The sequence below is a fragment of the Macaca thibetana genome, chromosome 2, assembly GCF_024542745.1.
Source record: "Macaca thibetana thibetana isolate TM-01 chromosome 2, ASM2454274v1, whole genome shotgun sequence".
NCBI classification, from domain to species: domain Eukaryota; kingdom Metazoa; phylum Chordata; class Mammalia; order Primates; family Cercopithecidae; genus Macaca; species Macaca thibetana.
Window position 1 is genome coordinate 48178693 of NC_065579.1, and position 72089 is coordinate 48250781.

The 72089-nt window shown below is 35.2% G+C and overlaps 1 pseudogene; it reads left to right on the forward strand.

The window, feature by feature from the left end:
• The first annotated feature begins 5496 nt into the window (after positions 1–5496).
• LOC126948925 (uncharacterized) lies at positions 5497–48439 on the forward strand (annotated as a pseudogene).
• The last annotated feature ends 23650 nt before the right edge of the window (positions 48440–72089 follow it).

The following is a 72089-nucleotide window of genomic DNA, read 5'->3' on the forward strand; positions in this document are numbered from 1 at the left end:
TTCTAAATTTGAGAATTGTTATTTGTTGAATTGCTTTTCGCTCAAAATTCACATGTTGATGTTCTAACCTCCAGTACTGAAGATATGACCTTATTTGGAAATAGAGTCATTGTAGATGTAATTATTTATGATGAGGCCATTGACATAGATTCTAATCTGAGATGATTGGTGTCTCTATAAATAGGGCAAATTTGGACACAAATACGCATAGGAAGAGAATGAAATGTGAACATAAAAGTGGAACCCTCTGATCTCAGATTTCTAGCCTCCAGAAATGTGAGACATTAATTTTTACTGTTTGAACCTTCCAGTTTGGTGGTATGTTGTTAATGAGGCCCTAGAAAACTAATACAAGGGGAAAGGATATCTTAGAAATATTGAGTTTTTAAGTTTATAAAACTGATATTGTCACCTCATTTGGTTAGGTTTTCTTTAATAACTCTCTAAAGCATTTTGTAGTTTTTACTATAGAAGTTTTACATATGCTTCATTAAGCTTATTATTATTTTTATTTATTAATATATTTCAAATGATATATTTAAAATTTCTTTTTCTAATGATATACTCTTAAAACATAAATTTTAATTTGATTTTTATATACTGGCCATGTTCCCTGCCAGCTTACTAAATTCACTTATTAATTCGAGTGGTTTCCTTTCCAGAATCCATACTTTGAATTTATTTTCTTGCATTATTGCCCTGATTAGGACTCGACAGTATAATGTTAACTACAAGAGGAGAGAATGGTCATCCTTTTTTGTTTGTTTGTTTCTCATCTTGGAGGAACTGTGCAATGTATAATTGTTTAGTGTAATGTTTGACATAGGTTTTTTTTGGGGGGGTTACTTTTTATAAGACTGAAGAACTTCTATACTATCCTAGGTTTTCTCAGTTTTTATTATATATGAGTGTTGAATTTTGTCAAATGCTTTCTATTTAATAAAATTAATTATATATAATATTCTCCTTAATTTATGTGGATACATGCAGTACAAATTTTATTGAACAACTAATACACTTTTTCACTCTATCTCAACTAGTTAAATACCTTTTACTTTTTCTATTTCTCAAAATACATATTTAAAAATAAACATTTCTAATAAACTGTCCCGCTCTTCTAAAATAAAGGGTGTGCATCTTTCATATGACAAGATGACAAGACTTATGTTTATTCATACATCTTTACACTTTATACTGAGTCAAGCTTCAGTAAGTTTAATTACTGCAATTACTATAGCATGAAATCTGTAATATAAAGCAATCTACTGCTTAGTGATACAAGAAATTAAGTGAGGATACATGATGTTTAGAAATATTAACTTTTGATAGTGTTATATTATTAATAAATCCATTATAGGCCTATTTATAATTTTAGACCTGTGACCTTACTGTGTTAAATATAGTATTCATATAAGAAAAACAACACTTAGCATTTGGCATTTCTCAAAAGTGACTGACTCAATTAACGTAAGATTTAATTATGTGACAGGATAAAATTTCAGTGGTTTAATCATAAATAAGTCATCTAGACCATTTTTCTACCCCTAGAAGAATAAACCTAAATATGTTTAATCAGAGTCTAAAATCCTCCAGCCAATTGTCATAAACTTTCAAAATTGTTAGCCATGGAAAAGTGAGCAGGATATCTCTTCTTCTACTTGTTAATTTTCAATAAAGTGTTTAGGCATTATTTTCGGTTATATGTTCAGAAAATTAACATAAGCTCTTTTGAACATGATTAATTTTCTAATGCTTAGCAAAACTGACCATCAGTTCTACTAGTATATATGGTTACATTACAGCCTACATTCTCACTAGTCAGAGCAAAAGGAACACAGCTGGTATGCGCTGTCAAACTTGACAACTAACGAGTGTCTGAGCTCTAACACGAGTGTAGTTCATACTGGGGTGGGCCACCCAGATTCCTTTCAGGAGTTTGGGTGTTGTTCTCTGTGCTGTCTTTGGTCATTGCCCTCTGGAAGGGAGTTGCCCTGTTCATATAATGCTCTCTCCTCAGAGGCAGCCCACATTACATGGCAGGTCAGCGTGGTTATACAGAGGCTGACCCCATTTGCCTTGATCAGGAACAACTCTGAAGGGCATCCAGCCCTAGGCTTTGAGCAATCTCCTGCGGCTTCTGCTGCAATGTCATCCCACTTCAACTATTCCCTCTGCCCAGTCCTGCTTCCCTCTCTCCTCAGTGATATTGCTCGTGGCAGCTCTTCCCAATAAACCTTCCACAGCAAATCTCCAACTCAGGATCTATTTCTAATGAGAACCAACCTATGATTATGAGTGTCTTATTTTTCAGGAGGAGTCTACATCTAGAAAGCTATTTATTTATTTGTTTGTTTATTTTTTATTTTGAGACCGAGTTTCGCTCTTGTTGCCCAGGCTGGAGCGCAATGGCACGATCTCAGCTCACCACAACCTCTACCACCCGGGTTCAAGCGATTCTCCTGCCTCAGCCTCTCGAGTAGCTGGGATTACAGGCATGCACCACCATGCCAGGCTAATTTTGTATTTTTAGTAGAGACGGGGTTTCTCCATGTTGGTCAGGCTGGTCTTGAACTCCCAACCTCAAGTGATCCACCCGCCTTGGCCTCCCAAAGTGCTAGGATTACAGGCGTGAACCACTGTGCCCGGCCTAGACTGCTTTTTTAAAAAAATTATGGAATATTCTCTCCTATCCGCTGTTCATCAGTTAGATCCCTAAATCCTCCTCATCATTTTAGTATCATTTCATCATAATCTCCTTTCAGAAGACTCTATTTGATCTTCCCCACTCCTGATTAAGAATTGCTGTTTCTTTTGTGCTGGCACGTAACTCTGTTCATGGCTGGTTTCCAGCATGCATCATACCATAAAGTAGTTAATTTTATTAACTGGAATGGAAAAAAAATATCTTTGTCAGCATTTCAGACAGGTTTAGTCAGGCAGACATGCCTGGGCACTAGAGAATGGGGACGCCAGTCGGTCCCATAAGAAAGTGCAGTAGAACAACGAACAAAGATACACCATCCAGAGTGCTCCAGGCAGCAGGTGAGTAACTAGGAGGGAGTGTGTGGGCTTTGAAAGGCAGGAGAGTATCAGGGTTGATGGTATTGATATGGCTGAGACTTTTCAGGGAACTCTGTGATTCCATATGACGTACTTTGAGTCAAGAGTAAGATTGCTAAATTCAAACACCGCTGAGTGGGATTGCATCTCTTATGCAAAATAGTAAAGAAGGCCAAGTTTAATTCAGTTACGATGTGGGCAGAGCTAATGAAGTTACAAAATCTCAGAATGAGAAGCACAAGGAGGTATATAAAGCACAGAAACATAGCAGTGGCACCATTGACTTCCATGTGAAGGCTTTTAGGGGTCTGAGCTCTCAGATTCTTCTCTAGAGGTGTTTTAACTTATGGTTGAACTATCTGGACCTTCATCATTCTCATCATTCTCCCATTGGTAGGACTAGAGTAGTAGTATTGGGTTTCAGGGTGGCATTTTAAAGAAAATGTTTACACATAACTATATACTGACATATCTCCATAAGCAGAGCTCGAGTGTTAAAGTATTACCCCCACACCCACCCCAATTTCAGTTCTTTATAGAAAAAACAGTTGCCTCAGTCTGAACGTTTGTGTCCCTCCAAAATTCATGTGAAAATCCTAAACTCCTAGATGACAATATTAGGAGGCAGAGTCTTACAGAAGGTGATAAAGTTATGAAGGCAGAACCCTCATGAATGGCATTTGTGTTCTTATAAAAGATATCTCTGAGAGTTCCCTAGCCCCTTCCACCATGTGAAGACACAGCGAGACGGCATGATCTATGAGAAAGCATGCCCTCACCAGACGCCAACTCTGCCATTGCCTTGATCCGGGATTTCTCAGACTCCAAAACTATGAGAAATAAATTTCTGTCGTTTATAGACTACACAACTTTATGGTGGTTTTTTTATAGCACGCTGAACAGACTAAAACACCAATGTTTAACTGATCTTTCCACTTTCTCCCAAGGCTATTATATCAGAAGCAGAAGTTTCTCTCTGGGTTACATCCTCCTAAGGCTATACTAAGCAGTGAAAATTATTATGATACTTGCTTAACTGTTATACCTTACTAAAGAATACAAAACGTATTCTTCAAAAGTATCAAAATAGTCAGGAAAAATGGTATTAACTGGCAACTGAATATTTTTGCACATGAAAACGTAACTATCATAAATTTTAATAAATTAATATTTTACAAATCGGTATGTCATTTCAGTTCATTTTGTACTTGTATAAAGAGCAAAAACCTTTGATTTTGACTCTCCTAGTTATAATTGTTGGTTTCCAAACATGGGTAAAATTCCTATTGGAAGTGAAGATAGTTTGTAATAGTAAAAAAGAACTCAAGTCATTTTAGAATTTAAAAAAAGCAAGAAAATCAAAAAAGTCAGAATAATTGTCAGTCTAGAAAGCAAACTATGAAATGACAAATGTGGGGCAAACAAAAACAGCGCAGTGAATGTGTAATGTAACACAGGTAACTGACAAAATGATATGCCTGACATTACTGCTGTCCTCTGTTGTACAAATATCTTGTAACTGGGCATTTTGTTAAAGACAATAAGAATTATGAAGAGAAATAAAACAGAAATACTTGATTTCAAGAACAAGGTAATGAAAATAATGGAGACTGACTTAGCAGTATCCATACGATCTCTGAGAATGACAGAATTTAAAGGTTCTCTGCAAACCCCATTCTTTATTGTGGGTATTTTGATAGAGCCCTCTCTACTGAAAATACAACAATTCATGGCCTCTTAGCCAGATACTGGCTGCTTATCTCAACTTAACAGAAAGTGAGATGAAGCTTGTCAAGAAGAAAATACGGAGCATTTCAGTGGAAAATCCACCAAGACTGGGCTGCAAACAATTATTTGATAAACGTAAAATAGACCAGATTGCCAGAATTATTTCCCAGCAAAGGCATTGCTGAATGACACAGAATTGATGTGTTACAGAAATAGCTGATAAGGGACTAGACTGCAGCCCACACTAATCAAATTCCAGACTCTAATAGCCCAAGGGAATTCAAACTCTACAAGCCAGGGGCACAAACTACAGCCAATTCCATCACAGTCATTATAACAATATGCTTACATGGGTAAGCATGTCTACCTACAGTTATCACAAATATAAATGATAAACGTTAACCTTTTCTCCTTCAAAAGCCTCTTTTAAACTCCCATAGGGGGTTTTAAAGCTCGGCCAAAAGCAACTGTACATTAGAACTTCTTCAGAATACTAGGGAAGTAGTGTTTTGCACTTGATATTTGCAAACTTAAACAATTCAACTTATCCCCTTAGTTATATCAAGTTACAATAAATGGAGAAACAACTTGGGTGGCTTTCATGGGGCAGACTTAGGGCACACTCCCCAGAAGCAGACCGTGAGATGAGCATCTATTTGGCTGTGATTATTTGTTAAGGAAGAATTCCCAGGGAAAACTGGTAGGGGGATGGAGGAAGCAGGACAGAGAAGTGAAACCAAGCAAGGTACAGGCAAAGTCCTGCAAAAGCAGTGTCAGCCTGATCCTGTGAGAAAACTGCAGTTTGACATCTCCTGAGTTGCTCTGAACTGGGGAGTTGGGCTTTGGTACTCTAGCATCAGTTTGATCATTGGCTAAAGGCTTCTCCCATAGGATATAACTCAGAGAGACTTACAGCTCTCTGGTACCTTAGGAAAAGCAGGCTCCAGTAGCTCCAGGGCACTCTTCTGGTAAAGAGTTGCAAATTCTGGCTGTTGGAAGAGAAAGCAAACCAAGGAGGGAGTAGCAGAAGAAAGGAGAGGGCAGAAACCATAAAAGGGATTCAAGGAAATCTGAGCCAAAGATCAACACTCTTCACTAAAAGGGCCTTCCTTGAGAATGGTTGTAGAGAATAATCATACTACTTTGTTATCAATTACTAGTAATACATTGACTCAAGCCATAAGAGGAGCACAAAGAGAAAAGCTAACGCTTTTCTTTTCATCAATATCTAGTTGAGGCACAGTCCGTGCAGGAGAAGCTACATTACAGAGGAGGCATTTGAGAAGGGCTTTGAAGGACAAATGTGCTTTTTCAAAAGAACATATGGCATACAGCATTCTAGGAATAAAAGTAGCACAAGCAAAATGGTGGAGCTAAAAATATACAGGGTAATCTGAAATACAGTGAATAAAGCATTCTGGATTATCTATCAAAGGTAGGGAGTGATATGCTTCAAGAGGGAGTGATATGCTTCAAGAAGTAATTAATAATAAACTAGAAAACCTTCTTTATCAAAAGTGCTTGTCATTAATTTGTCAGCAATAAGCAGTTATTAGAGTTCTGAGAACCTAAATGGTATGAATAAACCCATACATTAGGAAGAACAATCTAGCAATGCTATGTTGGTTGGCTTAAAACGTCTCCAGTCAAAACCTTAAGATCTTGAACTTGGGTCACATAAAAGAAAATGGAAAAAGAAAACATTGCAGAAATAGAATCTACATTATTTGACAGCTTCCCAGGTAAATAACTAAATGTGAGTATGATTTTTTTTAATCTGGGTAACTGAAAAAGCATCAGTATATTTAATAGCAGATGAAAAATTTGTAAAGAAAGTTGGTTTAGGAAGGATGATAATTTGGTCATTTTATTTGTTTTTACATTATTTGAAAACATATGAAGGAGATAAAATGCTAGAAATAAAATAAATTATAAAAGGAAATCTAAGATTACATAAACAGGAAAAATCTTTCATCGAAACATAGAAACAAAGAACAAAAACAAATTTTAAATATGTGAAGTTAAATCCAGCTGATGCCTATTATAATCATTAGTAAATGTTTATTTACTAATGTTTGTTTGGATAATTTTGATCACTAAGCATTGTATGGATAGTACATGCCTAAAAGAAAACAAGCTAGCACTAAGATTATCACCAAGGACAAACTGTGTAGATGCTAAACAGGATAGACTAGAAGGTAAAACGTAACTACAAGGTAAAACCACTGCACAAAGTTCATGATTCAGTTACACGGAGATGAATGTGCATGCCCGGTCTAGGTGTAGAAGTAGGCTACATTATTGGACAGCACAGGGAATAGAATGAGTCCAGAAAGACTAAGTTGTATACGCCTCATTAAAATAAAAAGAGGAGAGACAGAGTCCCTAACTTTTGTGTAAATATAAATCTAAAAATATATATTTGAGAACATATGGGATATAGCACCCTTATTGCTTATCCCACCATGGTCTGTCAAGGTGATCAGTAAGTCCTATATTCCAATAACCACATAGCAATACGTAGGTCCCTCACATGTTTTACTAACTAGTTGACATCTCTACCTAAAAGAAACCACATCTGGGAAAATGTAGCAATTCACTCTCTTGGTGTCTCCTCTGAGTGGATGTAAATCCCAGCAAATCAGGCCTCTTGCTGCATGAAGGTTGCCCTGCCCCTGCTCTCATGTTGGAGAGAGGCGACCACCAGAGGGATAAATAGAACAGAGGGACCATATACGGTAAATATATGGTCTCAAAAATCCGATAGTCATCAATACTGCTTAAGTGAAAAATTAGTTCGAGTGTAGGAAAGGAAAAGAGAGAGAGGAAAAAATAGAGAGATAGATCATATATAGATAAAGACAGATAAAGATAAATATAGACATATTAACTATGTATAGATAGAAACCCCTGATGAGAATGATAGTTAAAACCCTAAAATTTCTAGCAGCCTGAGTGAATGGATTACACAATCCTCTATCTATAAGAAGCACAGAAATATAGGAGAAAGGTTTTGAGAGGAAGCTATATAAAGAAGTCTTTTATATAATGTGTTTAAGTAATGTAATTACATAAGTATGAAAAAATGAGAGGATCATCGTTCAATAATCACTCTTTTTCAATCATTCTTTAAATGTTTACAATTATATGCTATAAACTCAGTACAGTGTTGTCAACAGAGGGCACTACAGTGAACATGAACGCATATTCTTTGTTCTCATCATTTTGATTTTGGATCCATGAAGGGAAGGCAGAGATTTAGCATTATTAAAAAGTGGCAATTTTTATGAGAGACGTTTCTTTGATTTTCTCACCTTCAAATGAATTCCAAAGGCATTTTCTTTTGTATTAATCTTATAATGAGCTATTACTGAATTCTCTAACTGTTTATGCTAGATTTTCTGTCAATTCTTTTTGGGTTTCAGGTATAAAATCATGTCATCTGAAAATGTTGAGAATTCTGTAAATCCTTCTTTGCTTTTTAGCCACACATTTATTTTACTTTTCAGTTTCAGTCCTGTCACCTACAGGAAAACATTAAATAAAATTGACAATAGTGATCTTCCTTGTCTTATTCTTGTAAATAAAGGGGAAATTTCAAATTTCATTAGTACCCAAGATACTGGTTGATGATGTTACCTAGGTCCATATATCTTCATATTTCGTTAGGAATTTTTATCAGAATGAAGTTTAATTTCACCAAATACCTTTTTTGTTAAATATGAAAATAATATTTTTGTTTCTAGCACTGATTAATATGTTTACTAATGTTAATCAACATTCTAATATTGAATTAAACCTGCCATTTTTGGATGAATAATATTTGTCATAGTAGTTTTCCTTTTGAAAAAACATAACAAAATAATAGCATAGCAGTATAAGGGATATAGACTTATCCTCCATAACTAACAAATGCTAGCATATTTTATATTGCTTAAAATTTAAATGTGTGTGTGAATATACATATATATGTATTCATATGAAGTTCCCGATTTCATCATCTCATTCCAACTTCATTTCTTCCTTCTACAAAATACACCTTTACAACTATCCTAATATAGTTAGCCCATGCATCTGTTCTTTTATAACATTTTATCACACAACACACACGCACAAAGTGAACACACCCACACACAACACCTATGGTATTGTTTTGTATTTTTTAATATACAAAAGAGTAACCACTCTCCATGTCTTTTATATGACTTGGATATTTTGTTATACTGCCTGTATTTCCCCATTAGCATGTGTTTCTCTGAGACTATTTTAGTTGACTTTTTTGATTTAAAGAATAAATGTTTGACAATAATTTTCATCAGTTTGGAGGTTATAGCATTTTTCATGTGGCTTTTTTCTATAACTTGTTTATTTTCCTTGTTTCCTCCTTTGCTGTTTGTATAAGTAATGATGGCCTATGCTACCTCCTGTATGTCCCACAGACGCTGCCCTCCACTGTCACAATTTGTGAGCCATGAGATCCAAGACTGTCATAATAATCCCAGAGTCTGGTCCCAACACCCTTGCATGTAGCCTGCCTCTGGGTATGGTTTCTTCTATTCTGGTCCACAAAGATTTTTTCCTTTCTTAATTCGAGTTAAATATTGAGTTGTATGTTTTTATTCTATAATGTCTATGTGTTTTGAGCAAGGTGAAGGTTTCAGCATATGCCCAAGATTCCACCTTGAAATGGAAGTCTTCAACAGAGAAGACTGATTATATTGTTCCTGGCTAACAGGGGGTCTCCTTGGTGTTCAGGGAAAAAAACTTAGTCACCATTTTGTTTTATTCTGTAACAATGCCTAACTTGACCGCCACTACACAAAAGTCTGACATATTTACAGCCTGCTTTTGGCAAAGCTGACATGATTGAAAGTTTCTTCTTTTAGCTCCACAACTTCTGTTTCTGTGTTAAGGTACAAAAAAGGGCTAACGCAATGTTTTAGGAGCTCTACTGGGCAATCAGCACCCCTTCCAGTGCTACAGTAGCCAAGATTGTGCCAAATTTCTAGCTTCATTAAAGCTGTAGTTTTGTTTTATTGTTGTTGGTTTTGCTTTGTTTTGTTTTTCCAGTGTATTCAGCTGGTTTCAGGGTAAGAGACCAGAAAAATATGTTTTCTATACCATTTTAAACCAGAATTATTCAGGCTATCCTTAAAGCATAGTTAATATTAATATATACACACATATATATAAAACACCTATATATACATATAGAGGTGTATATACATTTATATACACATATATATGTATATATACATACATATACATATACACATATATACATATACACATATATATGTATATATACATACATATATATGTGTATGTATATATACATATATATGTGTATATATGTGTATATATACGTATATACGTATATATAGGGGTGTGTGTGTGTGCGTATGACAGAGATTCAACAACAGTTTGTCCTGGATTATACAATTATACAATTCATTATTTAAAGTTCCTGTCTCTTTCTCTACATGATTTCATTTATAGTGAATGTTTGACTGTTTGTTAGTTTGGAAAGTTTTCCTCTTGCTAAAATAAGCATTTTTAAATGATGGTTTGTGTTGTAATTATAAAAAGAATGCCTAATTGTTTTAGAATTTTTTGGAAAAACCAAAAGAAACAGATGTAAGAAACCAAAATAATTATTTTTTCCAAAATTTCTCAAGGTCTTCTCTGAGACAAAAACTTATGAGCAAAACGTGTTCAATGCTTTTCTCCATTCGATTAGAATGCTTATTTTTTCCACAAGTAACATAGCTCACAATAATTTCTCCCTTATGGAATCTAGATAATGATAACATTTACTATAAGCCGCCTTTGAGATTTTCTTTTAAAAAAAAAAAATATTTTAAAGACGAGGCCTCACTATGTTGCCCAGGCTGGCCTCCAACTCCAGGCTCAAGCTGGCCTTCCACCTTGGCCTCTCAAGTAGCAGGGGACAATATAGGCTTGCACCACCATGCCCAGTGGGATTTACTGACTTAAGTTTCTTTGAAAGTTTAGAACATCATTACTAGAAAAGTTAGGAGTAAAAGAAGGCATTGATAATAATCCCACCTATACCTTAATGTCCAAAAAGCTAATTTTTTTCAGTGAAAGGAATTGTGCATTGCACATACTATACTATGATGGCAAAAAAAAAAAAAAAAAAAAAAAAAAATCATCAAATTACCCGCAGATCAGTAATGTGATACTCACTGACTCTCTGGGTAAGGGATTTGAACAGAACATAGAGGAGAAGATTGTCTTTGCATCATGATGTCTCAGGTCTCATGTGAAAGACACAAAGGGCGGGGACTGGAATCATGTGAAGGCTCATTCGTTCACTTACCTGGAAATGTATATTGACCCTTTGCTGGAGTTCTCCATTCCTTTCTATGTGAGGACTAGAACGTTGTCTCTCTCTGTGGACTAGAATGAGCTTCTTCCATGGTACAATGAATGGGCTCCAGGGAAATCTATTAGAAAGACAGAAACAAGCCAAAGTCACATCCTCTTTTATGATGTAGCTTCTGTAGTAGTGCAGCATTACTTACCATACATTCTGTTTGTAGAGGTGGTCAGGAAACCCTGTCCTGCCCAGGTTCAAGGGTAGAAAAAATAAATTCTACCTCTTGAAGGGAGTGGCTTTCTGAAAAAAACAAGTGGGACCTGAAATATTACTGTGGTCATTTTAGTAAAAACCAATCATTCGGTGATAGAACACAGAGAGTAAAAAGTAATAGGGAATGGACCTTCCCTCCTGGAACAGCTGCTCTATTGAACAGAGAGAAAAGTTCCTCTGCTTCAGAGCTATTATTGGGTGCTTCCATGGGATTGCCTAGGGCTTGGGTGTAAGGGGAGAGAGGAAATAAAAAGAAGAATTCTACAATATCTCAGAGCTTGTAGAGTCTCCTTCCTCGAGCCGGAATTGGAGTGGCTTCTGCTGGAGTGCTCTGCAGCCCAGTTCATTTCTGAGATGTGGGCAGGATACTATGGGGGAAGTGGTAAACTCACCATTGGCCCCATGGTACTTCAAATTCTGGTGTTCTTCCCCCACCCACAAGCTGCTACCTACCATTCAAAAGTTTCAAATAGCTGCTCCATGTATTCTAATTTTGTAATTTTACATAGTGGGAGAATTGAAACTGTTCTCAAGAGAATTGATAAATAAAAATATATAATACCCATCATAAAAACTATGATTATAAATATATACATGTAATAAAACGTTATACATACCTTTTAAAAGTGAATCGAATTTATCTATAATTTTTCATAATCACATGAATAAGCTCCAAAAATTATCCAAGTGAAGTAAATTGTAAAAGAACCCATGTATTACACAATACATTTTGTGTAATTATTAAAAATTATATCAAATATTAGAGAATATACAGAGGTTGAAATTTGAAAGACTAACCAGTAAATAGTTAATGCTAACTATTGTTAGTGGAGAAGGTAGTAAAGAACATTTACATTCTGTATTATAAATTTTACCAATTTTGTAACATAAATTTTTTCACATGTTAATATCTAAAAACAGATGTGTCTTTTAATCTCCATAGACCATGTAAGAGTTTGGATTTAACATGGCCTTGTACTTCCATCCAGTCTTGCATAATGCTTGTCAGTGCCTTGGATAGAGAAAAGTAGCATAGTCTTTTAAGAAATGGTATATTAGCAGTGCTCTTAATGGAATACAGGGAAATTCTGTGGGGAAAACTACCTTATATCTTACTGAACATATTATAAGACCTCAACAGAGAGAACATTTTAAAGGAAATAATTAAATAACTTAAAAAATGGAGGAATATATCATTTTCATGGATTCAAATAAATGGTGCTGGGCCTATTAGGTATCCTTACGAATAACTTGATCCCACTCACATAGCAAATCAATTCTAGGCAGAATACAGACCTAAGTAAAAGTGGAAAATAACATTTTTTTGAAATTCTAAGACTTTATGTTTATGAATTTGGCATAGAGAAAGCTTTCCAATTGAAATAAACCAAAAAATCATTAAAATATTGATAAACATTAAACAATTAAAAATATTCATTAATCAAAAAACATAATTAAGAGTACACAGAGGTAAGACACAGTAGGGGACAAAACATTTGCAATCCATGTAATTAACAGAGGACTAAGATCCAGAATACATAAAACAACTTCCACAAATAAAACTAAAAGACACACACAATTGAATAGAAAAATGGGCAAAATACTTGAGTAGACCCTTCACAAAAAAAGATATTCAAAAAGCCAGTAAAAATTCTGAAAATATGCTTAAGTGCTCATCCATTAGTAATAAAATAAATGCCAATTTAAATATAATACTAGTTTAATTGGGAACACTATTACACATACACCGCAATGCTTAAGTTGAAAAAGACTGATAAAACGTATAACAAAATGCGAAGAAAATAACCAAAATTTTCAAAAACTATTTATGTCAGTAAAAATATTTTAATCACTTTAGCAATTAGCATGACAGAGGCCCAGCGCAGGTGGCTCACGCCTGTAATCCCAGCACTTTGGGAGGCTGAGGTGGGCAGATCACCAGGCCAGGTGATCCAGACCATCCTGGCTAACACGGTGAAACCCCATCTCTATTAAAAATACAAAAAATTAGCCAGGCATGGTGGCAGGCACCTATAGTCCCAGCTACTCGGGAGGCTGAAGCAGGAGGATGGTGTGAACCTGGGAGGTGGAGTTTACAGTGAGCTGAGATCCTGCCACTGCACTCCAGCCTGGGCGACAGAGCGAGACTCTCTCTCAAAAAAAAAAAAAAAAAAAATTAGCATGACAGTGTCACTTGAAATTGAATATACTTATGGACAATGACCATGCTTTTTCACTCCTAAGTGTATATCCCAAAACATGTATAACTGTGCCCCAGGAAACATGTAATTAACTATTCAAAAACGCATTACTTATAATATTTTCAAACAGAAAATAACCAAACTGTTCATCCACTACAGAACAGATAAATAAAATATGCTATATTCTATCAATGGAATATTGTATTGTGATGAAAATGAATTAAACTACAGCTCACACATAAAATATATTAATTTCAAAAATATAATTTTAAGCCAAAGAAACTATACACATACCCATGATATATTATTCAATTTCTATAAAATTCATAACAGACGAAACTATGAAACAGTCTTATAAGTCAGAAAAGTGGCTACTTTGGGGATGGAAGGAGGAAGTATAGATTTAGATACATCAGAGATGGCATAAGAGGAACTTTTTGATTTTTCTAAGCAATATTTCATTTGTATGTGTGTCATGCCTCAGGTGTTTACTTTGTAATATGTTATTGTACACTATTTAATTTTTAATATTTCCTATAAGTAAGCATTTTAAAAGTAACCTCTGCATATGAAAATTTTGCTAAAAAATAATTAACATATTTCACTTCTATTTTTCCTTTTATATATGTGTGACAAGTGAAATAATAGCATTCAAAGATGTCCACATCCTAGTCCAAAAAACTTGTGCATATGTTACCCTGAATGTTAAAAGGGATTTTTCAGATGTGAATAGGTTAAGGATTCTGAGATGGGAGGATTATCCTGGATTAGCAGTGTGGACCCAAGGCCCAGTGTGATCACAAATGTCCTTCCCTATAAGAGGAAGGCTGGATGATCAGTCAGAGGAGTTGATGTGATGATCCAAGTGTATCTAAGAGTGTGGAGAGAAGTGATGGGGAGAGAGGAGAGGGACAGTGAGAAAGAGAGGGAGAGAGGCAGAGAAGGAGGGGGAGATAAATTTGAAGATACTCTGCTGAGAGCTTTAAGATAAAGGAATAGTCTGTGAGTCAAGGTATACAGCAGCCTCTAGTAGCTGAAAAAGCCAAGGAAATGAATTCACCCCTAAAGCTTCCAGAAAAGCACAGCCCTGCTGACTTCCAGAACTGTAAGATAAATCCATGTAGTTTTAAACAATTAAGTTTGTGGTAATTCATTATGATAACAGTAAGAAATTAATACAATATGCAAAATGATGGTATGTGACTTAAAAAAATCTATATATGAATTGTAAATATATCTTCCCAAATGCATACCATTAAAATTTTTAAATAAGAAAGTGTTACATTATTGTTTAATTACAAAACATTTTTTCTTAGTGATAAGTAAAAAATCATTATATTATCTCAAATTTGATGAAATATGGAATGTAATTTCATATGCTGGAGTTTACATTATAAATACATAATAATCAAAAAAATATATATATACACACACACATATGAATTAAGAAGTGTTTAAGCATATTTACTTTCTTTCATTAGAATCCATTCCTTAGTTCAAAGAGCTTAATATCCATAGGACTAATAGAAAGACACATTTATGAAAGTGATGGCAAGTGAGTTCCTTTGGATTAAAGGGCCTCACTGGCATTGACTACAATAATCATTAACTATTGTGAAATAAGTAGATCCTTACTGCTACTCACTGCCTACAGCTATGCATGTGATTGTCAACATAGGCTTCTTTGAGGAATGGTTAGCTTTCTGGTGCATTGTCTGAGGTCTTCAAAGAAATGTTCAAAGTGTCACATAGTGTGCACTCCAAACTAGGGTATCCCAGACTTACTCTCCAAAATTTGGTTTAAAATCATCCAGCCATTTTCCAATGATGTGATAACAAGTAAAGAAACAATCAGACAAAAAACTTGTATTATACAGATTGGTTTGCTATTGACTTTAACTGACAAAACATTTGGACAAGTTTTGTAATGCTGCCATTGTTCTCTGAATCCACCTTAGAGCATAATCAGGATGAGTAAGTCTATACTGTTGTAACTTGTGATAGTCTGAGAGAGTTGCTATAAAAATGGCAGAAGCACTAGGTGGAAACATGTGTACGTTACTCATTTCAGATCAGAATACCTGGGTGCCATCCTAAGCTCCATTGCTCTTTCACACATGACTGGAATAAATGTAGCACAGGGTGTGATTCTAAGGTGCTTCAAATCAGGAAGAGAGATGACAAATATTGCCTTTAATCAACCATTCACTTTTTAAACTTTTATTTTAAGTTCAAGGGTACAAGTGCAGGTTTGTTACCTAGGTAAGCTTGTATCATGGAGTTTTGTTGTACAGATTATTGCATCACGCAGGTAGTAAGCCAGTACCCATTAGTTATTTTTTTCTGGTCCTTCCATCTTCCCACCTTCCACCCTCCGAAAGGCACCAGCGTTTGTTGTTCCCCTTTATGTTTCCGTGTGTTCTTACCCTTTAGCTCTCACTTGTATGTGAGAACATGTGACATTGGTTTTCTGTTCCTGTGTTAGTTTGCTAAGGATAATGGCCTCCAGCTCCATCCATGTCCCTGCAAAGGACATGATCCCATTCTTTTTTACAGCTGCATAGTATTCCATTGTATACATGTACCACATTTTCTGTATCCAGTCTTTCACTGATGGGCATTTAGGTTGATTCCATGTCTTTGCTATTGTGAATAGTGCGCAATGACAAAGAAGTTTCCATTTAAAAACATAAAAGTTTAGCAAATGTCTAAAATACCTCCTATAATACAAAGTACAACTAAATGTGTCTCTCTTTCTTTTAAAAGATGAAAATCAGGTCAACCTGTTACTTTACTGTGTTTAAAATATCTACACTCAACTCCTGAAAAGTTAATCCACACTTTACTCTTAAAAAGCTAATCTAGTCCTCTTTTATTTACCTTCTAATAACATTTATCACTTACTTAGAGATTGTGGGTAAATGGGAAATAGTTAATTATTTCAAGATTTCAGAATACTGAAAAGTCAATATTTAGGATTTATTTTCCACTGTTATAAACACAAATGATGTTTATTTAACATTTCCTTTAAAAAAGGTTTTTAAAAATTTAACTATAATTACACCTTCATGCTAATAAAAATGTGAATCCTTATTAATTAAGTTACTTAACTGAACCATGGAACATACAACGCTTACAACTATCACATTTCAAAAACATAGAAAATTGTCATTTTGAAGGTTCATTGATTTATCTAACTTTACTATATTATAAATTATTTATTTATAATATACTCATTGCCAGCAAAACTTTTTAATAAAGGTTTATAAAGGAAATTATTCGGCTGTGAAATTGGAAGCAAAACTGTTGCAGCTCAACTGAATTTTATTTTTTACTATTTCACCAACTGTAATCTAAATGACTTTTATAGTGCCTCCAACTAAAAAGGATTATCTAGTCAGAATATATCAGTACATAATAAATGTGCTTCATTTCTTCCAAGTTCTTATAGCTGACAGCCAAAATGAATGTTTGTCTCAGTGCTGGCACCAGGGGTACTTCTGCAGAAACTATTTCATGGTCCATTGAACCCTAAAGGACATTGTTTTTAAAGGCATATTATCAGAAACAGAGAAGCAAGTTATCGTAGAGGCTATTACAGGTACTACTGAAACTTGAGTATGTACCTCTAGTTTAGTTGATATTTTGAAGACACTACTATCCTAAAGATTTCAGCTATAATTGTACATTTCTCAAAACCTTCATAATTTTATCCATCTGATAAAATATCTATATGTATGTATTTGGAAGGTTGGGTAAGAAAGCATAAAAATTGTAGTGCCTTAAATTATAAATAATGACAGATAGGGGACATTTACCTAGCATTTAAAACTTTCATCAGATATTCTGTTTCCATGAATCCTTACCTGACTTTCCAATCACTAGAAAGAGTTATATACTTGGTCACCTTGCATTTCTCCTCTGTGCTGCTGCAGCAATATGTTTAAGACATTTATTGATGCCCTCTCACCAAGCATTATGTTTGTTTCTTTATATATGCCTTCTCTACAAGATTGAATTACCTGAGGACAGAGTCCAAGGGTTTCATACTTACATCATTATGCAAACACCATGACTGACAACATTGGTGGATTTAAAGATTTTGAATATGAAGCACTTCTCCAAATAAATGATACAAGCTACATCACACATATTATAGAAGGTCACATAACCTTTATGTTTTATGCTTGGGATTTGGCATAATTTCTTAAAGTATTTTTGTTTAAGCTTTGTTCAAATGCCTTGTTGAACATTTTCACATGCAAAGGATATACATCTACATATCTATATCTATATCTATCTTCTTATTTTATTACAGCTTATTCAGGTCAGTGTAACCAAATTCAACTGATGGATAGATGCCATCTTTACATCTAGTTGGTAAGCAATAAATTCATAGATTCTGCTTTTATTTTACCTGAAGTTTTCTACTAATGCGTTTATTTAGTTGATAATTTATAAACTCATTGAATTTTCTTATTAGAAAACAACATGAAAACTATCTAGTCTAATTCCCATGTACTGGCATTTACTCTATAGCAACTTCATAAGAAACATCTGTCATTTGTATATGCCTAAAGATTTTAAATGGATTACATTAAAGAATGGCTTACATTTTTGTATGTTTGTATGTTATTTATTTAATTGATTGTGTATACACACACACACACACACACACACACACATCTCCTTGGTATAAATAATTTAAAAACCATGACTTGTTATTTTTTAAGCGAAAATAGAATGACATGACCAAGATAAAAAGGTAGCCATGCAATCGCTGTATAAAAATATGACTTTCTACTTTTTGAGGTGAAATTGTAAAAGTACATAAAAATATCTTAACCAAAGTAAGCTTCACAGATATTTAAATCTCATGCAAGTCTTCATTTACAGTATGCAGAGAGATGCTGGGATCTGAAGGATATTAACATGGCACATGTAAGAATAGTTTACAAGATGTTTTTTATGATATCCACCAATGAAAGCATATGTACCACTAAGAGACAATTCAATTCAAACAGTTCCCATTGAGCTGGGAATAAATAGAGATGTAAATAGGAAGCAAATAGAGCTCAAAAATGGAAGTATTTTTCTAGAGAGTAAGCACCATAAGATCCAGCTATATACATTTGATACACTGCTTTATGATTCAAGGATTAAAATCTAGTCAGAATTCCTAAGAGAGTTATTTTGAAATTTCTTTGGTTACAGAAACCTTTGAGAACTCTGATGAAATAAGTGAACAGTCTCCAAAACAAGAGACATATATGTACACCACTATGAAACTTTGCATAATATTTTTGGGGCTTCATATCTGCCTTAAGACTTACTTATAGATAATAGGCTAAGATTTCATGATCTAGATAAATTTATGTCTTCTGCGGCCAGCCACGACGGCTCACACCTGTAATCCCAGCACTTTGGGAGGTGAGCTGAGATCACGCCATTGCCCTCCAGCCTGCCCTACAAGAGCGAAACTCCATCTCAAAACAAAAACAAACAAACAAACAATAAAAAAGTATGTCTTCTGACATTAACTTAGGCTTTAAAAGAAAATGAACAATAAATAATTGAGACATAAAAGTATTGGTAAAGAGTGAAATGTATTTTACATTGTTGATTAAAGGTAAATTTCTTTTTTTGAAGATAGGTTTGTAGGATTAAAATTCCTTTGTAAAATCAGTTGCTGAGCAAGAATTTTCAATGTAATTAATGCCCAGCTCTATTAAATATAATTAATTCTAGTGGCTACAACAAACCTGCCTCCAAAACTCAAAACTCAGTGCCTATGACAAGAAAGGGTTGTTTCTGACTTTTTAAAGTCCAATTTTTGTACTAAAACATGCACACAAATGTTTGCACCAGCATTATTTGTAATCAGCAAACTTAGAAGAAACCAACTAGGTCGACGGGTAAATAAGCTGTGGTACATCCATGCAATGGGATATTATTCAGTACTAAAAAGAAATGAGCTATAAAGGGATTAAAAAATGGACAAAACTTAAATGTATATTACTTATACTACTAAGTAAAAGAAGCTCATCTGAAAACATTATATATTATCTAATTCCAACTATATGACATTCTGGAAAAGGTAGAAGCATAGAGACAATAAAAAGATCAAAAGTTGCCAGGGATTAAGGGTAAAGGAGAGATGAATAAACAGAGCACAGAAGATTTTTAGGACAGTGTATTATTCTTTATGACACTATAGTCATAGATACAAGTTATCAGAGGCTGGTCAAAATCCACAGACTGTCCAGCAGCAACAGTGACCCCTAATATAAACTATGGGCTTTAGGTAAAAATGATGTGTCAATGTAGGTTCATCAACCACAACAAATGTATGACTCTGGTGAAAGATGTTCATAGTGGGCAAGGCTGTGTGTGCGTGCACGTGTGGGCCTGGAGTTAATGGGAAGTCTCTGTATTTTCTGCTGAATTTTGCTGTGAACCTAAGTGTTTTAGAAATAAAGTCTATTTAAAAGGAAACAAACAAACAAACAGAAAAAAATGAGGAGTAGATATCCCTGCTCCATCTTGAAGCTAATCATGTGATCCCCAGAGTTGATGTGGAAAAAAAGAGAAATGTACAGGACATTACAGTTTAACAGCTCAGGCTCAATGTAACTGTGATGGCTAATATTATGCATCAATCTTACTGGATTACAGTGCATAATTGCTTGGTCAAACACTAGTCTAGATGCTGTTGTGAACGTATTTTGTTATTCATTAATTTTTATTTGTAATTGATACATAAAGTTGTACAAATTTGTGGGGTACAGTGTGATGTTCCAATGCAGGTGTATATTGCATAATTATCAAATCTGGGTAATTACTGTATCTATCACTTAATACATTTATCATTCCCTTGTAGTGATAATGTTCAAAATCTTCTCTTCTAGCTTTCTGGAAATATACGCTACATTGTTATTTCCTATAGTCAACCTATTGTGTAATAAAACACTATAATTTATTCCTCCTGTCTAACTGTAACTTTGTACTCATTGACTTATTACTCCTTACTAGTCTGTTTTGGTTTTCTATTTCTACATAGTTCAATCTTGGTAGGTTGTATGTGTCCAGATATTTATCCATTTCTTCTAGATGTTTCAATTTGTTGGCATATAGCTGTTCATAATTGTTTTTCTAATGATTTTACGTTTTTCTATCATATAAGTTGTAATGTCTCCATTTATTTATTTAAGTCTTCTCTCCTTGTTTCTTATTGTAGATAACAGTTTGTTGTTTTTTTAATCTTTTCAAAAACTCTTTGATATTTTGTATGTGGTTTTTTTATCCCTATTTTGTATATTTTTGCTCTGATTTTTGTTATGTCTTTCCTCCTGCTAATTTTGGATTTTGTTTTCTTTCTTACTTTTCTAGTTCCCCTGAGGTGTAATGTTAAGTTCTTTGAGATCTTTCTACTTTTCTATGTAGGAATTTACTCCTATAAACATTCCTCTTTGAGCTCATTTGTTATATCCCATAGGTTTTGTTATATCATGTTTCCGTTTTCCTTTCACACAATGATTTCTTAAATTTTACTTTTTTTCATTGACCAATTTTTTTTGTTCAGAAGTATGTTATTTAATTTACATAAACTTACACAGCTTATAATATTTCTTTTGTTATTAATTTGTAGTTTTATTCTATTGTGGTCAGAAAAGATACTTGATGTGATTCCAATTTTTGAAAATGTGTTAAGACTTGTTTTGTGAGCTAACATATGGTCTATCCTGGGGAAACTTCCATGTACTATTGAAGAAAAAAACCTGTATTCTACAGCTGTTGGATGGAATGTTATATAAATATCTGTTAAGTACATTTGGTCTAGAATTTAAAATTCAGTGTTTCTTTGTTGTTTCTCTATCTAGATGGTCTAGATTGAAATCCTCTAATTTATTGTGTTATAGTCACTCTTTCCCTTTAGGCCTATTAATATTGGTTTACATACTTGGGTACTCTTCTGTTCTGTGCATATATATTTACAATTGTTATATTTTCTTGCTGTATTTACCTATTTATCATTATATAATGGTCTTCTTTGTATTCTCTTATTGTTCTTAGGTTAAAGTTTATTTACCTGATATAAGCATGGCTAAGATGCTCTCTCGGTTTCCATTTTCATGGAATATCTTTTTCCATTCCTTCATTTTTTTTCAGTGATGTCTTCATAGGTAAATTGAAGTTCTTATAAACCACATACAGTTGGGTCTTGTTTTTCTAATCCATTCAATCTATGACTTTTAAATGAATACTTTAATTCATTTCTATTCAAGGTTATTAGTGACCTTATGGGTAGGCTTTATTACTGCCACTTGTTTTACTTGTTTTCTGATTGTCTTGTATATTTTTTCTTCTTTTTTTCATCTTTCACTATCTTCCTTTCTGGTTAAGTGATTTTGTCTCTAGTATATTTTGATTCTGTGTTGTTAATTTTTAAGGTACCTATTATAGCTTTTTGCTCTGTGATTATCATGAGGCTTACAAATAAAATATTGTCATCATAATAGTTCATTTTAAACTAACAACAACTTAACTTTGATCTCAAATAAAAGTGACAGAAATAAACTCTACAATTTAACACCATTCCCCACCCTTCATTTTGACTTTAGGATGTTTCAATTTGTATAATTTCATATTGCTTGTTTCTTAACGAATTGTTGTAGTTATTACTGTCTTTAATAGTTTTGCCCTTTAATCTTCATTCTTAAAATAAAAGTGGTTTACACACCGCAATAACATCCTTAGATTATTCTGAATGTGTCTGTAATTGTTACTTTTTAAAGTGAGTTTTCTTACCTTCAGATATTTTCTAGCTATATTTTAGCATCCCTTTCTTTCAAATTTGAGAACTCTCTTTAACATTTATTACAAGAAATCTGGCATAGATGAATTCCCTCAGCTTTTGTTTGCCTGGGGAAGTCTCTCTTTTGTGTTAGAAGGCTAGATTTTCTGGGTATGGTGTTCTTGGCTGTAAGTTGCTGTTGTCGTTGTTGTTTTCCCTTCAGCCCCTGGAATATATTATCCTGCTCTCCCCAGTGTTTCTGTTAAGAAATATTCTGAAAGCTGTCCTGGAACTTCATTGAATGTGATGTGTGTCTTTTCTATTGCTGCTCTTACTGGTTTTTTTTTTATCTTTGATTTTGAAAGGTTTGATTATGATGTGTCTTGTGGATTTCTTCTTTGGGCTGAATTTGATTGGTAACTACTGAGCTTTCTGTACCTGGATGCTGTTTCCTTCTCCAGGATTGATAAATTTTCAGCATCATATTTTTAATTACAATTTCTAAGTATTTTTCCGGCTAATCTACTTGAGAAACTCCTATTATGTGGATGTCAGTTCACTTGATGTTCTCCCATAAATCTCATAAGTCTTCTTTATGCTTTCTGATTCTTTTTCCAGTTTTGCTCATCTGATGGAGTAATTTTATATGTTCTGTCTTAGAGGTCATTGATTCTTTTCTCTGTTTGATCAACTCTGCTTTTGAAGCTTTCTAATTAGTTTTACAGTTTGATTATCACATTTTTTATTTCTGAGATTTATGTTTTTTAAAATGGTTTCTCTTTCTTTGTCAAATTTCATATTTTGTTCCTGGATTGTCTTCCAAATTTTATTTAGTTTTCTATCTGCATTTGTGTGATTCATTGAATTTCCTTAAAAGAATTATTTATTCTGAATTTTTATTCAAGCATTTCATAGGTCTTCAGTTCTCCTTGGTCCAATTCTGGATCTTTGTTGGTTTCTTTTAGTGGCATCATATTTCCCTGAAATTTTACAGTCTTTCTGTCCTTACATGAATGCCTGCACATTTGCAGAAATTGCCAATTATTCCGGCTTTTGAAGGTATTTGTTAGTGGTGCAAAACCTTTACTACTTAATATCAGAGGTTAATTGGTTAATTGCTGGCCTGCCATTGCTTCTCAGTCTGGAGAAGACTTATAGTTGAGCTCTGGAACTTCAGTGCTGCTCTGGAACTAAATTATCTGTCGTGGTGTTATTTCCAGGTCTGGGAAAGATTTCAGCAAGCACAAGATCTTACTTGCCAATCTTTCAGTTGTTTGCAGGTCAGAGGAAAGCTCCATGTGAGCACTTAGACTTTGTGGAAATTTGGGGCAGAGATTTGGGCCTTCTTGTAAATCATACCTACCTGCAATGTTATGATGCTAGCCAATCTCCTCAGTATGACATCTCTGCTAAGACCCATGCACCTGTCACCTCAATCAGCACCCCCAATTTTGTCCTTAACTTAGAGTACTAAGTGATTCAGCTCTCCTGGAACTTTCAATGGTTTTCATGAGATGAGATTAGAGTTGAGTTTCCATGAATATTTTCAGACTGGTGAAATGATCAAACATCCATCTGCAATTCCTCTCTTCCACCTTCAAAACTGTGGGTGGAGGGAAGTTCTCTGTAAGTGGCATTATGCCAGCTATGTGGAGGAGATGGTGCAGTTGAAAATGACCATTCCTCTTTCCAGTTGTGGCTTCTCTCAGTTCTCTGGGCATAAATAGTTTGTCTGCTTCTCATCCAAGTTCTGGTGAATTCAGTGTGGCATTCTTGTCTTTTAATAATTTCTTTTTTTTTTTTTTTTTTTTTGTTTTTTTTTTTTTTTTTGAGACGGAGTCTTGCTCTGTCACCCAGGCTGGAGTGCAGTGGCCGGATCTCAGCTCACTGCAAGCTCCACCTCCCGGGTTCACGCCATTCTCCTGCCTCAGCCTTCCAAGTAGCTGGGACTACAGACGCCCGCCACCTCGCCCGGCTAGTTTTTTTTTTTTTGTATTTTTAGTAGAGACGGGGTTTCACCGTGTTAGCCAGGATGGTCTCGATCTCCTGACCTCGTGATCCGCCCGTCTCGGCCTCCCAAAGTGCTGGGATTACAGGCTTGAGCCACCGCGCCCGGCGTCTTTTAATAATTTCTAGTTGTACTTTTTTTGACTGAGTGATGCTGGAAAACCTTTTTTCTGCCATCTTCCCAATGTTGCTTCTCTCTATATCTGGATTCCATGACAATGTTTTGGGGTTGCAAATACCTCCATTGACAATTCCTCCTTCTCATGCCAGCTACAGCTTGTTGAGGCACGCTCAACCTCAGTTTTGATGTCATCTCTGTAAGACTGTTGTCTTCATATCAGATGCCAGAGCCGAATCCACAAAGTAGATGGTTCAAAATGGAAGTAGCTGGCCATGGGGTTGGAGAAGAAGAAGGAAAACCTAGGGGTATGCAGTGGCAGGCCTGGCTGCTGCTCCATATCAAGGAGATGAGCCAGAAGATAAGCAACAATGTGCATCAGCTACAGAGGAAACGCTCCCAACCTTTTGAGCATAAAAGCAAAATTGCTGTGAAATTATTTTGAATATACTATTAACACTTAAATCAGTAAATTAAGTCAAGGAACTTACCCTCCATATTTGGATGGGCTTTATCTAATCAGTTGAAGCCCTGAAGACTGAGTGAGCTTTCCTGAGGAAGAAGGAATTATCCTCAACACTGCATAATAAAAAAAAAAAAAAAAAAATACAAAACCTAACTAATTTTAAACTCAAACTTGCAACATTACTTTTAAATGAACTTGTAACCTTTCAGCTTTCCCTACAAATTTTGGACATGCCAGGCCCCACCATCATGTAAGCCAATTCCTTAAAATCTTGATCTCTCTCTCTCTCCGTGTGTGTGTGTGTGTGTGTGTGTGTGTGTGTGTGTGTGTGTGACTGTATTTATTGCGTTATTTATCTACTATTGGTATTGTTTCTTTGGAAAACCCTATTAATTAATATTGCTCACATTACTTAAAGTTCATTGGCCAGACTTAACCACACAATTACAACCAAACTCAATAATAACCAGAAAATAAAAGGAAGAACTTGAGATATATGATGACCACTATCATCATTAAATTTTCTCTCTCTTCATGGCAGGTGACTTGGTATGAGCTGTCCTTCAGGATCTATAGAAGATTGATTTCAAGAACTTCCAGAGATATCAAAGTTTATGGATGTTCGTTAGTGATATAAAATAATGGAGTATTTGTGTATAATTTATGCTCATCCTCCCATATGCTTTACATCATTTCTAGACTACTTTTAATACCTAATACAATTTAAATAACATGTAAATGGTGGTTATACTGTATTGTTTGAGAAATAATGACAAGAATTAAAAGTTTGTACATGTTCAGTACAGATACAATTTTTATTTGGAAGTTTTGAAATCTATAATCAGTTGAAATAATTGATGCAGAATCCACAGACAAGGAGGGTTGACTATACTTGCAAATAAAGTCCAGATTTGGGAGCGTTACAACTTGTTTGCCTCTATCAATTCTCTAGTATTCTATATACAGAGTATAGGTAAACACATTTCTTGTGATGTATATTTAGTTTCAAGACGATGTAAACCATCCTAGTAGAGAACTAGTCTCATATTACCTAAGAGACAGAAAGAAGAAAGAGATAAATGGAAGAACTCTTTTTTTTTTGTAAAGCAGTAACTCCCTCTGTATAGACAAATCAAGCTAATCAGAAGCAGTTGATCAGATGTTGACAAAATGTTTCAGGTAAGAGAAGTACAGAACAGCTCTATGCTATTCTCTCCTACCTCTGTGCACACACACACTAACTTTCTGATTAAAACGAACAATTTTCATAAGCTGAGGGCCATATTAAACTTTGAATTTCTAATATCTTGACAATGTCAGAGGAGAAAATTCAGAACACATTCTTTGTTCCTATAAAATGGGCTAATTCAATCCATGCATGCTCTTTATTTTTTCTTGCCTCTGTGTCTTTGCACATGCTGTTCTCATTGCCAAGGATGCACAATTTTCTGCATTGTTTTTTACTGAACTATTTGCAAGTTGCTATGCAAGAGAGAGCCTAAGCAGGATTAGAATCTTCTTAGACCTCCATAGTCTCTGATGCAAACTAAATTTAAGCTATGACAGCAACAGTGAAATCTAACCCTCAAATTAACTTTTCTGTATTTGGAAATCCTGGGGATCTTCATCCACCGGCCTACTCCTCATCCATATGTGTTTCTGTCCAAGACGTGTTTTCTTGCATAATTTGAGGAAATGGAGTGGGAAATACTTGTGATTATGTTCTTTAAATATAAAAATATAAATGTATAATGTAATCTTTCGAAGAACTAAAAAAAAAAAAAACTGTCTCAGAAGAGTGAGACTTTGGAAAGGGAATAGTGTGGAGAATAAAATCTTCACATACACATTCTGTACCCTCATGTCCAGTTGCTGTTATTTTGAAATGGGATGCATAGATTACCTAAGTATCATATCAATAAATTTAAAATAACAATAGTAGCAAAAGTACATTAACTCTTTCAATCTTCAACATTTAATTGTATGGAGAAAAATCTGCCTCTTTGTGAAACTTGTATTAATTTAAATATTCAAAGATTTTCAAAATTTTTATTGAAATAAAAGAAATCTAATAGAGGCTCACATTTTGTTTTACTTCTCTACACATAGAAGAGGCAGTGCTTAAGAACTTATCTTTACCTAAGAAAAGTCAAAATGAAAGTATTTATATCTTTCAGAAAACAGTGATGCCCACTAAAGTACGATTTTCAATCGTATTATGTATTGAGAGGTTGAGAGGTTAAACATAGTTTTCATAGGAAATAAAATAATCCCCAAATCCAGAGATTCTCTAAGACTTCTTTGTTGGAAATATCTTAAGAACAATTAAGAAGCAGAGGATTATTTGCTCAAATACAACTGTATAGAAAGAAGGAAGTCCTTTCTAATTTTTATTTTGTTAAGGGTCATTCACCGGCACTGAGAAAAGTCATGTTGTCAATGTAAAGAAAGAAATCTGGTCTTATAAGATTGAAATTTACAATAAAGGGGAAAAATGACAGAATGGGAGTTTTAACAAATGGATGTAAAGTTTATGATAATTTGCATTTACATGTGGAATAAATTATTAGCCATAAGCAGAAACTCCGAAATTGTCAAGTCCCCAGAAGCACTATTTATGGCTGAAAATAAGCTAGATTTTCTTTATTCAGTAAAAAGGTTTCAGGCTTTGTAGTTGAGAAAAATAAACAGGGCTCTCATTCTTAATGTGATATGTTTTAATAATCCCTAGTAGAACTGTGTTGCTTTTATTTATAATTATAATCAAGAAATGGCATTAAAAGAATATCTTTTAAAATTAAGAGTTTTCTACCTTTTAAAATTTTCTAAGAGGACTTAGAAAGCAAAAATATGCATTTTCTTGCATAATTTGAGGAAATGGAGTGGGAAATATTTGCAATTATGTTCTTTAAAAAATACTACTCTGGAATTTAAAAAACTTTTGCAAAATATTCTATTAAGTTTTAATAAATTTCAAAGCCTTGATTTTCTAAGATATTTAGGCATATAGATATTTCTGAATATGCTTAATTTCAGAAAAAATGCTACATAAAGAAGTTTTTATTATTTACCTATATTTTCCAATGTAAATAGTCAAGCATGAAGAGAAAAACTAATGAAATAAGAAGAGAAAAAAGCCAAGAGATCAAAAGAGGAAAAAACAAACAATAGTGATAATATTATAGGAAGAACACTCGTATTTCCCCCTTCTTATTCTCTCTAATTATTTTTCAAAAAACATATTACGTGCCTACTCGATGTCCTATAAATCCTTATATCTACAGTTCTGAGAGAGGTTTGCTATCCTCTTATTTAAGTTCATTGCAAGGAGTAGAGTTCGGGCAATCAGTCCAATATTTGCAATAAGGTTAGCATGATCATTCTGAATCTTCTAGGCACAGTTGAAATTTATACCTTTTGGTCCTATGTAATTATTAATAGTTCCCCCTTTCATTCTAAAAGTCAACATGGTCTAAAAGTCAACATGGTATATAATTTCAACTTGTATTTTAGAATCAGGGGGTTCATATGCTAGCTTGTTACCTAGGTATACTGCATAGTGCTGAGAACGTGGGCACAATTGATCACATCAACCAGGTACTAATTAAAATACTCAAAAGTCAGTTTTTCAAACCTTGCTTCCCTTCCATTCTTTCCCCTCTAGTGGTCTCTACTGTCTCTTGTTGGTGGATTTATGTCCATGATTACCCATTGTTTAGCTCCCACTTATAAGTAACAACCTGCAGTATGGTTTTCTGTTCCTGCATTCATTCACTTAGGATAATGGCCTCTAGCTTCATCCATGCTGCTGTAAAGAACATACTTTTGTTCTTATTTATGCTTGTGTGTTCCATGATACGCATGTACCCTATTTTCTTTATCCAATCCACTATTGATAGGCAACTAGGTCAATAGCCTGCTGTTGACTGGAAGCTTTACCAATAACATAAACAGAAAATTGACAGATCATGTATCTCATATGTATTATATGTACTGTATTATTAATAAAGTGGATAGAGAAAATAAAATGTTATTAAGAAAATCATAAAGAAGGGAAAAAAGATTTACTCTTCATTAAGTGCAAGTGAACCATCATAAAGTTCTTCCTTATCATCTTCACATTGAGCAGGGTGAGGAGGAGGAGGAAAAGGAGAGATTTGTCTCACTGTCTCAGGCAAAGTCAGAAGAAACTTCACACAAGTGAACCTACACAGTTTAAACTCGTGTTGTGCAAGGTAAAATGTAATGGCTAGTTTTAGTTTGCAGTACTTTTTCTAGCCATGTTTTTTATATGGCACAGATTGTGAATGCCCATATTAGAAACTAAATATGCTTGGTTATTTCCCTATCATTGTGCTATATATAAATATAAACTCTTAATGGCAGTTGGAAGCACAGGGCATGTCAGGAAAACAGAGAAAAAATATTATATCTAAGTAAATTCAAATCGGTTGTCTTTACTGGCAATTTCAGCTTGAGAGGGAAACCTAGAAAGGATTATTAGAAAAACAACTAAAAGGAATCTTTAAAAAAGGAGTTTGGATGAGGCAATTTTTCAGGCCACTTTAGACATCAAAAATTTATTATTCTATAATATTTCCTATATTAATGCATACTTCTACTTGTTGCTATCTACCCAAACATGTAAACTACTACTGTCTAAACTTTATTGTTTACTACATGTGTACACACACAGCTGTATTCACCATTCATATTTTTTACTATCTGTGTTCTTTGTAGACAATGAATGCCAAATATCTTTATCTTGTCTCTTTCCATCATGCACCTTTAAATTCTCATATATATATATATTTACATATATACATATAATATACATCTTTTTAAATCTTAGTTATTAACTTTCTACTTGTGATAGGCGAAATGATGGTTTCATGAACAGTACTCTAATATCAGTTGACTGAGAAAGAGAAAACTCAGGCCTAGTTTAGAAGTTATTTTGCATAATTGGCAGGGACCAGATGAAAGTGCAAAGCTGCAGCACTACACCCATTTGAGAAACAGCCCTACGGGTTAGGGCAGAACTTTAAACAGTCTACTTGGTTGTTTATTTTTCCTGAAAGCAGACATGGAGAGAAGTATATATCTATTTAGATCTATGGGCTGTGCCCAGTAGTTTGGCTAGGTGGGTCAAAGACTTGGACAGAATATGATCAGACAACCGGTGACAAGAAGGTGTGGGGATGAAGTGTGTGGCTACAATTTTCTCAGGGGAAATAATATGAGGATATTTGTCTCCCATGTGAAGTCTCATCAAAGAGTGACCTCAGTACAGGAGGATTTTACTGATAAAGTGACTAAGCTGACCTTTCCTGTGGATGTCAGCCAGTCTCTTTCACAGCCAGTCTTGTCATTGCTCACTGGGCTCATGAAAAAAAGTGGACATGGTGAGAAGAATAGGGGTTACGCATGGGCTCAGAAACATAGGCTACCATTCACCAAGGCTGGTTTGACTATTTCCACCGTGAGGTTGCTAATTTTCCAGCAGCGAAGACCAACACTCTGTCTCCAAATGGCACATTTCCCTGAGATGATCAGCCAGTTCTCTGGTGGCAGACTGATTGTATTGAACAGCTTCTATTATGGAATGAGCAGAATTTTTTTTTTTCTTCCTGAAATAAATACTTATTTTATAAGGATTTGTCTTAACTATATACTTCTGCAAAAACTATCATCCACAAACTTACTGAATGTCTAGGTTGCCACCATGGTATTTCATGTAACATTCCTTTTCACCAAAGAATTCATTTCGTAGTAAATAAAGTATAGCAACAGGTCCATGCTCATGGAAGTCACTGGTCTTACCATGTTCAGGATGTACCATTCTGAAGCGGCTGCCTTGATTGATTAGTAGAATGGCCTTTTGAAGATTCAGTTACGTTATGAGTTAGGTAGCCACACCTTATAGGGCTGGGGCAATGTCTCCTAGGATATAGTACTTGCTCTCAATTAACATTAAATAAATGGTGGTGTTTTCCCAGTAACCAGCATTTATCATCCAGAAATCAAAAGATGGAAATGGGAGTGGCTCCTTATTACCCAGCAATAATCCACTAGCAAAATTTTTTGCTTCTTGTCTTGGCAATCTTAGATTCTTTTCATCTAGAGTTTTTAATTTCAAATGGACAAGTGCTTCTACTAGGAGACACAGTAATGATTTTATTGGAAATTCAAACTACCAGCCCAATTTGGGCTACTTATGAGTTTGAATCTACAAGCAAAGAAGGGGGTTACTGTATTGGTTTGAGTGATTGATCCTGATTGCCAAAGGGAAATACAACTGCTACTTCATAATGGAGGTAAGAAAGAGTGTCTGGAGTACAATAGATCTCTTAGGGCATCTCTTAGTTCTACCGTGTCCTATGACTAGAGTTAATTGAAAAGTGCAGCAACCCAATTCAGACTGGACTATTAAAATTTCAAGTCATTCAGGAATGGAAGTTTGGGTCAACCCACCAAGCAAAGAACCACAATCAGCTAAGCTGCTTGCTGAAGATAAAGAGGCTATGGAATGAGAATAGAAAGAAGGTAGTTCTGTTACTAATGGTACCAACTATGATCACGTGACCAGTTGTAGATGGGAGGACAGTAATAGTTATTATGTTTTTCCTATTTTGTTATGAATATATTTGTATACATACAAATCAAACATTTTTATTTTTCCCTCTCATCCTCTTATTATCTAACATAAGATCTGTTGATGATAAATATCTTTATATCTTAGTATTTAACTCTAGGGTATCAAAGAAGATGAGTGAACATCACCTAAGGACTTTTCCTTCTTTTTGGAGTAAAGAATTAGCAAGTTTTTGGTGGAATGCAAAATAGTTGTCCTATATTAAGTAGAAGTATGACTTCATTGTTGTCTTTATTTGGTGATTAAATTGTCTTTATTTGGAGATTAAATAAAGTTTAAACAGACATTTATGCATGCCAAGTTGATTAAAGTTAGATTGTGATGGTCAGTTCTGTGTGTCAGCCTGGCTAATCTACAGCACTCATTGATTCAATTAAACACTAATCGAAGTTTTGTTGTGAAGAATTTTGTACAAGTGATTAAAGCCCATAACCAGTTAACTTTAAGTAAAAGACATTATCCTTAAGTAAAAGAAAGTATAAGATGTGGACCTGATTCAATCAATCCGAATGTCTTAAGATCAGAACTGGGTCTTCTCTGAAGAAGAAATTCCACCTGCAAAAATTAGCTTCAACCCATGCCTGATAGCTCTATCCTGCCCTTCCTGACATCCTCCTCTACATATTTCAAACTTGCTTAGCCAGGCCCACAATCACGTAAACAAATTCTTTGGAAAACAGCATATAATGTATATCCCCTACTGGTTCTGTTTCTCTATTGAATCATAACACTATTTTTCCTAAATGTAGAAAATAAACTAAAGTCACATCACTTTCATATCACAAGCTGAGTTAAATCTCTCTCCCAGTCCTCATTCCTTATTCACTCATCAACAAACAGAGCTTGTATCATGGATGCACCTTACATATTTGGTTTTAGGGAAATTAGAAAGTATTATTACTGAATATAAACTACAGAAATACAGCAGCAACATTTTTGAAAGGAGCAAACCAAGAAATAAAATTATGTCTAGACCAGATTTGTAAATAGCTATGCAGTTAACAGGACAATATGAGGAGACTTTTTCTGTAAAAGAAAATTAACAAAAGTTATTGATAAGCTGGACTTCATTAAAGTGACAAACTCCTGCTCTACCAAAGACACTATCAAAAGAATGAGAAGCCAAGTCACAGACTGAGAGAAAATATTTGCAAAAGACATATTTTGTAAAGGACAGTTATCCAAAATATACAAAGAACTCTTAAAGCTCAACAATAAGAAAATGAACAACCCCATTTTAAAATAGGCAGAAGACCAGATCAGATACCTCAATAAAGAAGATATACAGATAGCAAATAAGCATAAGAAAAGGTATTCAACATCATATGTTATTAGGGCATTGCAAATCAAAATAACAATGATACACCGTTATACATCTATTTGAATGGCCAAAATCCAAAATACTGACAACACCAAATTCTAGCAACCATATGGAGAAATAGGAAATCTCATTTATTGCTGGTGAAAATTCAAAATAGTACAGCCACTTTGGAAGACAGTTTGACAGTTTCTTACAAAACTAAACATACTGTTACCATTTGTTGGCAGTAATTGCATTCCTGGGTATTTTTGTTCACACAAAATTGACACTTATGTCTACACAGAAACTTGAACATAGCAGCTTCATTCATGATTGGCCAAACTCGAGAAGCAACCAATATGTCCTCCAGTAGGTGAGTGGATAATCTTTGATACATCCAGACAATGAGACATTATTTAACACTAAAAAGAAGTGAGCTATCAAGCGTGAAAAGACATGAAGAAAACTTAAATCCATATTACTGAACGAAATAAGCCAAAATGAAAGCACTATGTACACTGTGATTCCAACTATATGACATTCTGGAAAAGGCAAAATTACAGGCAGTGGTTGCCAATGTTTAGGAGAGAGGGAGTGATGAATAGGCAGAGCCCAGAGGATTTTTAGAGCAGTGAAACTATTCTGTATGGTATTATTATAATGGTGGATACTTGTCATCATATACTTGCTAAAACCTACAGCATGTACAGTACCAAGAGTGAGTCCTAACGAAAACTATGGATTTCGGGTGATAATAATGTGTCAGTGTAGGTTCATTAATTGAAAAAAAACTATTGCTCTGGTGGCGGATGTTGATAGTGGGATAGTTGTCCATTTGTGGTGTCAAAGGGTGTATGTGAAATGTCTGTACCTCCTATTTACTTTTGCTGTGAACCTGAAACTCTTCTGAAAAGTAAAGTGTATTTTAAAATAAATAAATTTTTTGAGACTTTGCCACCATTATTAAAATAATTCTAAGACGATTAAAAAAATTAACTATTGTCAAATCATTAAACTTGGGTAAGAAGCTTTTTTTTCTAATAATAGAACCTCTTGAATTAAGTGAATTAGGAAAATTCAAATTTGCCTAAATTTGCATCAACTAAATCTTCATTACTAAGTTTTCTTATCATAAAACAATGAATTGTTTAATTTTTACTAACTGGAGATAGAAAATTATTAAAAATGTATACTAGGTAAATCATCTATAACTGAACAATCACAAACCATGACTAACTTAATACAAATGTGCTTTATTAAGAGTATCTTATACTGTGATTTCATTATATGTTAAATTACCACATTAAAATTGCTTAGCTAACATAATAAGATGACATTAATATATAGTAAAACATATTAAACTGTCTAAAGGAATGTGGAGGGAAAAGATACTTTTATAAAGTATCCTGCTTATTTACCAGGGATTATATTTTAGTATAAGCAAAATTTTAGTGAAGAAATTTGCAATGCTGAAAGCTAGTGACATTTACAATAAAATGAATCTTTGCTTGGATAGAGAGAGTATTGAATGTTTTGGTTTAACAATCACAGTGCGAAGGAACTGATTATTTCTCTACCAAAACAAAAACAAAAACAAAAACAAAAACAAAACAAAACAAAAACAAGCCTACTAGTATGAAAGGTGTCAGCAATGGACTGAACATTAGGTCAACATATATGAGACAGTTAATTGCAGCTTCAAGCTAAATAAAAGAGTCTGTTAGTTTATACACTTCTCAAATTTATACCATTTCTAAAATAATCCATATCTTGACTTGCTGCATCAGGGACTTCCAGCCCACATACATATTTCATTGGATTCATTTTTCATTCTCCATATTGAGTCAGACTGTCTTGTGGATCTTTGATATTTATCTCTACCTGTTCTTTTCAATGGTTACAAGCTTATCCAAGCCCTAAGGCCACAAACATGCCTGGATTAGTAAAAATAACAAAAACGTCAGTCTCCAGTTAACACTTTTCTATCCTCCTAACAATCATATGTACAATAGCAGCAGTAACTTTTATTGAGCAATAATGAGCCCTTAAATCTGACAGAATAGGAAAAAAAAATACATTACAGTCAAAATTCTTTGGACAGAGGTAAGCAAACCTATTTCAACAAAAATGTCTAAGATATAACGTTCGTCCTGGAGTCACTCATGGTTCCTGTCAAAGCTTTGTTACACATCTTTGATACCTTTGCTCTTCACTACAAGTAATCAGAGTTTCATCAGCTCCACCCTATGTTTCCAAAATATCTTTTTCCTCCAGAAAATCACACATTTAAGTCCCTCTTTAAAAAAAATAAAAAAATTCTTCTTTTTTTCAGTTCACATACTTCAATGGTGAAAAACACTTTAGGATATGAAATATTTCATTTATTCATATCTGATAAGAGTTTAATACATTAGCACCTTCATTTCAACATGATAACATTATATTTATCCAAGAAATAAATGTCATGGGGGAAGTCTCAGAGAGAATGATATTTGGGTCAACATATTGGTTTTGTATATAGGGGTTTTCATTATGCTAAATAATAGCTCATGTTTTATAATATTGACAGAAGGAAGTATTTTTGCTCTTTTGCCCAAACCTCAATTAACTGTGAATTTCTTAATTATAAGCTGGGTCGACTGTTATCATAACGGTGTGTGCAAGACAGTCCATGGAAACATAAGCAAAATATACTGCCTTCCTGTTCTAGTTAACAAGTACAAAATTAAAGACTTCCTCAAACTTGCTGTAAAACAATATAGTATTGTTTTTTTGCTGTGAAACAAAACAATATTGTGCTGTAAAACAGTAAAATAACTTTTTTAGCTCATGCATGTGCAATTTCGGCAGGGCTTGATGAGGACAGCTTGTCTTTGCTCTGCAAACATCAGTTGGGGAATGCAGTTGAAGACTAGATACATCTGAAGGATTCCTCACTCACATGCTTCACAATTAATATTGTCTCTCAGACTGTCAGCAAGAATAACTACACATGGCCTCCCAGCATGGTGGCTGCGATCAAAAAGGAAGCATTGAGACAGAGAGAGAGAGAGAAAGAGAGAGAAAGAAGCTAGGGGAAATCTATATTCCCTTGGAAGTCACTTCCTGACTACTCTGTAGGTTGAAACAGTCAAAAAGCTCTACTGGAAACCCCGTCTCAACTAAAAATACAAAAATTAGCCAGACGTGGTGGTGCATGCCTGTAATCCCAGCTATTTAGGAGGCTGAGGCAGAAGAATTGTTTGAACTCAGGAGGTGGAGGTTGCAGTGAGCCGAGATGGCGCCACCCTGCACTCCAGCCTGGGATACAGAGCGAGATTCTGTCTCAAAAAAAATTTAAAAATGCTCTTTGCACATAAGCTAAAGACTAAGGTTTATGCTAATAACAAAACACACATGAGCAGTGAGAAAATAGGAGCTGGTGCTTTCCCTTCTCTCCCAGGAAGTTCTAATTTGACCAGAAGAGAGGATAAAAACCTAATCACATCAGAAAAAAAGCTGCCCAAATGCTTTTTAAATTACCAAGATAGCCATTTGAAATATTTAAAAAAGGATACGCCTCTAAGTTTATATTGTACATTGAGATGTTAGCTAATTATATGAACCTATAATGATTTATAGACATTTAAAATTTAAACAAACAATATGAAGACAAAGCTTTAAGGTCATATAATATTCATACTAGTAATTTATTTAACATCTCTAAATACGATGATAAAAGACATTCTTAGAAGCCAATTCTGCCGGGCACGGTGGCTCACGCCTGTAATCCCAGCACTTTGGGAGGCCGAGGCAGGCGGATCACAAGGTCAGGAGATCGAGACCACGGTGAAACCCCGTCTCTACTAAAAAAAAATACAAAAAAATTAGCCGGGCGCGGTTGTGGGCGCCTGTAGTCCCAGCTACTAGGCTGAGGCAGGAGAATGGCGTGAACCCGGGAGGCGGAGCTCGCAGTGAGCCGAGATCACGCCACTGCACTCCAGCCTGGGCGACAGAGCGAGACTCCGTCTCAAAAAAAAAAAAAAAAAAAAAAAAAAAAAAAGCCAATTCCAAAGCTTTTAATATATTAGTACAATATTCATGTGACAATAAATATAGATATGTATAAAATTTAAATATAAAAATATGTATGAGTTCAAATATGTATATTGTTAACCTGTATAATGTATATATAAATATATATACAATGTCTATAAAAATTTATGTAAACTCTCTAAATATGTATGAACAAATATTTGTGAGATATGTATCTTTTAGCTTTTTTTTTTTTCCAGGTTTGGTCTCCTTGAAAGCACATCTCTATGAAAAGCCCTGACAATCTCACAAAAAAAGAACTACGCTTCATGTAGAGAGGAAAGCCACGTGGAGATTTCTCATTAGTCACCTGCATGAATCCTCTTGAAGCGTCCAGCACAGCCCAGCTACCAGCTGAATGCAACAGAGTAAACGACCCCAGCTGAAGTCACATAAAGCAGAAACATTGCCCAAAGGAGGGCCATCTGAATTTCATACTCATGCATTTTAGCCAAATGAAATGAAATGATCGGTTTTTTAGCCCTTTATTTTGTTAAGCAGCAATAGATCATTGAAACAATGAGTATTTGTATGTAGATCCTATTTTGTGATTTGGCCTTTGAAGAAAAGTTTTTTGAACCATTCCTTAGAAACTGCTTGATTTCATGAATTGTTACATCTTTCAAAAACTCAGAAATATGTGGTGTTCAGACATCAAATATTCAAAAAGCATAAAACTTGCATAATTTATTTTCAAACTATATATATATAACTTCCAAAATTACATACATATGTTTTTAAGCTGATACTTGAATAATCTTTCTTGGAACAGGCAGGATACATTAGAAGACCTGCCAAAATACTATCCAGTCTTTTAAGTCTGTAAAATATTTGTGAAATTAACTAAAATGTTCTAAATTTATATAGAAATCAGAAAATTCATTTTTCTTGAAAATCACATGCTTTATCCTGCAATAGCCACTTATTAGTTCTGTGACATTGAACAAAGTACTTAACCTTTCTGGTCCTCTGTTTCTCCACCTTCAAAACAGGGATGATAACAGTATCTACTTCAAAGGATTATTTTTAGAATTATGCAAATAAATATATGTCCAGTGTCTGGCACATTTTACATTCTTTATAAATGTTAGCTATAATTATTTATCATAGGTACCTTTGTAGGTCAATTCTCTAACATATCAATCTTTTTCATTACCCACAGTGCATTTTCTGACTATAACTGCTAATGTAATTTAATCTCAAATAGCTTCACTTACTGGACATATTTTATTCTGCATAAAATGTATGACTATTCACAAACATTAATATAATATTTGAAGATAATCTATATATTGACTATATAGTAGTAATATATGTATTACTGAAGAATCCCACATTCAGCTCCAATATTTTAGTTAATTGAAAAATGTCTTAGATTATCAAATCTTACATTTTAATGAAAATGGGCTTCTTTAATAATGTGCATTAAAAAGTAAGCAGTACAGTTATGTTTTTATATAGCATATTTGGCATAAAAGTTTAAAGTCATACAAAAAATAATTTAAGATCATTAGGGTATTTCAAGACTAAATTGCCCAACAAATTTTCTTACATGAAAAACTCTAAAATGCTAGGTATCATATTAAAGTTAAACTGAAATTTTACAGAGGCTTCAGATTTTCATTAGTAAAGGTATGTTACAAAAATTATTTCATAAAAAATTGTTATTCATGTTATAACTTTTATTTAAATATTAAGAAGGAAATTATCCAGGCATGGTGATGCACACCTGTTGTCCCAGCTATTTGAGATTCTGAGGCAGGAGAATTGCTTGAACCCAGGAGGCAGAAGTTGCAGTGAGCTGAGATCATACCACTGCACTCCAGCCTGGGCAACAGAGTGAGACTCTGTCTCATAAATCAATCAATAAATAAATATTAAAAAGAGCTTGGCCCTCAGTCAGAATATATTTTTGTTTTATTTTGGAATTCTCATTTATATGCTACTATTACAGAAATAAATAATTTTAGAAAATAATTATCTTCCTATGTTAGAAGATGATTGACTGTTGCCAATACGTATTCAAGGAGTTTGAAGCATATAAAAAAGAATGAGGATAAACCCAAGAACAAAGGACCTAGAAAAAAATGTAGCAAAACAAATTATTGAGTTGATGTGTGTGCACGTGTGTGTGTGTGTTTAATTCACTTCTAGGTTTTTTGTATTCTTGATATTGTTTCACATTGCAGTTGATAAAAGTGAACTATTAAAGGTATAGCAGAAAAACACCAACCATATTATTTTGATCTTGTGAACAAAGATATACTTGACATTGTAAATGTTTCAGTGGCCCCAGTATTTCAGCATAGGTTCTTTCTATTTTCCCTAAGTGTTGGCCAGCTAAGAAATAAAGAGAAAGAGTACAAAGAGAGGAATTTTACAGCTGGGCCTCCGGGGGTGACATCACATATTGGTAGGACCATGATGCTCACCTGAGCCACAAAACCAGCAGGTTTTTATTAAGGAGTTCAAAAGGGGAGTGGGTATATGAACAGGGAGTAGGTCACAAAGATCACATGCTTCAAAGGGCAAAAAGGAGAACAAAGATCACATGCTTCTGAGGCCAATAAGGATCACAAGGCAAAGGGTAAAGCAAAGATCACCAGGCAAAGGGCAAAATCAAAAATTCCTAGTCTATGTTCAGCTGTGCACATATTGCCTTGAGCAGAGAACCGATCTGAGCTCAAATTCACCAGGATGAGTTTTTTTCTGCATCCTAATAATTCTGAGGGTATTGCAGGAGACCAGGGCATATTTCAGTCCTTATCTCAACCGCATAAAACAGACACTCCCAGAGCAGCCGTTTATAGACCTCCCCCAAGGAATGCATTCCTTCCCCAAGGTATTCATCATTAATATTCCTTGCTGGCAAAAGAATTCAGTGATATCTTCCCTACTTGCACATCCGTTTATAGGCTCTCTGCAAGAAGAAAAAATGGCTCTCTTCTGCCTGAACCTGCAGGCAATCAGACCTTACGATTGTCTTCTCTTGTTCCCTGAAAATCGCTGTTTTTCTGTTCTTTTTCAAGGTGCACTTATTTCATATTGTACAAACACACATGTTTTATAATCAGTTTGTACAATAGTGGTCCTGAGGTGACATACATTCTCAGCTTACAAAGATAACAGGATTAAGAGATTAAAGTAAAGACAGGCATAAGAAATTATAAAAGTATTCTTTGGGAACTGATAAATATCCATGAAATCTTCACAATTTATGTCCATCCGTCATGGCTCCTGCCAGTCCCTCTGTTTGGGGTCCCTGACTTCCTGCAACAACAGAAGTTGATGTTTTATCTCTAAGTATACTTCTTCAAAGCCAGGGATGCACAATAACCATAAAACAACTCTGTAGGAAGTGTTTACAATTGTTTTCTTTAATTCTCCATCCTTATGGAAGCCAAAAAATCCTTAGAGGGGATGTGTCTATTAGAAACAATGATCTCTGCCCACCACAATCTTAACAAGTTTAAAATTTTTACAGAGATTTGCTGTGTTCAGATTGCTGCTGAGAACTTAAACTCCTTCTAATAATATATCATAACAAAGGTATAAATAATTTTACTATAAACACACACTAAGACAATGGACAAGAAGACTTGAAAGATATCAGTGTAATTTTAGACTATAAAAAGCATACATATCTTAAAAAATTGATGATCGAATCCCTGAAGATGAAATGAAAATCAGGCCAATATACATACTGCAATATTCTGAAAGGACTAAGGAACTGATGGCACAAAATACTGTGGAAAATACTGTGTTGAAGCAGGGGTTGAAATCAGGAATAGTGTTGAAAAGTCTGTATAAGGAGCAGTGAAACCCTTGATCCTTTCTCAGATTCAGCACTGCCATGTAATCACTCCTCTACTAAGCAGGAAAGTAAAGATTTCATTTACAGAGAAATTGAAGCATAGGGGCCCCAAACCAAGGACACCAAGCACTGTAAAGAAAGCAGAAGAGGATCCTACTGGAAATTCAACCAGACACATTGGTCTGTCCCATGAATAGTGAGAGTCAGACATACACTTTCTAGGTAAGACATTAGAAGATGCTTCTCTGGTGAAACTGACTATTCCCAGAGAAAAGGAAACACAAGTACTCCTACTATTGAGGGGTCCATAAATAAAATAATCAAATTGTGTCTCAATCACTCTAAAGTGAAGCCTTCTGTTTAAAAAAAGTTTCTACCAAAATTTTAGTGCCTCTATTTTAGTTATGAGCAAAAATACACAAAGGATTTGATGAACGAAAAGAAAAACAGAAAAAGAAGCCCAAAGTAAACAAAGATAATGTAGGAGTAAAAAATTTTGAAAAGCTTTGGCAAAAAACCAAAAACATTAATACATTAATGTATTCTTAATACATTAGATCAATACATTAGATCAGTCAAGATGCTGGCAACAAAATATGATACACACAAAATGTGAGACTATGGAAACTCCAATGATGGCACTATTTACCAGTTTTTAACATTAAGAGCGACTAACGAGAGATGCTAAAGCATCCCTGGCCTAGACAAGGCATGGAATTTTGATCACCCATACGTCTGAAGAGGTTGAGAAAACATATTTATCAAGAACTAAGAGAGTTGTAAATATAAAAGAGGGCCTCCAGACACAAGCTGTGTCCTTTGAAAGAGAAAACAATTTACTGCCAATCCACAGCCTGACTGGAGGAAGTGAGGAGAATAAATACTCTCCTGTACGTCTCTGTCCGTCCTCTGATCTCTTGCCCATGACCCTTGTGTTGAATCTCAACCAGATGCCAGAGGACGAGGGAGCTCTAGTGATGCAACCCATATGACTCAGACCACAGGGATCATCTAGGATCACAAAGGAGGGGAAGAAGGATAGAGAGTGAATCTTATGGGATAAATGGAGAACATCCTGAACAGAAAGTAACAGAAGATGAAAACACATCCATAAAACTAAAAGAGAATGATACTTTAAAAAGCATGGGCTACCAGGAACTAACAGTAGTTACATAAAAAATAAAATATTTATCATATATTTATTTGTGTATATATTAAACACACTATGCATATAATCATTAGAAAGGCTGGACATTTGGAAGATAACGTTTGGGAAATTTCAAAGACAGTTGAGCAAAAAGATACGTGATGTGAAATAGGCAGCAATAGATTACAATTTGAAGATTATCTAGGAAGTCCCCATCCAATATTAGGAATTCCAGCAAGACAAAGAATAAAAGTTAGAGTGGGAGAAATAAAAAAATCTGTCAGAATTGAAAGAAATAAGTCTAGATATTGAAAGTGTCAAATACATGCTAAGGAGGATGAACATTAATGACCCCTCCCTCATCTAAAATATTCAAACAGCACAATTACTGAACTCCAGTGATAGTGAGTAAATTCTAAAGGTTTTTGGTCACCAAAAGCCAGCTCTGTAAAATGGAATCTAAATAAGAGCGGCCTTTGAAATTCTCAGTGGCCCCTCAGAACACCAGAAGACCATAGGGAAAGCCTTCAATGTTCTAAGAGAAAATAATATTCAACTTAGATTCCTAAAATCAGCCCAATCTACAATTCAAGTTTTGAGGTGAAAATATAGATATTTTGATATGTGCAAGTGCTCAGAAAGTTCAAAATTCACAAATTATCCCCAGTGGAAGACTGTTCAGAAGTCCACATGAAACGACATTCTCGTGTTTTTCTCCAACTTCTGATTGTTCCTTCTCTTTCTTTGCAGGCTAATCCTTCTTTATGTAAACATTGACATATGCTGTGGTGTGTGTGTGTGTATAATCTTTTCCTTTTATTTCTTCACTAAATATGTATCTGTTCACATATACATGCATACATATGAACATATGCACTAATATAAACATACACTGATATCTATATATAACAGAAAAAATCTTAAATATAGATTTTTTAATTTGAAAATACTTATTTCTGAAGAGATGGTATTAATGGTATTTTAAAAGTCTGGTCTTATTTTTATATTAGTTTGCCATGTGAAATAAATATCTCACACCAAAATATTTCCTTTTCTAATCCATATATCAAGAATTAGAAAGAAGTTGATGTGTTCCACTTCCAAAAGTAACCTTTTTCAAGCTATAAAGTGTTTCAAAGGTTGTCAGACCTCTTTCAGAAACTACTTCCGCTTGAATGATAACAATGCCTACATCATAGGCTGATTTGGAGGCCTAAATGCAATCATGTAAGGTAAAGTGACTAGCTATATATAATAGGTGCTCTAAAAATGTCATTGTTTTCACTTGGGCTTGCACGATTTCTTACCTCAGTGTAAGCTTTAATAGAAAAGATGAGAACTTATGTTAGGAAATGAATATTCAAAAGAGAAGAAGGTTCTGACTAAAGAAAAGGGAAAAGTGAAAAGAAGTCAAAATTACTCGGGTTTGGGGTCATAGGGTTATTTCATTAGCTGTCACGTGTATAGAATTTTGGGGGATAGAATGTGAATTTTAAAAGATTTCCTCTGTTTTGTGAGATATAATTCTCCTTTACTGAGTAATAAAGATTTCCTCGGGCTTTTTCTCAGGCTTGTTTGAGTTGAATTTGTGAGTGTTTTGAATGGACAAAACTACTGATATTTATCTTGAAGCAAGAGCAAGAAAACTAAACTTTACTCGTATTGCAGAAGAAACCACTGCAAATAAGCTTATTGTACGTAGTTATTGCCTTCATTGGCGGCCCAATCTAACAGATTTTTCCTAATCACTGTTTGACCATAAATAACCCCGCTTGCCTTTTTGTCATATGTGTGTCATATGTTATGGCCTGTGTTTAGATATCTTCACTCTCTTTTACTTTGGTGGCGTTGAGAAAACTTATCCTTTTAATATTAATTGATACTTCAGAGTGACCTCTCATAGACAGGATAAACTAAATCAATTTTCCTTATTTTACAGATGAAAAATCCTAACCCAAATAAGTAAATTTAATTTTCCAAGGTCAAACAGATAGCAACCGGCAAAAGACTTAGAGCTCACGTCTCCTGAACCTAGCTCAGCATGTAATAAAAACATCTCACCTTGTGTTTTTCTGAAGAATCAAAGATTTGTTAAGTAACTTAAATATAATTATCTCTGTCTAGAATTAAGCCAAAATAACGTCTTCGTTTTCTCCAATAACAGTTTTTCAACATATACCTCTGACTACTCTGCCTCAGTCCTTGGGGAAATCTATACATGCTTTCTCGACTTAAAATCCAAGCTCATGGCTGAATAAAACCATTGCAGCATAAAACTTGGACTTTGACAAGCATTTCCAAATAGAAATATCCACTGCAGCCAGAGCGCCTCTAACTTAAATTTATTTTGAATATTCTTTGTGGCTGCTATTATTATTTCAATTATCGATACATACCTATCTTTTAAAAAAATTATAGTTGTATAATGCCATGAGGGACAAATTTATGAAAACCATTAATTTTCCTGTTTGCAAAAGTCGGTTGGCTTCACGTCAGGATTCCGTTGTGAGAGCTGTTTGAACTGTTACAACTCATTGTCATGTTTCCCAGTCACTGAAGCAAAGCTGTCCTAAATGAAGACAAAGTAGAAACATTACTCTCGTCAAATGAAGTTACCAGGATCTGACAGAATCTGTTATTGCCTTAGCACCAAAATTCAAAGTCTTCTATGCATGATCTGTTTCATTATAGGAACCTACTCTCATGGAATTTATTTTATTTTCATAACAGCGTAAAAGTAATTTGTTGTATTCACCTACGTACAATGATGGATTAACAGTCTGAATCCTGAAGATATCATCATCAGCAACATTGTCATTGATGCCAGTGTGATGAGCACAATAACCCTAGTAGTTTAGTCACAAAAGCACCATTGTGGTATTTTCTGTGAGGAAAAAAACAAATGGTGACCTTACAAAAAAAAAAAATCTCCCTTATAAGAGAAAATTTGGAAACTTTTATTGTCATTGATTCAGATAAGAAATGGAGGTCATTTGAAATAGATTACTTGAAACTTTTATGAATAGTTGCCAAATATTTAATCTGAGAATAATTTTATTAAAATACGGTGATATATGATATAATAAGATATTAGCATTTTCAAGATAATTTATTTTTCTCTCTAAAAGACTAGTATAGAATACGTTTAACATTTAAATGTAAAATGTCTTCTGGTTCTTAAATTCCAGGTCTAAGCAAATATTTGCTAATTTAATGATTATATGTCTTTTAACAGATTACTATTTTTCTCAAAAAAAGTTTTATATTTTTATGTAGTCTAAAAATGTCTGTATTTTTACTGTGATTTTTGTCTTTCATTTCATGTTTATAAAGATTAAGTCTATGTGATTACATAAATATTTATCTGTATTTTTAGTTAATAGTTTTTTAGGTTGAATTTTTTTTAAATATTCATGAATTTATTTCATCTGGAAATGTTGTTCATGTATTTTATAATTAGAGTAACAGATTTAATCAGTTATTTTTCCCAAGTAGTGATCCAGAGTACCCCAGGACATTTATTGAATAATTCATTCTTTCTCAACTTTTGTAAGATGCTACTTTTACGATTAACTAAAATGTTATATATTCTGAGAAAAGATTTTGAACTTTCTGTTCTGCGATTGATCTATGTAATAATGTATAAATATCACAATAATTATAATGGCATTATAGTATACCTTAAAATCTATGATTAGGAGCTTTTCTTGATTACTCTTTTTTAAGCTCATACCTTTTTCCAAATAAACTTCACACTTACGTTGAGTACAGTTGTGTTAGAAAAAAATTCTTTTGCATATATTGAAAAATATTTATTATGTATTCCAGTAGAGAAATGCTTTATGCTTCTCTTATTAAAATCCTCTATTTTACTCTGGCTAAGAATTTTGAACACTTTTGCACAGTTCAGTATACTTATGCTTAAATTTTTTATTGGTATTATGTTTATTATTTATTAAATTATTTTTGTTTTATTATTAGGTTGCTTTATATATTTTTTTACTTTCCATTTAATTTTTAAGAGATTACTTCTCAAATAGTAGAAAAATAATAATTTCATATTTTTGTTTTAACATACTGAACTCAAACATTGTAAAGTGTTCTAGTGATTCTCTTGGGTTTTCTTGCTAGGTAAATATATAATCTGTTGGTAATTATATTTTGATTTTTTTCTCAAACTTATGACTAAGTTCTTTTTTGGTCTTATTCCTTTTCCCAACATTTCTAGAATAATATTAAGTAAGAATGGTGAAATGAGTAGATATTCTTTTTCCTATAGGTTTTTTTTTATAGACAGATATATAGATAGATGTTATAATTGTGCAATGTAAACTAAAGTAATATTTTATTATCCCCTTGAACAAAAGGAAGTGCATGCTTTAGTCATCTATGACTCTGGAAAACAGCATGATATTTCTTATCTATTAAATGTTCAAAAATAATTATTAAATAAATAAGTAAACACAAAATAAAGTACATTAGAAACAAATCCATGAGTGCATTTCATAACAAGTGCCTGTTTTACCTCAAGCTACATTTTTTTCTTAAGCCTTAAGTATTTACCTAAGAGTGTTTTAGCTGCCTTCCTTGCTCTTTATCAAATTCTTTCTCATGGTTCTGAGATCTGCTCCCAAAGACCACTCTCAAAGCTGGAAGCCTGACACTATTCCAGGCTTCCCCCACATTGAATGCCCACTTGAGCAATGCATCACTGTTTTTAAGGTACTATCTTTGACAAACACATTTAGCGATATCTCATACAAAACAAGTGACCTCCTTTCTCTTGAGAACTGCCCCTAGCTGTCATAACTCTGCTCTGTGTCCCTCACCAACTTGCTTCTGTCAGTTGGACCAGAAGTGGACACCAGAGCAAAGCCAAACAATAGAGATTCCGTTCAGGAATTTGAAAGTGTCACCGAGACCTGAGATCCTGAATGGAGAAGATATAAACTTGAAAGCTAAAGACTATACTCTACATGACGTGCCTCATGGAGTAAGAAGTTGAGGAAGTAGTTTGAGAGATAATGAAGCAAAAAGAAAGAAATTAGAGGAGAAATAGAGAATTTTCCCAGGATGTCTGGTTTGTTTTTATTTTTTGATATTTTATTCTTTCACATGCTGATAGCTTCATTTTGTCTCTCAGTTTTCTTAAAATAACTTTTTAATGTTTATATAACATCTCCTCTTTTCTATTAGCTAGTTTTGGCTTGCTTCTGTGACTTTTGACCAAAATATCTTCATGATGACACGATCAATATATATCTCCTCTATTTTGAGAAACTTAATTGTCTCTCTGAAGACACTGCTGAGATCTTTATATTTACTGACTCAACAATTGCAATTGGGTACAATATCTGCAGGCAGACTGTGTAGGTTTGAATACCTTCTATACCATTTACTAGGCTTGAGTCTTTGGTCAAATGCCTAACTTTTCCATGTCTTCTTTTCTTCATCTGTAAAATAGCAAGGATAATAGTACCTACTTCATAGAGAATGAAAATTCAAGCAGGCAGGATTTGTAAACCACTTAGAAAAATGTCTTACACATAGTTTGAGAAAACATAAGTGTTTTGTAAATAAGAAATTTTGTTTTAAAAACTAGCTCACTGAATTGTGAGCACTGATTGTACTTATTGGATGTATTATTATTATTATTATTATTTCCTAGAATAAGATTTATCTCAACATACATGAGCATCTCAATCCCTGTTCCAATCTACTGTTGCTTTTAAAGATCATTATATTCACCACCAATGCAGGAAACCATTTAGAGGCGCCGCTGCCACCACAGACCTTGCAGTTAGCTCCGCCTGGACCCACCCTTCGAACGCAATCCCTGATGCAGGCTTCGCTCCAGATCGCCCTGGGCTTGCTTCTCACAAGCTCACCTGAAAAAGCTCAGTAGTTTTTCCTGGAATAACTGTGATTAAGGGAAGGACCCTGCGGTGATCAGAGCCATAACTGTGGAGCCTGACCCCATCCTCCTTCCTGAGAACGTGACCTTCAGTCTCCTGGGCAGCACCACTGTCCCCCTGAGTTCTCATCTGGAGATGGACTTAGTTTTGGAGAAGGAAGTGGCTGGCCTCTGGATCAAGACCTCATGGCAGCTGTACCTCTGAACACTTTTGGGGGACCCTGTCCAGAGCCCCTACATACCTATGGGCTTCTTTGCCACGATCCCTTCAAAGAAGGAACCTACTCACTGCCCAAGAGCAAATTCACTGTGCCTGACCTGGAGCTGCCCAGCTGGCTCACCACCGGGGCACAGAGCATGGAATCCGTCACAGCAGAATGGAGGAGTGTGAGGAATGTCCCTTTTCCTCTGTCTTGTGTTTGCCAAGGCCAAATTCCCACTCTCTGCCCCTCTTTAATCCCCTTCCTACAATGAGTCCACCACCCTTACTGAAAATCATTTTGTGCCATTTACATTTTAGGCTGGGGCAAGCAGCCCTGGCCTAAGGGAGGATGAGTTGGACAGTTCTTGATAGCCCAGGGCATCTGCGGGCTAACCACGTTACCTATCCCCATTAGACATTCTCTCTAAAGAGCCTCGTTCATTTCCAAAGCAGTCGAGGAATGGGAACCAGTGTGTTTTAGGACCTGAAGAATCTTTATGACTTTCTCTTTGTCTCTCTCTCTCTCTCTCTCTTCTCTGTCACTCTTTTTTTTTTTTTTTTTTTTTTTTTTTTTTTTGTCAATAAGTTAAAGGCAAAGTGAGAGTATTAACGACCAGCCCCCTGTTATAATGAAGGGGCGAAAGGAGTTGCTCTTAGTCTATTCCTCCCTTAACTTCTGTAGCTAATTTTGATTTCCTTTGTAGATTTGCCCAATTAATATTAGGGTGCAGCATATCCTGCAGAGGTAGGGTGTGTGGGGCAGGAATCCCTTGGGGGAGATATTAGGAGTGCTCTGTTGTTTATAAACTCAGGTACCCGCAGGACCTAGCAAGAGACTTAAATGAGTGACAAGGACTATGAGAAATATGTTGATTCCAGGCTTGACTTTGATTTTTCCTTTTTGATTAAAGATAATACTACAATGTAAATATTTCTTATACGATAAAGAAAGTCATAGCACATGTGCGTTGATACAAGGCTGCTGAGGCCTGGCCTCCAGTTGGAAATACAATTAAGGGTGGCACAGACTGGAGAGTGCATAGCCAGTGTGTGAAGTCAACTGCTACCTAGCTATGACCAGTCAGTGTCAAATAAGAATGGTGTGGGTCCAGTATTGGCAGATAGTTTCAATGTTTATTCCCAGAGTAGCCAAAAATCCAGATTTTTATATGAAATCTTATCATTTTAAAATATTGCCAACTAATTTTTTTTAAACACTATGTGGTGTGATGTGTGTCAAATGGAAACATCAGTGGGAGAGTCTGACTCATGGGTGGCCAATTTGCAACCTCTGACCTCAGACCGTGCATGCCTTGTGTTCTTAAGACCACTCCCGTGGCAACATTTCTCCCTCCACAGGGCCAAAGCCATAGTGTCTGATCCCAAGGAGAAGGCTCTTCCTTCCGTGCTAGGAGAGGCATGGGCAGCTTCTCAGCTATTAGCTGTGGGGATCACGAGGCTGCGTGCCACAGTCTTGGAGTCCTGTCAGGTGAATGAGGCAGTTGGGAAAGAGATGACCTCACAAGCAGCTGCTTTTGGAGCAGGGGTCCAAGGCAGAGAGAGTGGCCTCCATGTCAGCCTGCCTGGATTTGTCCAGCATCCTGTTACACCGTAACAACTTCTGAACCACACATCAGCCCTGAATTCTGGGCTCATTTGAAGCCTGAATAACAATAAATCTTAAGTTGCAAATAAATAAATATCATCACATTCTCTAGGAAAGACAAATTAAAAATACACCCAAGCAAGGCCGGGCGCAGTGGCTCACGCTTGTAATCCCAGCACTTTGGAAGGCCAAGGTGGGTGGGTCACCTGAGGTCAGGAGTTTGAGACCAGCCTGGCCAACATAGTGAAACCCTGTCTCTACTAAAAATACAAAAATTAGCCTGGCATGGTGGTGGGCGCCTGTAATCCCAGCTACTCGGAGGCTGAGGCAGGAGAATTGCTTGAACCCAGGAGACGGAGGTTTCAGTGAGTCAACACAGTGCCACTGTACCTCAGCTTCAGTGACACAGTGAGACTCTATCTCAAAAAAAAAAAAAAAAAAAAAGACCCAAGCAGGAGAGAGAAGAAATACCTAGGGCACAAGGAAAATATGATGCTCTGACATCAAGTTTTCTGTGACCAAATTCCAGAGGAGAAGGCAGCCTACAGGCCAAGTGAATTTAAGAAAAATTCTATTCTAATAACCGTCTCAATCCAGAAGAAGCTTCCAGACAGCGTATCCTTGGCCTAATTTCCTTTCAGTTTTCTTATTCCGCCCTAGCCTCACTTTCCCTCCTTTCTTCTTTTGTTTCCAAATAATCACTTATATGTGTCTGTGTTTTAGCCCATTATCATTTGATATTTTGTTGCTATTATGAGTGTCCTTTTCTTATTTCGAACTGCAAGCTCTACTTTTGTTGTTTAGTCTTCTTCTTTTCACTTATTATTTTTCTTCATATTAAATATTTATTTAAGTTCTTTTATCAGTCAAAGTCCTGACAGGAAATAGATGGCAGGGATACTCAAAAAGATTGGACAAACTGAAAATCGTGACTGAAGAGAACTCTGTGAAGGGACTATTTACAGAGGTCTGATTTGAGTTAAGGAAATAAAAAGGAATGGCAATGCAGCCAGAAAAAATATAACCTGGGAGTTGATGTCACCTATGTGACTCAACTACAGGGCAAGGAGAAAGACTTATCACTGTAACCCAGTGGGTAGAGGACTGCAGTAAGAAATGCAAACCGTGCCTCTCAAGATGTGAGGGCGTAGAACAATTGTGGGAAAGATAATAGTACCTATTTCATAAAAAAATGAAAATTTAAGCCGACAATATTTGTAAAGCACTTAAATCAGTGCCTTACTCAAACCCTCCTTCATCTTGTTCCCGAATACTTACTGGTACTCCCTATTGGCCAACTTAAGAAGAGCTTAAGCTCCCTATTGGCCAACTTAAGAAGAGCTTAAGCTCTTCTTAAGAGCATGTATGCTTGGTGTCATGGACCTCTAAACCCTCTGCCTGATCACAGCAAAGAGAAAAATAGAATATATGCTATAATATATTATACATAATATATATGTTATATATATTTATATAATATATATTACATATTATATTATATATAATATTTATGCTGGCTTTGAATGTAATTTCTCAATTTTATACATTCAACTTTTTGTCATTACTTCTAATTTTTTGCTAATTTAAAATAATTTTCTTTTATTTATTTTTAAATTATTAAATTTGCCACTCTAAATTGTTTCAAATCTTAAATTTATTTTTACATGTATTATATTTATTACATTATTATTTATTTATTTATTTATTTATTTATTTTTTTGAGACAAAGTCTCACTCTGTTGCCCAGGCTGGAGTGCAGTGGCTCAATCTCAGCTCACTGCAGCCTCCACCTCCCAGGTTTAAGCAATTCTCCTGCCTCAGCCTCCTGAGTAGCTGGGATGACAGGTGCGCATTGCCATGCCCGGCTGAGATTTGTATTTAAAATAGAGATGGGGTTTCACCGTGTTGGCCAGGGCAGTCTCAAACTCCTGACCTCAGGTGATCCCCCCCACCTTGGCCTCCCAAAGTGCTGGAATTACAGGCGTGAGCCACCGGGCCTGGCCTGTTACTTTACTCTTTACTCTAAACTTTGAGTCATAAGCATTTCATTTCATGTTATAATTTATTGTAATTTATTCTTTCTTTTACTCTATTCTTTTTTACTTCAGTTATGAGTAGTTTACATAGCAGTGCCCAGGGATATAGTGGCAAAAAACAAAACCACAAACAGAAGAAATTTGAAACCCCCTGCTTCACCACTCCTACAGATTGCAGCTTGGAACATGTATTAGAATTACCTGTGACTTTTTAAAATTGCTAATTTCTAGACCCACCCCACACATATTAAATCAGAATGTCCTGGATTGATTGCTGCCTAGGGGTGTTCTAAAAGTTTGAGAACCGCTGCTTTAAAGGATGGGTCTCTAGAACATGTGACCCAGGGAGACTGTTACGGGTTGAACAGCATCTTTCTAAATTCATACATCGAAATACCACCAGTCCTTCAGAATGTGGCCTTACAGGCATGCACACAGGCAGCATGTCATGTGAAGATTAAGGCAGAGATCAGGATGATGCAGCAGAAACCAAGGGACACAGAATGTTGCAAGCCAACCTCTAGAGGCTGAGCGATAGAGATAGATAATAGGCTCTCCCTCACACCCCTTAAAGGAACCAATCCTGACAGTACCTTGATCTTAGACCTCTGGCACCTTCTCTTTAAGAATAAGGAGAGTAAAATCTCCCAGGGAGAAGGAGAACAGGGATGGCACTTGTCCTATCCCCACTAATGTATTTTTCTAGACATACCTGCTGTCCAAGCCTTGCAAGCTGTCTGAAGAAACTAAGATAAAGAGCATCTTACCATAAGTCTTACTCAAGTTGCCACACCTGCTGACCACAGGACCTGGACAAATTAAAATAAGAAACATCTCAATGTAAATCTCACTCAAAGGAGTTAATCCTATTGATCACATGCACATAAGACCAGAGGAATACCCAACTTTCAACTCATGCTTCAGTATAATACTGAAATCCTTGCCCAGGAAGGGACTTTCTTGCCGTTTTCTGATCATGTGACCTATGTGTTGGCAGGATTCTTTACTAAGTCTGTGAACCCTGCACTCCACCCCGCAGTGCAACGATGCTCATCTACCTCATGAATTGTGCAAGCTACCCTCCTTAAGACACCACAATGCACTCCCCAAGGGGAGTCAGCCAGAGAACTTTTTTTTTTTTTTTCTGGATTACCTCCCCAGTGCCCAACCTTTCCAGGCATAAGCCATAAACCTTGTCTGGGAAAAACTTTTCTCACCTCATGTTAATTTCTATTACATTGAGTGCCAAGACCCTTATGCCGGTGATACTCTTACCCTTCCTTCCTTTAGCTATTCCCATACCTAACCTATTTCAGGAGATTGAGAATTCATCTATTGATTCAGTTCTGATAAAGAAAGATTCCAGTGTATATTTTATGGCATTAATATCCTGTGGATTTTTTACTTTGACAAAAAAACATTTTTTCAGTTTAGCATTGCTACCTAAGGAGTGGGAAATGTTGCATTTCTGTCTGTCTGTCTGTCCATCTGTCTGTCTCTCTCTCTCTCTCTCTGTCTCTATTTTTTGAGTTGGAGTTTCTAAAACCGTTATTAAAATATTAGGAAAGCTAGTCTTTCAATGTTGTTTTAAAATTACGTTTTTAGATTAATAAAAGTTCATAAAGACAGAATTTTTTAAAGGCCATTTTAAGACTTTTAGTCTTTAATCTGTTGACATTTTAGTAAGCTCATAAATATGTCCAAAGTTTACTGAGTTTTACACCCACAATCTCTATAAGAAATTCAATCAGAGCCATGGTTTACTATCCAATTTTATAGGCTGCCCTATTTTGAAGTTTACTTGAAACCATATTTCAAACTTAAGCCAATTAATAACTTAAAAATAACCCCACTAGCATAAAATTCAATTTGATATTTAAGTATTTTACAATATTCATTTTTTCCTGTAACTTTTAATAACCTAGACCTGTAATTTGGTGAACTATATCAATGAACCATACGAATGATGAGTTAATGGAGTATCTCCTAAAATAAATCCATTGAAACCTATGATTGCTCTTTCATTCTATTTCTAACATGTTCTGAGAAAAATGGTGTCCTTACTCAAATAAATGTTGAAGGTACACTAAAAGGAAATATAAGAAATTATAATTTTTAATATCTGTTAATGAAGAATTCTCAAACTTATTTGATCTTGGAAATTGTTTCGTAAAATGTATCTTTTAATGGGCTCCAAAACCCTTGATCTGCAGAGTACATTTTGAGAAATTCTGAGGACCTCACATCTCCAAATGTGAGTAATTTTTAACTGAAAACCAACAAACGAGACGAATCTCACTTGTGACTTCTGTTTTTTTCACAATTCAAATTGATATAAAGCTTAACCATCATTCTTAGCAAACTATTACAAGAACAGAAAACCAAACACCGCATGTTCTCACTCATAGGTGGGAACTGAACAATGAGATCACTTGGACTCAGGAAGGGGAACATCACACACCGGGGCCTATCATGGGGAGGGGGAAGGGGGGAGGGATTGCACTGGGAGTTATACCTGATGTAAATGACGAGTTGATGGGTGCTGACGAGTTGATGGGTGCAGCACACCAACATGGCACAAGTATACATATGTAACAAACCTGCACGTTATGCACATGTACCCTAGAACTTAAAGTATAATAAAAAAAAAAAAAAAAAAGAATGAAACAATACTGTGCAATTGTAAAGTAATCACTGAATTTTACCTAACATTAGTTTTCCAGCTTGGCCTAAGTTAACTTTCTTTTTCAATCACAATTCATTTGTCAGAGAAAATGGCATTGTATTTAATTTCACTTCAACTTTACAGTTATAACAATAGCCCTCAAAATAAGATGCAAGTAGTTAAATGTCCTAGTAATAAGTCAACTGGTGACTCACTTAGCTGTGTATGCAGTTTTGAAGGTGAGATTAGTTGCAAAACTAAAACTTACAATTTACAAAATAAAATCTAAAACTAAAAACTTCACTTCATAGTTTTTTAATTTGTATTGATTGATTCAAGCTCTAAACACTGGTTATTCTCTGGTTCTTCTAAGGAGAAATATGCTGGTGTTACCAAGCATAGATACACTGTACTCCCACCAGGGAGAAAAGTAGAGCCTAAATAAAACATGTGTAGGGCATGGTGGCTCACGCCTGTAATCCCAGCACTTTGGGAGATCGAGGCAGGCAAATCACAAGGTCAGAAATTCGAGACCAGCCTGGCCAACATAGTGAAACCCTGTTTCTACCAAAAATACAAAAAATTAGCTGGGCGTAGTGGTGCTTGCTTGTAATCCCAGCTACTCCAGAGACTGAGGCAGGAGAATCGCTTAAACTCAGGAGTCAGAGTTTCAGCCAGCTGAGATCGCACCACTGCACTCCAGCCTGAGCGACAAGAGCAAAACTCCGTCTCAGAAAAAAATAAATAATAAATAAATAAATAAAACATGTGACTAAGCAGTAAGAACCTTTAGGGTGTTGAGCAGTTAATATCAGCAGGTAAAGAACTTATCCAAGAGTTGTTGATTACGTAAGCAATAAACAATTTCACTTACATATTTATTACAAATTTCACTTACATATTATGTAATATGTAATATGTAATATTACAACTTTACACATTTCACTTACATATTTCACTTACATATTTATTATAGATAATAAATATAAAATAATAACATTTATTTTTTTCCTGATTGCTTCCCTAAAGCATGTCATATAATACAACAAAATGAAACATACAATAAGATCATACCAAGCATAATATCAGTGACATGTATTTCTTCGTATTTACAGTTATTTTACCTTCTGTTTGCTTTATCTTAATTTTTTATGTGTTTTAGGAAAAGTGTGAGAGATTGGAAAATAATATTTTATAATAAATATAAAAAGAAATACCATATTTTATTACATTGTGGGTTGTAATAAAAATGTATAGCAAATGAAATTTTTTAATTAAAAAAATGGTCTTCAAAGCTATGCTTAATTCAAAAGAAGAAAAAATTCTAAATGTATTTAATTTCCATTTAACTTATCAAAAGCCAAGTCCTGAAGACTCAAATTACAGAATTTATCTCACAGAGGGTGCATCCTCTGGGCCTATGATGTTTAGGTCATAAAGTTACCTGCTCTAAGATATAAAGACAACATGACCTAAAGGAAGTAAAAATTCCAACATACCTCTTTAAACCTAGGGAATTTGGGGATGACAACAGAATTATGAGAAGCAGAGATACCTTAATTCAATAGTGCCTGGACCAACCTTTGACAGATCACAAGATCAAGAGGTGATGTATTTAAGACAAGTTAAAGAGAATGATGAGGGTAGAATGCATTTGGTCCCAGTGGGGAAATGGAATTTAAAGGGTCTCACATTTGGGACCGTGGGAGTACATACTTAAGCAAGATGATCTCATTTCAAAATAAGGTAGCCATATTCAAATAATAAGATCAAAACTTTATTGGTGAATAGAAGGCCCCAGTTTTGACTCCCAAGCCTTTGTTAGTGCTCTTGTGTTAGAAAGGCACCCAAAACTTTCCATGCTTTTCAGGAAGCTGAGACTACCAAAAGTGAGGATTGCATGTAAAAACACCATGGCAAAACATGAAGTGAATCATTTCAGGCAAGAGCTGAGTAAAGGATTGTGATAGTGTGATATAATAAAGAGTACAGATTTGGTCTTTGTCTCCAGTTTCTGGTGCAGAGCTTCTAAAACCTTCTAAAATTCCTTTGGAATGTCCTAAGTAATGAGCATGATAGGTGCATCTTTGGTTACAATATTTGGTCTTAGGCCCCAGCTTCTAAGACCCTCGGAATCTCCAAAGTGACGAGGGTCTCTTTGTATCCTAATGAGATGACTGATGGCCGGAGGCCCCTAGATAGCTTCAGGATGGAGGTTGGCCACCAGAAAGAAAGGCATGATTATAGGGTTGAAACTTGCAGGTCTATTCTCAACCTTTAGGGAGAGAAAGGGGGGCTGGATGGACATTGAGTTTATCACCAATGGCAAATGATATAATGCCATGCCTTGAATCAGACTCTATAATTCTGCCATTCCAAATTAAATGACACTAGCCATGTTTTTCTGGCTATATATATATATATTCCTGAAATATTCCTTTCCTGTCAAGGGTGATTTCCTTGGAAGCTCTTTATCTCCATTATCCCAAAGCACAAGCACACTGCCAGATTCGTCTCTCTCTACTTATGTGGCAGAATCTCATGCTCTATTGTTATTAGAGGGCTGTACACATATATTTTATATTTCCTATTTACCTATTTACCTAGATGAACTAACTACTTGACCACTCCTCTAAAACCAGATCTTGACAGTCATCATGGTATGGATTTTCACAGAAACTTGATGCAATACTAAGTGCACATTTACATTCTCCCTTTCAATTTTGTTTTTCTATGCTTTAGTTCTATATTTATCTTATATTTACCTTTATCTCTTCCTACCCTCACAAACTCCAATTGTCAGCTAGTTTAAGGAGCGAATCATCCTGCAAATTACTGTATACACCTGGGTCAGCATTTTCACCTTTCCTGTACTCAGTAAATGGTTAATTAAGAAGCATATGCATACATCATTCTGATTGGTAACCTTGGGTCAGGAAATCAGTGTCTCTTAATGACTGACATTCAGAATCTAACATGTAAATTTTCTCAATTTACATTTAAATATGAATATGTGATACCTATTTAAATATATTTACATAATGCATATTTAATATATTTACATTGAAATTCAGTTGCAGTGAAATCTGAATGCATAAGTTGCTGACATTTTTATTTTCCTGGCTTCCCTGTCTTTTGAGAATGTTCTATGTCAGTAAAAGACCTTGAATTATAGGAAAAAATGGCCATCTCTGCAGAAGTTGCAGCATGCTTACCTGGAAAGCGTTCTTATTAGGATCATAGCTATAACTTCCTATTATTGCAAATGTACACATATTTTAGTAAAGAATAAAATAAATTACAATGTCAGTCATCTTATAATTCAGTCTGGAGGCAAGAGGCTCAGAAAAATGGTACCTGTAACCTCTGGGGACAGATTCCATCATTACATTAACAATCACTGAGGCAACCATACATCATTAAAACAGACAAGTGGTGCACCAGGGATGCAGGAATAATAAGCAGAACAACTTGTAGTGTCACTTCATATAGGAAAACTGTGGACATCTTGTAGATGTGAGAATCTTGTTTGCTTTGGATAAAATATAATCACCACCTCTAGAGATATGATAAGATAAAAGATGAAACAAAGCTATACCCAAAGGATACATCTTCATTTATCTGGTTTGTCTGTACTGAAGGCACCGAATGAACAATGAATGCATTGAAGTTAGTGACTAGACTCTGCACAGGCAGTGGTGCAGAACTGATTTTTCACTCATTTGATCTAAACATTACACTGTTATCAACCTCAAAGAAAGTTTGTTTATAAACCCGATTTCCATTGTAGAAAGAAATAGACTGGGCTAAATAATTTGGATTATGTGCAATACCTATTTTTCCTTTCCTTTATTACATTTCCATTTCTAAATGAGATTGCAAAACAGATAATGGCGTGCTCTCTTATGTAAGCTCAGAAAGTTATAATTCTCACAGAATTGTTTTGAACACAATATGCATTTATCTGTAAAGTACTGTGGGGATGTTGCCATTCATTAGATCTGCATTGTAGGGAATTCGAATGTGCATTCGAATTTTGAAGCAGAGCACTTTTGAGGCTATGAGAATTCATCAGCCTCTAAGGTCTTTCAGCCGACTCTCCAATTCACCTAGCCATTCAGAACATGGCTAAATTCTGTGAACATCAAATTATAAAACTGACCAAGTCATATTTTACTGAATGTCAGAAAATCCTGGTTTTCATACAAAACTCTGCTACTCACCCCATAACTTAAGCAAATGATTTAACTGTTTTGTGCCTCAATGTCTTTGAAATAAGTGTTCCCGACTGGATTGCTAACCTTATTGAAGGTGTCTGCCTTTATGACACTGGCGAACATGTTGAAGGGTAGTAATTATGTTGCTTAATAAAAGTTTGAGAGAGAAGGAACAAAATAAAAATCTTAAAAAAATTATCAGTTTGTTATTTATGACTTTTCAAAGTTTCCTTAAAGCATCTTGATTTTTTAATTTGAAATTCAGTGGCTTAGATTGTTAACTGTTAAGACAAAATTTCAACTAAAAAACTAAAATGGAAATTATACTTAGTCCTAGTCCTAATTCCAGTTCTTTCCTAATCCATTTCATTTCATTCGCATCCTTTTACATTGGAAAAGAAATTAAGCAGGTATTTAATAAGAATCAAATTAATTAAAAATTTTTCTTCAAGCGAAGACCAAAGACCAGATAAATTTATGTGAAGTGCAATATAAATGAGGCAAAGGAGATTTATTTTGAATTTATATTCTCATGCTTAAATTAACATTTTGGCTATTCATTTTGCATCTAAAATCAACTTTACCGAGAGATTATAATTACATTTTACATTTTTATGGAGAATTCTAAATGCAATTTTCCATGTTAATGCAGTCATTAATGTGTTTTGTTTATAAACACATTTAAGTGCTGTCAGTTTCAATTTGTAAAAAGAAGAAATCTCAGTCATAACACTTAAAAATTCAAATGTGAATTCTAGCTTGGCAAATTAAACTGAAGCTTCATATTCAGAGAACATGAAATAAGTATGCTTTTGAAAAGCATACACTACTCATATTTCAGTAATTTAAGTTATGTAAGATCAGTTATGTAAGGTCTAAATTACGATGCCATTTTCCTAAAGTTTTTCAACCTAAATTTCTACTTGTATGTAGCTTAACAATAGCAATTATTAATTGCCATTAGTTTTGACATCATACAGCACAATTTCAATTCTCAGCAAAAGAATTAAAAGATTAGCACACAAAAACACAATAGAGTAAAATAACTACACATTCTAAATATGTCACCTCAAATCATTTGCAAAATACATACAATTTTCTTTAATAGTCTGAATTTAACAGAATATCTATTTGCCTTGTCACTTGATTAATGCCTTATTAATGTTGTAATTGTTCATATACCAAAAAGGACTGCTAATAACGTTGTATTTAAAAAATTATGTCCATATATGGAACTAATACTCTTCAGAGTATAGGAAGGTACATGGAATATTCTGGGTTGTCAATAAACTTTTTGAATAAACAAATACACCCACAAATAAATGAATTAATTGACAAAAGCTATGTGTATTCTTCTGTAGTGTCCTTACCATTGTAAAATTAGTTTGCTCTCATGACCCATAAGTTATCATTTCTTTTATATATGTATTTTCACTTTTGTGTTTGTAATTCTGAGGGATACAACAGCTTCTCAAGTATTGTTAAATGGGGAAAGCAGGAGAGAGGAAACATAGGTAGAAAAAATCAGATAGAGAGAAATGGATAAATAAGGGAAAATGCAGAGTAATAAGAAAAAAGAAAGGAAGAGAAATTTATCTAGTTGAAATAGTTAAATTACATATTTGATATTGATATTCTACATTATAATGGTAACTCTTATTTTTATTTTCTAGTTCAAAATAAAGTGTTTCCAAATAGAAAAAGAAAATATTCCTGGTACATACTTATTTAAAGAAGTTTAGAAGTTTGATAAATATCTTGGTTACTAAACAGAGATAAGTTCAAATTTTATTTATTACATATATGTATTCCTCTATTATATTAATTTCAAATCAAAATAGAATCATAAATAGAATAAAACTGGATCACTGACTATGCCTTTCTTGATTTCTGATAAAATGTATTTAAAAACATTAAAATAATTAGTCATAAATATAACTGGATCCAAACAACGAAAAGTGATAGCTAAGAGAAGACTTGAGAATGAAGCAGCCTCTAATTTTCCCTCTATCCCTACTCCATGGGGAAACAGATCGAAGAATGTGAGTAGTAAACATTTTTAATGTTACTAATGATCACTATATTTAGAGAGAACCACATGAAGGACACAGTAGGTAGTACAAAGGAAAAATGTGGTGGGTGGGAATGGAGCCTACTGAGAAGAGGAGCAGAAATGCAAACATGGAATCCCTACCTTCTAGCTGTCAATTAAATGCTCAGTGAAGGCTGGGCACAGTGGCTCACGCCTGTAATCCTAGCACTTTGGGAGGCCAAGGCGAGTGGATGGCTTGAGCCCAAGAGTTTGAGACCAGCCTGGGCAACATGGCAAAATTCTATCTCTACGAAAATAAATAAATAAGTAAATAAACAGATAATTAATTATCAATCAAGTTGGAACCATTGAGATGTCTTAAATATCTTAATTGTGCAGAGATCCAAAAAAGAAAGCAGAATAATCATAGTATCAGAACTATCACTCCCCAGCAATAATACTCACTTTATTTGTTTTTCAAAAAAAGTAAAAACAACAATAAAAACAACAACAAAAACTCGTACATAAGATCCTCTGAAGGAGCAGAAATCTCAGGGAAAAGTGACCATGCAAGCCCCACTTGAAGTCTCCTCTACTTTATCTTTCCCATGGAACCGATTAACATCAAAACCCATGCATTATTCATCAAGTTTTGCCAGTCCCTGCTGATTCCCAAAAGAGAAAGGTGGATGTGACAAACGCATAAACTAGTCTGCCTTTCAACTCAGCAAGGCTTTTACTTCCGGGCAGAATTGGAGCAATGATCTAATGCTCCAGAATATTACCTTAGAAGGTCAGGTAAGGTCCTCAAACCTAATGGCATAAGTCCTGGAGCATTTAACAGAAGTAGCAGCAGCAACCAGGACCTCCTAAAGGGTAAACGTTCCCCACACTGGTCCTCAGGCTACAGAAAATAAAATAGAAGGAAACTCTTAGTTTTCACATCATAGCTATGAAATGACTTGTGGGAAGAAATACTTCTTTTATTGCTATGGTTTCACTGTGTCTGCCAAACTGTTACAGTGTTAAGCAGTTTGTTTCTTGGGGAAGTGTTTAGGTCATACCGGCTACGCCCTCATTATTAATGTTGCTATAAAAAGGGCTTGCTGCAATGCATTCTCTCTCTTCTGTTCTCCTGCCATGTGAGGGCATGCAGTGTTCAAGACACCACCTTGAAAGAGAGACTGGATCCTTACCAGAAAAACGAATCTGCCAGCACCTTGATCTTGAATTTCCCAGCCCTCAGAGCTTCGATAAAATACATCTCTTTTCTTTATAAGTTATCCAGTCTGTAGTATTGTGTTAGAGTAGCACAAGTGGACTAAGACACATGTCCAATATCAGAATACATTAGAAGTTTGGCTATCTCAGTCCTCCTGTACGAGTTTTTGCTTTAGAAACAAACAGTCTCCTAACTCAGTTGCTTACAATAAATATATGTTTTTTCTAACTCATGTTGCAGGAGGCTTTTAGGCTGAACTCCACTGGGCTCACCTCTATTTTTTATTTCTTGTTATTATGGAACCCAGGCTAAAACAACACCACCACCTAATGTGGGAGGAGGGAGAAGGCAAACCACAGAGGTCATTTAAAATATCTGCTAATAGGTGGCAAATGTCATACTCTCATATGCCACTGGCAATGTCACATGTTAAGTCCCAAGCAAGTCACATGCTCAATCCCAAGATTAGTATGATAGGAAGTATATTCTAGTTACAAGGAGGGCACAACAGAGTAAAATGACAAAGAGCATGTGACTTCATCACAGGGAGGAAGCAAATAATCAGGAAAAATAATTCAATCTGGTATACCACATTAATGATGAGAAAAATAAAAAGAGTTAACAGGACAACTATGCAAATATATACCCCAAGAGAAGAAACAAAATAAAACATAACCAAAGTGATAATGATAATTCCAAAAGAAAATACAGTCCAGACATTTTTAGGAAATTACTTCAAGGGTTTTATATTTTAGAATAATTAAATAAAAATAATAATGGGTAAGGTGAGATGGTAAAACAATTGAATAAGCACTAAATTGAATAAATGGTTGAAAAGGTAAAGAAATTAATAAAAGATAAACAACACTATCACATATATAATAGCTAACAGATCACTATTAAAGATATACTAGAAAATTTTTCTCAAATGAAGAAAGTTCACGTAATCTCAGCCCTTTGGGAGGCCAAGGCGGGCGGATCACTTGAGGTCAGGAATTCAACAACAGCCTGGCCAAAATGATGAAACCCGTCTCTGCAAAAAATGCAAAATTAGCACGGCGGCACATGCCTATAATCCCAGGTACTCCAGAGGCTGAGGTACCAGAATCGCTTGAACCCAGGGAGTGGAGGTAGCAGTGAGCCAAGTTCGCACCACTGCATTTGGTCTCAAAAAACAAAAAACAAAAAACAAAAGCAAAAACAAAAACAAAAAAAAAAAAAGAAGAAAGCTTTAATCATGAAATTCTAAAGGGCATAACTTTTCCAGGTCAGATAGAATAGAATTATCACTAAAATTTATGGTGTTTAAATTTATTAGTCAATTTATTTATTTAGTCATTCAATAAATATTTGTCAATTGCCAGCTATTTGCCAGTGATTGTTCTATGTACAGGGAAACACAACCTCACCAAACAAAACAATTTCTGAATTATAATCAGAGAAGACATTAAAACTGAAGGATAAAGAGATAATTATTTGGACATTTATACGAAAAAGCAAATCATTTACTTAAAGGAAAGAATTAGGCTATATTTTGATTTCTTAAAGCATCATTCAATGTCCAAATAGTTGAAAAATGTCTCCAAAACTCTGAATGAATTATAAAGAAAATTATTCTTACGTATGATAATATCACAATCTTTACATAATTTGCTTAAAAATAATTATCCTAATTTTTCTCAGATGTCCTGCCCTTAAAATGTTATTAATAATCATAAGGCATACGTTAGTCAAAACTGCTTCTTTTAAAAAATTCTTACACCCAGCCAGGTGTGGTTGCTCAGGCCTAAAATAACAGCACTTGGGAGGCCAAGCCAGGAAGATCACTTGGGGCCAGGAGTTCGAGACCAATCTGGGCAATATAGGGAGATCCTAACTATACAAAATTAAAATTGAAAACCATCAGCCAGGGCTGGTGGTGTGTGCCTGTAGTCCTAGTTACTTGGGAGGATGAGGCAGGAAGATCACCCGAACCCAGGAGTTTGAGGCGGCCGTGAGCTATGATTGCACTATTGCCTATGCTACAGAGCAAGATCCTGTCTCAAAATAAAATAAAATAAAACTTACACTTAAATTCTTAAAATTATCTTGAAGTCATTATATCTTCTCTCATCCTCAAGGTAACTTCACCTCTTTCTATTTTAATCTTCTAGGTTATTCCATGACATGGCATTAACATCTCTTGTGAAAAGATTTATCTTTAATTTAGTGAAAGTCAACTGCCAAGACAGCAAATACTATGAAAGCATTTTTGAAGTTATAAATCATGATTTTATATTTTATATAATCACATAGCATTTATAACGAATTCACACAGACCCTATTTGCACTTTCAGATTTAGATTACCTCATTCTTAATGATTATATTATTATTTAAGTGCCATTAAGTGGTAAAAGTGATCAAATTTGCTTAAAAATTAGAAAGATAACATACAAATGTATAATAAATTTATAATATGTTATAAAATGATAGGTAATATACATAAAAGTAAAGCTGGTTAAAAGGAATAGGGAGGGTGGAGGAATTGGACTAGGGCAGTATGGACACTAAACACTGCACTCCAATGGAAGGGAAACATGGCACTGCAGCTCACCTTGAAAAACACAGAGTTTGGTGGGGGTGGAGGTGGACCAGGCAGCTGCCTGATCAGGCTGTACCTAGGAAAACTCTAATCTGTGTTCTAAACCATTTTGTTTCCTCTTTCCCTTTAAAGTACATGTGCTGGGGACTGTTTGCCGTTGAACTCACCCTAGCACCTCAGGCAGGACCCCCAACTTAATCTGGAGGCAATACTTCTTCAGGGTGACCCCTTTCTATAGGATCTCACAGGGTGGGGGGATAGGACTAAGGAACACTAGAGTGTTAGGATCCTTCTGTTGGCAATAAGGACATCTGATCCTTCCAGTCTAATAGCAACATTATGAAATATGTCAAGTTTGTACTGGACATGATCTCCCTTCCTAGACTGAAGGATGGGAATGGAAAGATTAAAGTCAAGCCACAGGGCCATCAAGGGCAATGAGTGCCCACAAAGGTAGTATAGTAGCCTTGGGTCTGGGACAGACAGGATGGGGTCACTACAGCAAGACAGCCTATTTTCTATTTGATAAGTAGGAAACTCCTGAGACCCCAAGAGGGATATGGGGTGGGGAACTAATCTGTCAGTCTGCTTTTCTCCCACAAGAACATGGCAATAAAGACCCAAAATCATAATGTCTTAATTAGGGTCTCCCAAGCTGTGGCCACTGTGGATAAACTGGCAAAGTGTTGGATCTGCTATCCCAGACCTCATTCTGTCACAGATCACAACCATCCTCTCATTCTGCCAGCAGCAAAGGACACCAGCATTTCTCCGTCCAGAGGGTGTATCGCCAGAACCCGAGTCCTGGATTATCAAGTGAGGATCTGGCACCCACCACATGATAGGGAGATGCAGGTGCCCCGCTTTAATTTAACTGACTCTGTGGCAAAATGGCCCACAACTAAAACTACAACAAGTAACTAAACCTTGGGCTGGTACTTTGATGCAGCATATTCCTTTGATTACTTGAAAAACAAGTGCTCAAGTGGCAATGACAAAAACAAGCACTAAACTAGTGTGATCTTGTGTAGGGGGTTCATGAGTAATATTGCATGGGGGGAAACTGAGCCTGTGCAACTGTGTCAACAGTAAGATAGTTGGCAAAAGCCAGTGCCACCAACCCATGAATGCCATTGAATAAGAAAACGGGTGAAGGGGTGCTGTGTGTACCAAAGGACTACATCTTCTCTGTGGACAGTACAGGGCGATAAAAATAGCTGGCAGATGGTGGGATCCTGCACATTGGGAGTCCTGGGGGTGTGCCTGGATATCACTATGGGAATGAGGTGCACAAGTAAGCCAGCAGCCTAAAGCTACACACCAGGCTTACTAGGGATGTGCCAGGAGGTTTGACCGAATCTGAGTTTGTTTTCTTTGCAAGATGTTTTGTATACATAGCAGTCGATGCTCATGAAACATGATGAGAACCCTGACCCTGACCATGGCAGATGTTGCCTCCTCCACTGCTACTTCCCTGGCAGCCCAGAAGACATCACTCAACTCTCTTGAGAAGGTCGTTTCAGACAACAGAACTGCTCTAGACTCTCTTTCAGCCTAACTCGGAGGAGTGTGTGATTGACAACACCTTCCGCTCTACCTGGATAAATACCTCAGGTATTGTTGAAACACAAGTAGAGGTAATCTGGAAGCAGGCCCACAGGCTGCAAAATGGGGGACCCTCTGACAGATCTTTCTTTCCTCCTTAGTTGTCTTTTTTCAAACATACTTCCTGCTACAATATGACCATTTTATTTTCTTATCAAGCCACCTACCAAACCACACCTTCACTATATACTTTTCAGACAAGGTTTAGATAATTAGTGATCATATGAGTCTGTTGAATTCACCATATATAGACATTCCCCTGCAAAATTATTAAGTAGTAAGTTCAATAATGCATTCCTAACTCCCTGTACCTGTGACTGTGATGTTATTGAAAATGGGGTATTTGCAGATGTAATTTAAGGATCTCAGAAGGAAAGCCTCCTGTATTTAGGGTTAATCCTAAGTCCAATGGCTGGACTTGTAATAGAAAGAAGTAGGAGACTTGACTCACAGTGACACAGAGGAAAATCATGTGAAAATGGACGTGGAGATTGGGGTGATGTGTGTATAATCTAAGGGACACCAAGGTTTGCCAGAAACTAAGAGAGAAACGTGGAACAGATGCTTTCTCAGAGTCTCCTGAAGGAAGCAATCCTGCTGACACCTTGATTTTAGAACTCTGGCTGAAATATGAGAGAATAAATTCTTTGTTTACCCTTCCGTATGTACTCACCCCATTGTCCATACCTCTCTGGGCATCAGGACACTGACTTAAATAAATTACTGCAGATTCTTGCCCTCTGACCTAGGTGGAATGATAGCAGGATATCCCAGGCTAAATAGAAGTAAGATCACATCCATTTCTCTGGCTCTACCTTGGGGAGAGTCGGGGAAGGCTCTGTAGGTGAGTTATATACTTCTACCACAAACCATAATTTATTTAAGGCTGTTCATTTGGTTTAAATCAAAACCTCCATAGGATACAAGCAACATAAGAGGAACATTCTCTTACCAGCTACCACCACTGTTCACTTAGCCACAATTTGTGGAGGTAATTCTTTTTTCCTCATTTAATCAAATCTTCTGCAGAGCCTATTGTTTTATTAGTTCTTCTCAGGTAATGAAAAGCTGTCTAGTCACTTTGAGGGAAAAAAAGACATTGTTTTAATAATTAAAGTCTCGATCTTGTATTAAGCATAATTTCTAAAATGACCCCCCAGGGATTTCCCACATAAATCTTGGAGACATTTGAAAATGATACCACTTCTGTATCTGTGTTATGTGATACGGCAGAGTTAGGGAGATAATCTGGTTACTCCTGAACTAATCACATGAGCCCCAAAATCAAAGACTTTCCCAGGCTGAGGCAGAAGACAAAGTCAGAAAAGGACTCAGTGTGCCCTTGCTGGCTTTAAACATGGAGTGAGCCTAAGAGAAGAAGTTGGTTGCTCTTAAGGAGATGAGCGAGGTCCCTGGCACTCAGCCAGCGAGAAAATGGGGGTTAAATTCTACAACAACAAGGAACTGTACTCTGCCAAAAACAGGCATAAGCTTGGAAGAGGACTGCAAGTTCCAAATGGGAACGTAGCCCTGGTCAGCACCTAGATTTTGGCCTTATGAGACTCTAAGGAGATAACCCAGTTAAGCAATGCTGAACTTCTGACATGGAAAACTGTGTCTACTTAATTTATACTGTTTTAAGCCACTATGTTGGTGGTGATTTCTTATACTATAATAGACAATGAATACAAACACAATGTAATTAATGTTTCAAACCTAAATTTACATCTGCTCTCCTCTCTTAGTGAGCATCTCTGAAAGACTACAAAGCAAAAATAAGGAATGGGATGTTTTGTCTTCCTCCCTACTTCCCTACTTTGCACTTTTCTTCACTACCTCCTGCTAGGCATGGTGTGTGCCCCCTCGAGGGAAGAAGTACTGAAAGAAACAGAGGCAAGAAGGGTTTTACTTGACTAGTGCTGTCATCATCTGGTGGGGGATCTCTCTGAGCTTACGGATCCTTTAAAACTGGTATTTCCTGGGCTTCGTTGATGTTTAGTGCTGACTGCTCTTTTTGAAAGCATGCCTGTGGGTTTTGTTTTGTGCCATCTTGTTTGGTTTGGTTTGATTGAAACTTTATAATAGCCCTTTTTACTGACAGGTCTATGATTCAGACAGCAAACTCTCAATCAACCATCATATCCTACTCTCCTACTCCCCTAGAAATATCCTAAATGGTCTATACCCCAGAGATTCTTCCTTTTGGGTTACTTTGATTTAGCAGGCTTCCCATTGGGGCAGGGTTTCTCCTAAATGGTGTCAGCCTGGTCACATTCTGGGATGTCTATGTGGCCCAAAGGAAAGTCACATGGCCTGATCAGGCAGAATGGCAGGAATGCATTTGCTCCCGTGGAGTGCACCTTGCTCCTGCCTGGCCATCACAGAGGGGTAAAGACAGATTTCTGCTTAGCGACATTTTCAAGTATGAGTCAATTGCTGGTCTAGACTCTGGTAAATATCAAGCTCTCAAGTGGTCCTGTTGAAGAAGATGTGAGGGAGAAGAATAGCACCTTCCCATGAGAAATGGTGGTGGGATTCACAGTATACAGATGACTATCTTTAAATAAATTCTAGCATCCCTTCTGCTATAGATTGAATGTTTGTACCCCCCTCCCCCAAATTCATGTGTTGAAACCTGGTACCCAAAGTGATGATATTTGGATGTAGGGCCTTTGGGAATTAAGTCATGAGGGTAGAACCCCCATGAAAGGAATTAGTGTCTTTGTGAAAGAGACCCCAGAGAGCTCCCTGCCCCTTTCTGCCATGAGAAGACACAGTGAGAAGATGCTCATCATCTTAAAGACAGAGATTATGTTATTTTAAAAAGTAGGCGGCCGGGCACATTGGCTCAAGCCTGTAATCCCAGCACTTTGGGAGGCCGAGGAGGGCGGATCACGAGGTCAGGAGATGGAGACCATCCTGGCTGACACGGTGAAACCCCGTCTCTACTAAAAAATGCAAAAAAAAAAAAAAAAAAACAAACAAACAAAAAAAAAAAAAACCTAGCCGGGCGAGTTGGCAGGCTCCTGTAGTCCCAGCTACTCGGGAGGCTGAGGCAGGAGAATGGCTTAAACCCGGGAGATGGAGTTTGCAGTGAGCTGAGATCCGGCCACTGCACTCCAGCCTGGGCGACGAAGCAAGACTCCGTCTCAAAAAAAAAAAAAAAGTAGGCACTGTTCATTAATCATCTTCCATGTGTCTGTCATTATGTTGAGATAGAGTCTTTCCACCAGTACTGTGCAGTAGATATCATTACTCCTATTCAAAAGATTAAAAAAAAAAAAACAAAAACAAAACAAACAAAAAAAACCCCCGAAAATCTGGAACATCAAAGTTAAGTAAATGCACAAGATCATACATATTTTAAAAATTATAGCACCTGAATTTATATGTATATTTGTCTTAACACTGCAACTTACTTTCTGTTAGGATACTTGCCTTATAAAAACGCATAATTAAAGGATCCACCATATATTTGAAATAAATGTTTCAAATATTTTAAATGCAGCATTCTATACTTTTGTAGTGTTCAGTTTTATTTCTATGATACTTTCACATTCATTACAGACAACTTCACCATAAACATGCAGAGTGTGAATTCTCCAGTACCTGCAATATTATACGTGCACTTTCTTCTTTAACCGGAACATAGCAGCAGGGCTACAGTTTGTATTACTCTAAAGCTGCTTCTTCTACTTTATTGTCCTTTGGTTGTCTGCTTTAGACTTTTCAAATATTAAAGATACCTATAAAATGTATGGTTGAAATTGCTCTGATAGTTTGTACACTGAAGACAATGACTACCTCTAGAACTATCTCTTAACAGGCCGCAAACAGTCTTCTCTCTCTCTCTCTGTCTCTCTCTCTGACACACACACACACACACACACACACACACACACTCCTTTTTTGTTACTTTCTTCTTAGAAAACTAAAAAGAACCCTTGAATGTTTTTCTTCAAAATGAGATCAAATTCTCTTAATAGACAAACAAATGAAAGAGAGAAAAATATTGATGTTCCTACTTTGACTGTAGCCACCACATAATTTTGTCAGTGACTAGTGAATGTTTTTGAAGTAGTGAGAGCTATTTGGAAGGATGATCCCATCTTATATAAATGCATTCAGCTTTCTTTTTATTCTTTTCAAAGCCTCAGATTGAAATCAACTCTGAATGAAGGTTAAAGGCCTTAGCTGTGATTTCAAACAGTCATAGTTTACGTCCTAGCAGGTCTGCTTATGAGCCACACAATTTAGGACAAATTACTTAACTGTTCTAACTTTCAGTAAGAAGAGTTAAGTAATTTGTAATATTTTCCTCTGAAATAATGGAGGGTTTAAATAAAAAATCTCTTAAATCTTTCATCATCACAAAGAGACTTAAAGAGGTAATGTAAGAAAATAAGAAAAAGTACACTAAGCACTCAGCATGGTAGTTAATGCTAAGCACTTAAAAATTGTAACTCTTATCATCATCATCATTATCATTATCATCATTGTATTAAAGAAAGAGGATGTAGAAGAATGAGCATAGGCTTTGGAATCAGAGTTGAAATGAGTCGGGATCCTGGCTGTGACAAAGTCTGACTTTGAACATGTTCTAACATTTACAATCTTTAGTTTCTGCATTGTTAAATGATTTTGATGGTAATATTTACTTTACAAGATTGTTGTGAGGATTAAAGATAATCTGTTTCAAGTGCCCAGCATGTCAACTTTGTAAAGTCTAACATATTACTCTTTTTGGTTCTGTAAGAAAAAATCCTGTTCAATACTTGGGCCTAAAAGTGCATGAACATGTCACTTAGAAGTTCAATAAGAGATTTTTTATTGATAGGTTTCTTCAAGCAACTCATGGATAATTTGAATACTGATAAAATAATAGTACTGATCGTTATCAGGAGATTTTAGGTATGTGGCTTCAATACTACCCATTAAGAAAATAGCCAAACAAAATTTTACAGTATGTTTTGTCTTTGACATTGCTATGCTATGTCACTAAATCGCTGTTATATGCAAAACTGACTAACTAGAGGGTTACTCAATAATTCTCAATAGTTTTACCTTTGTATTAGAAATATCTACTAACCATCACAATTGTTTAAAGAATCCCAAAAAACAAACCCCAAAAACTTAAATTTTAAAGTATCTATTATACAAATTAAATCTGTTAATTTACCATTTTTTAAAACCTTTAAACAATGTTTAATTCACTCTTTTTGTTTTTAATTTTAAAACAAAATCACAAAATGTCCTACAGACAATCTGTGGTCCAGATCCATACAGAACAAAGCTATGTTTTGGGGTTAGTCTTAAATTTGCAATGTCTATGGCCCTATTAAAATATGAAAGATTGTGTCATGATAATTCACATAGAGACAATCAATTATAATTCTCATATACTCCTTCTTTCCACCTTTACCTTTATATCCATTTTTTATGTTCTACATATTTAGTTATTATATTAATATCTTAGCCAGGAGGTCACATGTAGTTGAAAGACGTCAATATGAAAAATAAAATGAAAATCAGAAACATTTATCTTTTTACCATGTTAATCTAAATATGATGTTTTACAGTTGTACAATGAGTTTATATAAAAATTTTTTAAAACCAACAACGTATTTCATTTATGTCAAACAAATTAAAATCTTCATGACTCTTTTTTTTGCTTAAAAGAATCTTATGTGAGGCATTTTGCCATATATGTGTTTTAAAAATCACAGATTAGAAAATTACGTTGTAAAACATTTGAAAACATTAAGATAATATAAGCAACCCAAGTCAACAAGCTATTATGAAAATAAAGGTGAAGGGGAAAAGTGAAGACAATGTAAAATAAATTAAAGCTTTTAGAAAATTATTAGAAGACCAAACCTCAAATTCTTTATGATTGAAGCTATAGGTGGGCAATTCCTAATTCTTAAACATATAGAAAGACATATGAAATACTTCATTTTAAGCAAAAAGCATATTTTTCATAATGGAACTAATGTTCCACTAAATGACTTTATCAGTGAAATAGCCT